The 69,264-nt window shown below is 36.4% G+C and overlaps 3 protein-coding genes across 3 annotated transcripts; 2 read left to right on the plus strand and 1 right to left on the minus strand.

Moving 5' to 3' along the window:
* The first annotated feature begins 25,271 nt into the window (after window positions 1-25,271).
* Window positions 25,272-30,321, plus strand: LOC109208974 (phosphatidylinositol 4-phosphate 5-kinase 2-like). Its single transcript, XM_019372138.1, has 8 exons — window positions 25,272-26,845; window positions 26,965-27,129; window positions 27,247-27,412; window positions 27,616-27,726; window positions 27,801-27,994; window positions 28,077-28,207; window positions 28,302-28,395; window positions 29,000-30,321. Exons 1-8 carry the CDS (start codon window positions 25,608-25,610, stop codon window positions 29,304-29,306), a joined length of 2,406 nt encoding a protein of 801 aa, XP_019227683.1. The 5' UTR covers window positions 25,272-25,607; the 3' UTR covers window positions 29,307-30,321.
* Window positions 30,322-46,070: 15,749 nt separating this feature from the next.
* LOC109208975 (craniofacial development protein 2-like) lies at window positions 46,071-48,210 on the minus strand. Its single transcript, XM_019372140.1, has 3 exons — window positions 48,119-48,210; window positions 46,333-46,662; window positions 46,071-46,185 (listed from the first exon to the last, which is right to left on the minus strand). The coding sequence occupies exons 1-3, from the start codon at window positions 48,208-48,210 to the stop codon at window positions 46,071-46,073; spliced, it is 537 nt and encodes a 178-aa protein (XP_019227685.1).
* Window positions 48,211-54,338: 6,128 nt separating this feature from the next.
* On the plus strand, window positions 54,339-56,180 carry LOC109208976. The gene is made up of 6 exons (XM_019372141.1): window positions 54,339-54,597; window positions 54,708-55,135; window positions 55,214-55,318; window positions 55,416-55,733; window positions 55,822-56,007; window positions 56,112-56,180. The coding sequence occupies exons 1-6, from the start codon at window positions 54,339-54,341 to the stop codon at window positions 56,178-56,180; spliced, it is 1,365 nt and encodes a 454-aa protein (XP_019227686.1).
* The last annotated feature ends 13,084 nt before the right edge of the window (window positions 56,181-69,264 follow it).

Consider the following 69,264-nt stretch of genomic DNA (forward strand, 5'->3'; position numbering starts at 1 on the left):
AAGTCTGGAAATATATATATATATATATATATATATATATATATATATATATATATATAAATAACATCGTCCAACTAGAAGGAGCCAGTTAGATATTTGCATATCTTAGATGGCTTAATGCTCCCTTACCCCTTCAATTAATTTTGTTACACAAAAATCAGACACATCGTTCGGACCTTCATGAATTGATAAAAGGTTTTTGGATTTTTTTTTCCCCGATGAGAAATTCAATCGAAGAACTGTTCGATGCATAGAGACCACCATATCTTTTTGTTGAACATAGAGAAAAACGATTTGTAGCTTTAAAATGAAAAAATATAGAATCAAGCAAAGAGTCATTGATTGAAAGACTTTCCCTGGAGAGCGTTTTGACTCAAGCATAGAGCTAACACTCAAACAAGCTCGTTATGGTTTGTGAACAAGGCAAAGAAGCTAAAAGAGAAGACTTTAGATGTGGTGATTAGTGGTGGCTAAATGGTTGAAAGAAAATTGTTATCCGTTCATATTATCCACTAAAAAATGGGTTGGATAATGAACTTTTAAAAAATGAGTCAAATACGGATAAGAACCATATTATTCATTTAGAAAATGGATAACCAATGGATAACTAATGGGTTTAATTTTATCATATGTAAAAGCTCAAATTGGCGGTTTTTCAAGCAGGAATTCTCCCAAAGTGATCATATTTAAGAAGTTATGGATAATATGGATTCGCCGGTTAACCCGTTTTTTATCTGTAATAAAAATGGGTCGGGTCGGGTCGGATAATTTATCTGTTTTTTACATTACCCGTTTCTGATCCGACCCATATCCAACTCGACCCGCTTGTTTGCTACCCTAGTGGTGATATATGTAACTTTTTATTGAATTACAATTGTTTATCAATTATACACCACTTAGAGACCTTACTAGGACACTCACTCACACTCTCTCACTTGTTGTTGACAAATGGTACAAGGTTAGAGCATACTAATTATTTTGCAACATTATATTCTAGAGGCCTAAAAGTCGATGGACAGAGGGTTTGCTCCGATAGTAGTTAGGCTTCTGAGCACGATGAAGGATGAACATTGTTGGGCAATGGCTAAGCGTGCGGCACATTGGCTATGTTGTCCATGGCCATGCTTCGAATTGAATTTGGTAATTGAGTTTTGTAAACGTGGATACTGTATGGGTCAAAATTCGACCAAGAAAATTCAGTGCGAAGAGAAGCCGTAGTGGTGGAATCGTGACTTGCCATGGGCACCTCGGCTAAGCATGACCCGGGCAAACCCCTGAAGAAGTCCATCCTAGACGAGGTCGAGGACAAACAAAACAAGCCATGTTCGAAAGTCAATTGGTCCGAAGTCATGTTCCTGAAGCAACGCTAACGAGCCGAGCAGCCGAGGTCGGAGTCACGCACTTAGGTTGGCCAGAAACGGCTAGTTTTAGCAATAGAATATTAAAAGGGAATATTCTATTGGATATCCTCTGCAACTTGTATTTTCAGTAGGTAAGAGATATATCTCATATAAATAGGAAGAGAGAGGGGAAGGGAGGTCCCATCTTTTGGAGGAGTTATCTCTAGAGAAGTTGATTCCCATGTAACTAGAAAACATCATCTGTAAAGAACATTCAATTTGTTGCATTGGTCCAGGCTTTTCCACACTAGATCTGATAAAACGATTGATGCTTACACATTTGGCCATCTATCAGAAAGAGAATCATCCGCTTTGTTGCGCGGTTGGGTGAATCACTCCTTTTGTAAATAAATATTACCATTCATTTCATTTATGGCTGGCCTTCATTGCTTCGTTTATTCATAAGAACATCACTAAATCATTTTTTTGCTTTAAATAGCTTTAAATACAATTTCTAGATGTTTTATTTCTTACCAACATTAGATCTGGAACTTATTACATTTAACTAGAATTTACCCAGCATCATTTACTTAATTAGTTCAACAAAAAGGTTCAAGACTTTTTGGTCAAACAATTTGGCGCCGTCTGTAGGAATTTTCTAGTTAAAATTTTAGTCTCTTCTAGATTTGAGAAGAAAAAGGCATAAAACTTCGCAAAAACGGGTGTTTCCTTTGTTTGCATGAATCTGACACGACAGGCAACGAAGAGGAAAAGAGGAAAGCAGTAGCCGACACCCATGCCAACCCCTTCCGCACCATCAACAAAGCAGAAACCAGCGAACGACTCCTCGTTTGTTTGGCCGCATCTGACATAGTTGTGAGCGTGGTCCTAGCCCGAGAAAGCCAAGGTACACAATCTCCAATATACTACATTAACGAAACCCTGGTCGACGCCGGAACGAGGTATCCACACCTCGAGAAGCTGGCCCAACTCTAGTTGTAGCTTCACGGAAGCTTAGACCCTACTTCCAGTGCCACCCCATCTCGACAGTAACGACCTTCCCCCTTGAGGAGTGTTCTGCAAAGCCCGAACTATCAGGCCGATTGGCCAAATGGGCTGTAGAACTCAGCAAGCACTACATAACCTATCAACCACGAACGGCGATAAAGTCATAAGTGCTCACCGACTTTGTCGCCGACTTCACTGTATAAATAATGCCCGATGTTGAAAAGGATGCCGCCCACACTAGTACCAAACTACACGACGTAGGGGTCCTATACACAGATGGCGCATCGAATGCCCTGGCATCGGGACTGGGACTCGTACTCGAGGTCCCGACCGGCGAAATAATTCGCCAGTCCATTCGATGCCCAGACATGACTAACAATGAGGCCGAGTACAAGGTCGTGATTGCAGGTTTAAAACTACAACTTAAGTACGGAGTGAGAGGGTCGCCCTACGGTACGATCCTCGACTCGTCGTCAATCAAGTCACGGGGACTTTCCAAATAAAGGAACGGGGGCTGCAAAATATCAGGTCGAAGATTCTTAAGCTATTACCCCGATTCAACGAGTGCCAGCTCAACCAGATCCCACCAGCCCAGAATGTCGAGGTAGACGATCTCGCCAAGTTGGCCACAACCACTGAAGGCATACTCGAGAAATGGAACGTAATTACCCTCCTCCACTCATCGATCGACCAAGTCTAGGTACGAACTATAAACTTAACTCGGAATTGGTGCAATGGTATTATCTCGAATTTGCAGGACGAGACACTCCCGCCGGATAAAAAAAAGCCAAGAAGCTGCGAATGCGGGCGGCCAGATATAACATAATTAACGACGACCTGTACAAAAGGACATTTGGCGGCCCTCTAGCAAAATTCCTGGGACCAAACCAAATGAGGTGCGTCCATGGGAAAGTACACAAAGGCCACTTAGGAGCTCATACTGGCAATCGAACTCTAGTCAGATGCCTCATATAGGCAGGCTACTATTGGCCTACGATGAAAAAAGAGGCTGCTGACTTCGTTAAAAGGTGCGAGCAATGCCAAAAATATGCCTCCCATGACTCACCAGGCGAGAGAGTGCCTTCTCTCAGTCACTTCGCCCTGGCCATTCATCAAATGGGAAATGGATATCGTAGGACCCTTCCCAGCGGGATGAGGTAACATATGATTCCTTTTGGTTTTAACTAATTATTTTTCTAAGTGGGTGGAAGCAGGTTCCTTCACCAAAATACGCGAGCAAGAAGTAATCACAATCATACGGAGAAACTTCACATGCTGCTTCGGCATCCCCAAAGAAATAAGCTGCGTCAACAGACTACAGTTCACCGAGAAAAAGATCGTCGAGTTCTTTGAAAAGTGGAATATCAAAAGGATACTCTCCACACCCTATCACCCTGCGGGCAACGGCCAAGCGGAGTCCTCCAATAAATCAATATTGAACATCCAGAAAAAACTCGAGATCGCCAGGGACCATGGCAGGAGTTGCTGCCTGAAGCACTATGGGCATGCCGCACCACGCCGAAAACAAGCACAGGAGAAACGCCGCACTCGTTAGTCTACGAGACTGATGCAATCATACCGGTCGAGGTTGGTAGGCCCAGCCTAATAAAGCGGGCAAAACAACGATGAAAGAAGGAGACAAAACCTCGACGACGCCAAAGAACGGAGAGGGCGTCTCGAAGTTCGAAGCACGAATTTCATTGCCCGACCTCTCAACTGCTTCTCCACACCGACCAATGTATGGACTAGATAGACTGGGACTTCCCCAATGTATGCACCAACAGAACAAAAACATGTAAAATCAAATGAATGCAAAGTTGTTGATACAAACGAGTTTCTCATCTCACCAAGTTTATACGGTTATACATTACGCCAATCGCCTAGGAATTTACAGAATACCGAACTTGGATAATCGGTAGAAGAATGATTGGCTAGATCATTTGCTTCACTGCGGAAGAAACCCTTTCTACGCTACATTCCTAATAAAAAACCGTCATCCTTTTGTCGCCTTCGCGACAAGCATTCGACCTCGTTCGAATTAACAAGAGCTAGCATTCGACCTTAATTGAATCAGCTCACATTCGACCTTGTTCGAATCACCGAGAGTTAGCATTTGCACTCACTCGAATCGATTCACGTTGCATTCGACCTCGTTCGAATTAACAAGAGTCAACATTCGACCTCGATCGAATCAGCTCACATTCGACCTCGTTCGAATCACCGAGATTTAACATTTGACATTGCTCGAACCAACTCACATTGCATTCGACCTTGTTCGAATTAACAAGAGTTAGCATTCGACCTTACTCGAATCAGCTCACATTCGACCTCGTTCGATTTAACAAAAGTTAGCATTCGACCTCGCTCGAATAAACTCACATTTGAACTCGTTCGAATTAGAACGTTCGTCCTCGTTCGAAGTAGTATAGAATCATATTCGACCGCATACGGATTCAATTGACGCTCAAACCGACCGGAATTCAATTTATAATTTCGTCTAAAGTTAAGTATGATGACATGGGACATCACCCAAGCTCAATCAAAGATACACTCGACCACGTTCAAGATAGCGCATACCAACACAATTCCTTCGAAGAAAAACAAAAAGGCCCAATAACATACAGCAAAGGGTTGTAATCATTCCATTCAAAAATATATATCTTACAAAGGGTTAGAAAGATGCCCCCTTACACAAAAAGAAGAAAAAACACGAAAACTAAGTACAAAACCCTACACCATGCCGTCCCCGCCTTTACCGCCCGGTCCAGCATCGCCTTCTCCACCAACACCCTCGTCATCAGGATACTCCTCATCACACCAAGGGTCTGATGCAAGCCCGTCCAATTTCTCTCCGTCCTCATCGATCCTCGGAGTAGCTTTGTCATAGCCGCAAGCAAGCCTAGCTTCACGCGCCTTGACTCGAGCCTTGAAATCGACCTCAGGAACCCTCCCCGCCATCATCATATTCCTGTAAATATCCAGCTGAGCCTCGGCATGAACCCACATCTCGTACAGATGTCGTGGAACATCAAGGAAATCAGAAGCACGAGAGGAAGACGGTTGGCCCAACAGCTTCGCCTTTTCGACCTCAAGAACGGTGACCTGTTCCTTTAAGGCAGAATCTTCTCTCTCAAGACCTCCGATTCGTTCAATAGATCTCGCCTCCTTAAGCGCGGCAGCTTCGGCATCACTAGCCCATTCGGATTGAAGGCCACGAGTAGCATCCTCCAACTCAACCACCTGCGCCAACGCTGCCGCTTTAGCCCATTCGGCTCTCTTCATCTCCGCATCATTTGCAACCAAATCGTCATGCAAACCATCATGCTTGGCCCGGATGCCACCTGAACTTCGAGGTCGACGCACTCAACCACGACCCCCTTATTCACTTCAATTTTATCCTCCTTAATCTTAAGCGCCCCTTCGAGCTTGCTGTATCAGTCAACAATTTGTACGAGCTTGTCATTTTTCTGTTTTAACTCCTCCCTGAGATATTAAAGATCCCCCCTCGGATCGAAGCCGAGTACGCAGCACACGGTACCTGTCACGGATTCGGCGGTACTTGGTAACCATCTTCATAAAGACCACCTTCTTCTTATCTGCTCGGCGAGCACTCTCAATCTCTAAGATGAGTGTCTACAAAGAAAGATGGCGAGCAATTAAAGAAGAGGAGGGTCAGTAGGAATACAAAAAAAGAGGGGAAAAGGAAAGAAGTAACTCATTCGTAGAGCCAACCCGGATACACTCAACGATAGGTCGGCGTCCTTGAACGACTCGAGAGTCCTATGCTCGATGCTAGAACAAAGGGGTACCAGAGCAGGGATTACGTTTCCCGTGTTGGTCCTCAAGTGCAGTCCAAAGGAATCACTATCGAATGAGAAGTCCCATCGGTCCTCACCTCGACCCGGGTAAGCCCCTCATCGAACATCCTCTCTTCCTCCGGGTCGACGTCAGAATCGGATTCAAAATCGTTGCCAGTCGCACCCTTATCTGCCTCCTTGATAGGAGAAAGAATCTCGACTGGCACGGAGCTTGAAGGATCATTCGCCGGCACGACTGCGGTAGCCACTGGTGAAGAAACAATCATAGCATCGAGAGCCGGAATCCCGGCATCCGAGGTTACGCCAGTATCATGCACATACACGGCGAGCTCGGGCTCACCACCCACCAAGCCTTCACCCATCTCGACACCACCTCCGGTTCTAATTCGTCGCCTCTTTAAGGGACCACTTTCTTCCTCGTCTACCGATGGCTCATCCACCAAATGGAACAAGGATGGGTCTGTAGCCCTCGCCGACGGAACAACCTCCCTATGAACAGACCCACGCGGAACTGAAATCCTTGATGAGGTGGTAGGCTGTGCAGACTCGCCCGTGGTCATAGCAGTTGAAAGCTTGACCAAAGCACCCGATTGGCGGAATACGGAGGTGGGAGCCTTCGTTTTCTTTGGGGCTTTCGACCTGACAATAAGAGAAACGGCGTAAACAATAAGAAAGGGCGGCAATGAGGCCCAAATAATGAAGAAACAAAATAACTCACCAGTTGAAAAAGGTAGACGCTTGTTGAAAGACGACCATTTACGGATCCCCACCGTGTGAGGCAAAATTTGAGCCACCCAGTCTCGGATGTCGGCGACCAACGTAGGAGGATCCCTCTCGGCTGCACCACAAAGAGCGAGTAGGCAATCCAAGAAAAAAAAAAGCAAACGACCAATTAAACAGAATACTTACGGTTGAAGTTCCACGCCTCGAAAAACCCGGTAGGGTTCGCTACCACGTGCTCGATCTTGATATAGAAATAATCGACCCAAAACCTATGATTAGCCTTGTCATCCATCTTTACCACCAGCCCTTTGGTTCCCCGGTGGCGTAGATGTATCATCGTGCCCCGATAAAAGCTCGGAGCAAGAATATGCAGCAAATGGCGGATAGAGAGTTCGCAACCGGCCAGCTCAGCGTACTTTATCAACATGAGAAAATGCTTGTAGATGTAAGGAGAGAGCTGGGCTGGGCATACGTTGTAGTAACAGCAGAACTCTTCTGTTAGAGGGGAAAGAGGAAGAGAATAACCCACCCGAAATGGGTACACATAAAATGCGCAATATCCAGGACGATGGGTGTGGACCACATCGTCCCCGGCGGGAACCAAACCGACAAGAGCAGGGATGCCGTACTTGGCCCTGAGCTCAGAAAGGTGTGACTCTCCCATTTTGGACTTCGCCGGATCGGGCTCGTCAATAGGGGACTTCGAGAAATCGGATGTGGCCTTATCACTACGAGGAATGATCTCCTCCACATAGGGAAACTATCATCTTCCATGGGTTGAACCTCATCCTCAACACGAACTGGCATGGCCACTGATAACGGTTTTGGGCTAAAAATTTCCCCGGAGTTAGGAGATGCACCAGCTATTTGTGTGTTTATGTGCGAATGAAGATCCTTGGTCAAAAAATATATATAATAATAAGCGACGGTAACGATGCAAAACGTTGCAGAAAACAGAGAAAGATACAAGAGAAGGAAGTGAATTGCTTTTGAAAGTTTGAAGAAACAAAGTTCTGAATATGGAGGTCCTCCCCCTTCTTATAAGAAAGCATCGGCCCAAAAATTGAGAAAAGTAACCGCCAAATGCACAAGAATCGAAGTGACAGAAATGCGAGAAACTAGGTGACACTTCGGGAAAAACACGCAATCATGACGCGTGAAAGGGTGACATCACTCTAACCCCTCACCATTGGGCGCGACCTTCTAAGTACCACCCACCACGGCTAGGATAACCCTTATTTAGCATCTGGTTCGGATTTCGCAAAGCCTGGGCTTTCGCAGTGCGCTTACTAAGGTCGACCTAAAGGACAATCTCGGCAAGCGGAGGGACTAACTGTATGGGTCAAAATTCGACCAAGGATATTCAGTGCAAAGAGAAACTGTACTGGTGGGATCGTGACTCGCCATGGGCACCTCGGCTAAGCACGACCCAGGCAAACCCCTAAAGAAGTCCGTCCTGGACGAGGTCAAGGACAAACAGAACAAGCCATGTTCGAAAGTCAATTGGTCCGAAGTCATGTTCCTGAAGTAACGCTAACGAGCCGAGCAGCCGAGGTCAGAGTCACGCACTTAGGTTGGCCAGAAACGGCTAGTTTTAGCAATAGAATATTAAAAGGGGATATTCTATTGGATATCCTCTGCAACTTGTACTTTCAGTAGGTAAGAGATATATCTCATATAAATAGGAAAAGAGAGAGGGGAGGGGGGGTTCCCATCTTTTGGAGGAGTTATCTCTAGAGAAGTTGATTCCCATGTAACTACAAAATATCATCTATAAAGAATATTTAATTTGTTGCGTTGGGTCCAGGCTTTTCCACACTAGATCTGATAAAATGGTTGATTCTTACACATTTGGCCATCCTACATCACAATCGGAAAGAGAATCATCCGTTTTGTTGCACGGTTGGGTGAATCACTCCTTTTGTAAATAAATATTACCATTCATTTCATTTATGGCTGGTCTTCATTGCTTCATTTATTCATAAGAACATCATTAAATCACTTTTTGCTTTAAATAACTTTAAATACGATTTCTAGATGTTTTATTTCTTACCAACCTTGGATCTGGAACTTATTACATTTAATTAGAATTTACCCAGCATCATTTACTTTATTAGTTTAATAAAAGGTTCAAGACTTTTTGGTCAAACAGATACTACACTGTAATCTTATATTCACATGCTTTAACCAATCCCATAAAAAAAAACTTGGGATAATGAGATTATGCTCAAAAGTGATGATAATGATGATGATTAAAGATTGGAATTGTGTTTGCGAATTGGGTAATTACCTTTCCATATTGGACAACCCACTTGTTCTTAGAGAGAGGGTTCAAGTAGGACCCAAACAACTCAAAGAAACAAGGAAGGGACAAATTAGTTCCCCGTAGCCCCTTATAGGTGATAGGTCCATTCATTGCTGCCTTTCTGTGATTCATGATGCACCACCATTTCCAATGCTTATTGTGGTATATATTAATTACTACAATTACTTAAGAAGAAAAAGAAACATAAGTGATCACAAAACTACAGAAAAAAAGTTAAATTGAAGCAATCGCACCAAGTGGTCTTCTCGTATTTAAATTTCAACGTTTTACTAAAAAATATATAGTAAAAAGAAATAACAGTAATATCGCTTTACTAAGAAACGCTAAAATATTCCATGAGTTTTTTACCGCATGAATGCAAGTTAGATGAGTTAGCGGACTACAAACATTGAATGGTTAAACAAAAATAAAAAATTCAAGTCACTTCAAAAAATACCCAAATCTAAACTAATCACTTGGAATTTTCATTTTAAGTATTCTATCTGAAAATTATGATTTTGGGTTCTTTCACCTACAATAGGTTCCTTGGTAATAGAAACTAGATTAATATCAACTAAGCTCTCGTTATTCTGAGAATCTATTCTCAGCTTTGTCAATATTTTCAATAGTCTGATTTTTAAAGAATATTGCATCACTTTCTAATGAGTTTATTTTCAACTGGATCATAAAGATGATACGCAAACTCATCTTGACTATAACCGATAAAGATGCACTGCTTAGTTTTGACATCTAGTTTCGATCTCTCATCTTTAGGAACATGCACACAAGCTTTACACCCCAAAAACTCTCAGATTATCATAAGAAACATCTTTGGCAAACCAAACTCTGTCTGGGACATCACCATCCAAAACAACAACAGGAGACAAATTGATAACATAAGCAACGGTATTAAGTGCTTCCGCCCAAAATGTATTTGGAAGTTTATCCTCTGAAAGCAAACATCTAACTCTCAACTAGAGTTCTATTCATCCTCTCAGCCAAACCATTTAATTGAGGCATTTTGGGTGGAGTTTCTGATGACAAAATCTTTGTTCTTTTCCAATAGGTATCCAAGGGACTACAATATTCTCCACCATTGTCAGTGCGGATGCATTTTAATTTTTTCCCCGTCTATCTCTCAGCTAAGGCCTGAAATTCCTTAAACAAGCCGATTGTTTGATCTTTGGATTTTAAAGGATACACCCAGAGCTTGCGAGAATGATCATCAATGAAGGTCACAAAGTAAAGTGCGCCACTTTTTGACTTTACTATAAAAGGACCATACAAATTAAAGTGTACTGGCTCCAATCATTTGGGCTTTCTTGAAGGAGGATGACTATGAAAGGATACCATTTTCTGTTTGCTAGCCAGACAATGGATACACCTTTTCAGCTTTGATTATTTCACTCCAGAAAGCAAACTTTACTTAGCCAGGTGTCAGTCTAAGTCTTCTGTGTCACAATTCTGATAAAGTGTCACTTTCCATCAGATTTATGGAGTCATTAAGAATAGAGCCACATGTCACATATAAATGAGAAGACTTGACTTCTCGATCCACTACTAATGAGCCCCTAGTGAGATTCCATTGGCCATTAAAGAGGACATTATGATAAACTTCATCGTCTAATTTTCCTGCGGAGATCAAAGTGAAAGAAAAGTCTAGAGCATGCTTTGCATTTTGAAGAACTAACGTTGAACCATTATTTGTCTTCAAATAAATTGTGCCAACGCCAAACACCTTAACTTCATTGGCATTGCCCATCTTTAACGCTCTAGAGTCAACAAGAGTATAAGATGAGAAAAAATCTTTTCTTGGTGTGACATGTGAGGTAGCTACAAAATCTACTATCCAGCTCGTCTCATGGGATACCAAATTGATGACGTTTTCATCATAAGCAAAAAGAAGGTAATTTCGAACAATAGCAGCAACATTGTTCTCTTTATTTTCAACCTTCTTTCCTTCTCTATTGTCTTGCTTCAACTTGTGGCAAAATCTTTTGATATATCCTTTCTTGCCATAGTGGTTGCATGCATTATTATGGTATTTGGACCTTGACTTACTTTTATTTTTACCTCTATTTCTCGAACCTCTTGTTCTATCTCTCCCCTGATCTTCTGTAAGGAAGAACCCTGAGATTTCCTCCTTACTTCCTCGTTCAACACACCATGCTTGGCATATTCCATGGTCACCTTATCACCAGAAGCTGAATTTGTCAAAGAAACACGAAGAGTTTTTCAAGAATCTAGTAGAGTATTAAGAAGCCAAAGTCCTTGTGTCTTATCATCAAAATTAACTCCCATTACAGACAGCTGATCAAGGACACCCTGAAAATCATATATATGAGCAAAGCATTGGACTGTATTCATTATATTTAAATAAATTGCGTTAGTAGGAATAACTTTTTGTTTCCAGTTTTTGAAGCATAAAGAGTCTCTATCTTCTCCTACAATGATCTTGCATGTGTCTCATTCACAATATGATTGCGAACATTGTCTTCAACTCATTGTCGTATATATCCACATACTTGTTGGTGCTCGAAATCCCAATCTTCATTCGGTATACTCTCGGGTTTATGAGCTATAAAATTGGTAGATGCATTCACGAACAACAAATCTTTCTTCTTGTTTCTCCAAATATTATAATTTTTCCCATTCAAACATACCATCTTGCTCATATTCACATCCATTCCGTAAAAAAATGGATAAATAACCAAGGCTCTAATACCATTGTTATGTTTGTGTGTCTTTTAGTATATTTCTCTTCTGTTGTCTGATTTATTTTCGTCCAAGATTTGTTTTACTAGCTTCCGCATGACATCTGATTATTTCGATCCTAACAAGTTACTACGTAAAGGAGCTACAAAAACGTTGTCTTCCAACATATCTAAATATTATAATACTAGCTTTAGGATACGCGTTTTGCGCGTGTATAAATCAGTGAGTGTTAAATTTTTAAAAATTTATATAGATATTATTTCCTCTATTTCAATTTGCGTAACACTTTTTTTTTTTAATTAAAAAAGATAGATAGATAGATAGAGATATAGATTCATATATATTTTTTAGATGTTGACGAAAACAATATATACATAGTAATTAATATTAACCAGAGATCCAATGTTATTTGTTTTTAGTCCTCTTGTATTTAGAAAATTATAGATCGACTCGTGACTTTGAATAATTTTAATACAAAGTTTTAATTTTGTGAGTTAAAAATTTCTTTTCTATTTTTTTTAGGAGAAATACCGATAAAATATGTTGCCATCTACTTTTAGAAAATACAATTCCACCGACTAAAACTTAATTAATTTTGCTAGTAAACTTTGTGACTTTATTGATTACTTCAGCTTTTGTACTAATAATATGTAATTGTAACATTTACTAATTGATGAGATCTTTGACATTGACCAGTTATTTATATGGTTGGAGTTACATTTTTGTTGTTAAACTAAATGTTTCATAACACTAATAATTTATCATCTTTCTACCTATTTAAAGGCTCTTGAGTCTTGATTGCCAATTCTTGAGTCTTGATTATAATCACTGTTTCCTCCGCCTTAAATTATTTGTCGTATTTCTCTTTTACACGTCTTTAAAGAAAATATTGAATTTTTGACTATTTACCCTTATTTATGTCTTTAATATAATCTCTCTTTATTGAACATTTACTTTATTTATGTGCCATCTCTACCTTCAAGAATAATTACTACTAAGGATAAAATGGAAAAAAAAATAATAATTTTATCTTGAACTTCTAAAATTTTAGATAATTGAAACATCTATTTTTAGACATTGCGATAAATAATTTGAGACCGAGGGAGTAAAAATTAATTCTGCATATTAATTGTATATTGGCTTATTTAAACTCTAATTCCCCGTCTAACTTTACTTTTAGAATAATCAATAGTACCGGATAAGAAAATGGAAGAACCAATAATAGTATTTCTTTTCTTCAAATTAAAAAGTAATAGCAATTCTTCATTTTTTTGACTTTAATGTCTTGAATACAAATATAATGTTTAGTGGTTAGATATTAAAACATTGAAAATTTGAATTCCTAAAACGCAGTTCAACGTCAATATTAGTTGTTATATTATATATGGTCCTAAATATTAGGATTTTGAATTATAAAAGTAAATTTTTTAGTTGATTTAAATATCCTAAACATTGTAATTCCTACTATAATAAATAAAGTTTAGTTAATTTCAAAATCCTACATATTAGAAAATTAATAATATGACTATTCTATTCAGGGTGAATTCTATTTTTAAGGGTAAAAAAGGCGAACGATATTTCGCTAAAGGGCCTTCGTGCTTTTAATATAGTACTAGTCTTAGTGCACGCGCATTGCGCGTGTACTCTATCTCTATGAATATAATATATTATAAAATTAGATAAATATTATATTACTTGAACTATAAAATAGAGGTAAAAAAATGTAAGTTCTTGATAAATGATAATTGTTGATTCTATTTAGCTAACTCAATAAAAGAAAAAAAAATTATTCCATAGAAGTCTTTAGTCATCTCAGTCAATATATTCAACATAAAATTTATTTTAATTTTATAATTTCATTACTTCAATTCACAAATTTCATGCATCTTTTTTTAGTTTCAATAATAACATTTAAATTTGAAAATATGAGTTTTCTAAAAAAAAAAATCGAAAGCTATATATTCTTATATTCATTTTAAAAGACACAAACAAGGTCACCTAACTTACAGAAGACGTCCTCTCTCTTTTTTGTCGCAAGTAAAATGCATGTTATTTTATTTTCTTTAATCAATAAGAAATGCTATAGGAATTGTTTCTAAAGAATTAGCAAAGAAACTCACTACTGCAAAAACAGAATCCAACTATTGTGTTAATACTATATGAAGGAGTGAAAATATAAAATTCATGTTAAAATTAAAATTAGAATTTATTCTTTCAACAAATTCTCATGAATGTAATGTTTTAGTTTGTGTGTGTCTTTAATCAGTTCTCATTTAATTGAAACTTTTTAAAAGTAAGTCCGGTTTGATTCAAAAAGAAAATTTATATTCTCGTATTTTTATGAAAAAAAGATACAAAAATAATTTTCGTTTATATTTCTCTAAATTTTTGTCAATGTTTTATTTTGTTATATTTATATTTTAATTCCATAAAGCGTGCTCATAAAAGTCCAAATAATAAAAACCAAAACTGAATTTCATAATTTGTTTGTAGCAATGTATGTGTACGGTGTATAAAACATACTTTTAAATTTGATGTTAGCCTCATCCAATTCTCTGTCCAAATAATATTTAAGAAAAATTGTGGAAGATTAAATATTTAATTTTAGATTAAAAAGTTAAACTGAAAATAAAACGGACCTGTCTTGAGGATTCTCTTTTTGTTCTTTCATCGTGTATATAGCTAGTCATGTATGTAAAAAGTAATCACAAGCAAAAAGAGTCCAACTACATTCCGTTACAACAATTGGTAAAGTCATAGTTGAGTAAAGACATGCTTGAAGACCTTCAATTCTCTCTTTGCTCACCATCAATCCTCAAAACCGATAGAATCCTCCTAAGGTGCCAATTTTATTGGGAATAATGCTATATTTATTTGTTCCCGTTTATAGAATACAAGGTAAATCTTTAATTGATTTTAACGTTCTAAATATTATGACTGCTTACCGATCACGCCCAACTATGCCTTATAAAAAGGATTAAGCGGACGTTGCAAATATAACCCGAGTATTACGCCCAGGGTCGAATCCACAGAGAGTTAACCTACCAACTACTATCTTCAGACCCACTAATTCTTCAGAACCAGCCTCCCAAATATTCAAATCTCAGTTGAGTGTTCTTTAACGACTAGCTTGCAAGTAACTAAATAGTTGTAAACTAAACTAATGAGGTTGTAAATAATTATGAGGAAAAGCTAAGGCAATGATTTCCCCTATTGATGGAATCCCTTCTGTTTATGCTCATACAAATTTAACAACACATCCCTATCAATCATGAACGCTAATCTTACCGCAAATCTCTCCCGAGTAATCACAGTAATTTACTATTGCACTCTCCCGAGATACACTAGCTTACTTTATTTAGCATGATTCACTTTAGATTACACCCAAGGCTTCGTTATCCCTAATCCCGCCTTTAAACCCGCAATTATAGATCCCTCTGATAATCTAGGAGTGGTGTTGTTCAACAATACCCTAAATATGCACTCTTTTCCAAGTTATGCACACTAAATAGGCACAGCTAATTGAGGATCCTGTCAATTAACTACAACGAACACGAAGTTGAACAAATAGAGATTAAACTAGCAATTTGTATTCACATAAACAAGAAGTTCATCACCCAATAGGTTCCATCAAAACCTTAGACAAGGAATTTAGCTACTCATGGCTATGGGAAAAGAAACTAAGATTAAATTCATCATAAAAATCAAAAGAAAAGAAGAAAGATGTTTAGAGTACTCTCTCACAATGGTTTTCCTTGCTAAGAAACCTTAAAAATCAATACATGCCTCTCTTGGGCGAAGTCTAATGTTTTAAATAGGGTTTAGGTCTAAACATCCCGTAATTGACACTTTGGTCCCTGTATTTTCTGCGCCTGCCGCGGTTCTGCTGCGGTCGCGGTAGAACCGCGGCCAAACACCCTCGCGGATTCTCTGATCTTCTGAAGCTGCTTCCCACCGCGGTTCTGCCGCGGTCGCGGTGGAACCGCGATGGATCCAGTACTCTGAATCTTCGGCCTGTTTTGCCTGGTTCACTTGGGAAATTTCACAGTTGGCCTCTTTTTCATCACTTTTAACTCCAAAACTGCTCCTTAGCCTTCCTTATACATATATCACCTACAAATCATGAAAAGCACTAATAAGAGCATTTTGTCATCACTTTTAGCATTAAAACTACACAAGAAGTTGATTATTTAAGGTGTGATTATACTCAAATTCACCTATTATCAACACCCAACACTTAAACCTTTGCTCGTCCTCGAGCAAACTAAACCACACTTCTAGGCCTAACTGCTCAATGCATTGCCCCAATTTCATGTCACACCTGCTATTATCAAAGATTGACCTAAGCGGTGCACAATCATATCTTAGATGCAGACTCTCATGCCAAGACACACTTGTGCTCACTCTAATTACTCTAACAGAAGTGAAGACTCACTTTTTCTTCCTGAGTCACATGCCCTCACATAAACAAAATTTGAGAGAAGTTCCGCACACATAAAATTCAACAACAAGGAACCATATATAAAAAGAATTCGCTCACTCTCAGCAAAGAGCATTCACAAGCCACACAGACACACCATAAGCTTGCCCCTAGTGTAATACTCCACTAATCGAGCCAGTCAGTCAAAGATCAAGAGGTCTTTATAGGTTGTAATGTAGGCTAAGGGACGGGTAGGATATATTTGGATATAGTGACTAACCTCCCTAAGCACTTTTAATACACACTTCCTTTTGTTTCACCTTCATGTTCAACCCAATCATTATTCCACATTTTGTTTCACTTGTGACTCCCACTTTTCTTTAGGTACAACTGGCTTCTTCTTCTTTTCTTTTCTCTCTTTTTTTTTCCAGATTTATTGTACACTGCCAATTCACCAACCAGAACCTTCATTCTGGATTCCCTTTTTTTTTTTCACTAGCTCTCTCCCACCCCACACTTCGACTTTTGTATATTCTTTAGTGATTAAGTGCTTCTAGGAGGTAAGGGTTCAAACAATTAGCTTATTCAAACAAAACGATTTAGATTATTATAGGGTTATCAAAGAACAGGCTTCAGGCTCAAAGGGGTTAACTATGGTAATATGCACAGGTGGATNTAGAATTTCTAGGCATGCACCTGTGTACCCAGATCAACAACCGTCAAATTTTTCAATGAAAAAAAAATTGGTAGAGAGAAAACTGACTACAATAGAATCTTTGATTTCTGTCAATGGCAATTGATAATTCCGTTAACTCCCCGGCAACGGCGCCAAAATTTGATCACGCCCAACTATGCCTTATAAAAAGGACTCTGCGGACGTTGCAAATATAACCCGAGTATTACTCCCAGGGTCGAATCCACAGAGAGTTAACCTATCAACCGCTATCTTCAGACCCACTGATTCTTCAGAACCAGCCTCCCAAATATTCAAATCTCAGTTGAGTGTTCTTTAACGACTAGCTTGCAAGTAACTAAATAGTTGTAAACTAGATTAATAAGGTTGTAAACAGTTATGAGAAAAAGCTAAGGCAATGATTTCCCCTATTGATGGAATCCCTTCTGTTTATGCTCATACAACTTTACCACACATCTCTATCAATCATGAACGCTAATCTTACCCTCCCGAGTAATCACAGTAATCTACTATTGCACTCTCCCGAGATACACTAGCTTACTTTATTTAGCACGATTCACTTTAGATTACACCCAAGGCTTCGTTATCCCTAATCCCGCCTTTAAACCCGCAATTATAGATCCCTCTGATAATCTAGGAGTGGTGTTGTTCAACAATACCCTAAATATGCACTCTTTTCCAAGTTATGCACACTAAATAGGCACAGCTAATTGAGGATCCTGTCAATTAACTACAACGAACACGAAGTTGAACAAATAGAGATTAAACTAGCAATTTGTATTCACATAAACAAGAAGTTCATCACCCAATAGGTTCCATCAAAACCTTAGACAAGGAATTTAGCTACTCATGGCTATGGGAAAAGAAACTAAGATTAAATTCATCATAAAAATCAAAAGAAAAGAAGAAAGATGTTTAGAGTACTCTCTCACAATGGTTTTCCTTGCTAAGAAACCTTAAAAATCAATACATGCCTCTCTTGGGCGAAGTCTAATGTTTTAAATAGGGTTTAGGTCTAAAAACCCCGTAATTGACACTTTGGTCCCTGTATTTTCTGCGCCTGCCGCGGTTCTGCCGCGGTCGCGGTAGAACCGCGGCCAAACACCCTCGCGGATTCTCTGATCTTCTGAAGTTACTTCCCACCGCGGTTCTGCCGTGGTCGCGGTGGAACCGCGGTGGATCCAGTACTCTGAATCTTCGGCCTGTTTTGCCTGGTTCACTTGGGAAATTTCACAGTTGGCCTCTTTTTCATCACTTTTAACTCCAAAACTGCTCCTTAGCCTTCCTTATACATATATCACCTACAAATCATGAAAAGCACTAATAAGAGCATTTTGTCATCACTTTTAGCATTAAAACTACACAAGAAGTTGATTATTTAAGGTGTGATTATACTCAAATTCACCTATTATCACTTACCTAATACAATAAGGAATGATTTAATGCATTAAATTTAGTTGATCTAAAACTCCTAAATATTAGGAGAAAATTTAAATGACAATTTTGTTCAGTGTGAAATCTATATTTAAATGGTAAAAAAGGCGAACGACATTTCGCTAAGGGTCTTTTGTAGTATTACTTCTAGTTGATGATGGCAAGGTGTTGTGGCGTTAGTCGTTTTTTTGGCCTTTTAGCTTCGTGTGGGATTCGTGTGACTTTTTAGCTTTTTGGCAAGGACTTGTTATATTGCCTAACGAAGAGAGAAAATTTAAGTTGAGCAATTTATTATACACCTGAATATTAGGCTAAGTATTAATTGAAGTTGATTTGAAAATCTTAAATATTAGAAAGTTAATTTAAATTACAATTTAACCCTTTGTAAAATATATTTTTAAAAGGTAAAAAAGGCGAACGATATTTCGCTAAGGGCCTTCGTGCTTTTAATATAGTATAGATAGATAGATAGATAGATAGATAGATATAGATATAGATAGATAATGCCAAAAATTAAAGCTGCTAAATAATATTAATTGGCTGAAAAAAATATATTAAAACGAGCAATTGTTATGTTTTTCTATTATGGGGTATTTCTTTGGTTGGCAAGCTCATTGAGTAAGATTGATTAATTGAGAACTTTAAGAAAATGGGTTATAGCCGAATCGGATCCCAATGATAGGAAGGAGGGGCAGAATTAGAAAAGTGCCATCCATTATGAAACCATGTCAACGTTCAAAGAGGATAATATTCTTTCATGATTTTTTTTATTTATTTCTTTTCATTTAATTTGTAGTATTTGAGTAAAAACAGGTGTACATGAAGACCATTATTGCTAAGAATTAGCGACCCATCAAATTCATTTTCTCTTCATATTTCATAACGAGAATTGCTACTCAATATATATCTAAAAAAATTCATCCTATTTTATTATTTACAGGATTAAAAGGAATTAGATTTGTTCAAACACTTTTACTTTTATTCGATTCTTTTAAGTTTAGTTTGGTGAAACATTTTGCCCACTCAAATACTTATAGTTGTTGAGCTATCATTAGCATATTATTTTCCCACCAATTTAGGGGTGATAATTGTTATGGTTGCTGTGATGTTGTAGCTGGACTGTATTAGATGAAAATATAGTAATTCATTACAAATTTTAGCAAAAAACTGTACGGATAATATGTGGAAGCTTTTCAATATATTGTCATCACGAACCAGTGAAATAAAAACCAATTCTTATGAAACTATAACTAATAATCTCACATCCTAAATAGAGAGAAAAAAAATATTAAATTTTTGAGAAAATCCTTATTTCTTATTAATGTTTTTCAAGTGTATATGATTTATCTCCTCTTTTGATCCTTTTTTACCGTTTAAATTTGGAAACGTTTAGTCTCTTTAAACAATTTATTTATTTAACAATAAAAATGCTAATATATAAATATTTAAAGAAAACAAAATAATCAACTTATCATAAAAGCAACAGGTTTATCAGAATTAGGTGTCGGTAATGAAGCTTTGCCAAATGGCCTAATTTAAGCTGTCATAATATTAATTAGGTTCGAATGTCGTTGAAAGTGTCGTCATTATCTTTGATTCTTCCTTATGTAGATCACTTCTTTATTTATTATTCTTAAGATTTGAAATTATTTCGTTCATGTACATTACTTTTAATTCAAAAGAAAAAAATAAAAAAAAAATCCAGTAGTTAATTATCAACAGGAAGAAGAAACCGGTTCGGTTCTTATGACAAATTAAAGTTGTTCTAGAAAAATGGGCCGCAATGTCTTTTAAAGGGATTTTTGGGCAACAGAATCGTCTTCCACTACTAGTAATGGCAGAATCTTAATTAACATGAAATGAGAAGGTCATTTTAGTCAATTGGTTGGACCTTTTGCATTACCTAGGCGATGCCGTCATGAAACAATGAACCAGAGGATGAACTAGATTCTCCTGTTGGGTAAGAAGAATTGATGGCATCCCTAACTAAATATTCTGATCCCTAAAACTAAAGGGCATATCCTGCATTTTAACTTTTTATTTTATTTTCTCACTTGGTGTTCTATATTTATTTTGGAGCGCCGATTAATTTAAATTCACACTGTATAAGACCATTTTTTATCATTTTTTTTTTATTTTCAGAACCTGAATAAAACCTCTTTTATCCCTTCACTCTCAATGGTTTGTCCTAACAATTTTACTCGGTCGTTGTTATTATCATTTCGTATATTACGCATCCATTTTATTCTTTTACCATTATACATACAACCTACTATTATAGGGTCGCTGCTTTATCTAAACAGTGCCACATCAATTTAATGAGAAAATAGGCTCATAATTCTGGTACATTTTCTCTCACTTGTGACTTGGGGAAATGAAAAAGGAAAGAAAAAGTAAAATCCCAAGGCAACTTGTGGTTTTGCTGTGTACATTTGAGCATCACGATGTTGTACATAGTACATGGAGTACTTTTTCTTTTTCGTTTGCGAGAAAGTAATGCTACAAACTACACATTGACCGCGTGGTCTTTTTCCCTCTTTGCTGAAATTAGTTATTAGTTTTATATTTTTTATTCTTTCAATATTTTTGTTATATATAAGCAGAGGGAAAAAGAAAATCGAGAATAGATTATAAGATAACTCGGCTAGTAAGATTCCTAAATTATTAGTTCGAATTGAAGTATAGAGTACTTTGGGGAAAATACTCAAATTTACAAGATACCACAAAGTGTTTTTTCTTCAATATGATCCAAAATAATACCACCTTTTTCTTGATTTTACATTGAAGAAATATTTGTTTTGGCCATAAGTAGCATACATATTAAAAAGCCAGTTCCCATTAAGGTATGCTGATACATGCGTAAAAATGGCCAAACTGAAGTTAAATTTCAAAGTTTTACTTATACATATAATTAATATAGTTTCCTTTTTAAGCTAAAGAAGTCTGTATTATTACTAAATGAAAGCCATGGGGCAGTTAGTATCCAAAAGGAGTAGACTTGATGATAGGTTATAATTACGTATTTTAGTCGCTTATTACATTCTAATTTACTGCACTTCAATTGAGTTTGTGTTTTAATCGCTAGTGTTTTGCACTAATTGTGTGTTTTATGCCTTGTAGGTGTGATTCCGAGCTATATAGATATTATGGAATGAATTTAAGTGATTTGAAGCTTTGAAGTCTGAGTAAAAGCTCAAGGAATTAAGCCGGGATCGTGTTCGGGGGTCAAATTTGATAATTAAGTACGAACGAAGACTTAAGGAGGCATATTGCGCACTGTCTAGTAAAATAGACATAACTTTTTGCTCAAAACTCCATTTGGACTCCACAATATATGGTTGGAAAGCTAACTCAAAGGGCTACAACTTTCATGTTTTATGTTTTTCCAAATTCCAAACGGAACAGGGTGAAAAAATGCGGTTCCACCGCGACCGCGGTAGAAGATGGTCGCGGACAACTGAAGAATCGGAGGGCATGTTTGGCCGCGGTTCCACCGCGACCGCGGCAAAACCGCGACAGGAGGCAAAAATTTCAGGGACTTATGTGCAAAATACGGGATTTTAAGCCCTAAACCCTATATTAAACCAAGGAAGCCGGCCAAGAAAGAGGGGGGACATATTTTGGACATAGATTCGACCTAAGGAGGCAAGAACACATTGGGAGCAAGGCGGAGAATTCTTGTACGAGTTTTTTCCTTCCTCTTCCTATTTTTCATTGTTGGTTATGACTTTTAGTATTGTAGTTTTACATACTATTATGAATAGCTAATTTGTTACCTAGAGTTTGATAGAACCTTTTGTAGGATAAATTCTTGTTATGTTTTTATATAATTGAGCGATAGCTTTTCTCTATTTGTTCAACTACGTTTATATTGTGGTTGGTTGAAGAGCTCTCAATTAGCTGTGCCTATTTAGTATGCATAACTCGGGAGAGAGTGCATATTTAGGTAATTGTTAAACAACACCACTCCCAAAGTATATGAGGGATCAATAACCGAGGGTTTAAAGGCGGGATTAGGGATAACGAAGCCTTGAGTGCGATCTGAAGTGAGCTGTATTAAAAGCCAGCTAGCGTAGCTCGGGAGAGTGTGTCTAGTAAATTGTCGTAATTACTCGGGAGAGATTTACGGTAATAAGAGTGCTCATGATCGGTAGAGAATACTTAGGCGAAATTATAGAAGACATAGCGGGAAGGATTCCCACAATAGGGGAAATCATAACTCTAGACCTCCTTAATCTTTTCTCTATCCCTCAGTATTGTTAGTTGTTAATTTACTATTTTAATTTATTAGTTAATTAGTTAAACACAAGAATCTTAATATCTATAAGTTAGGAATTGTTCAAGCTTGTCTTCTTGGTGATAGTGAACAGCTGTAGCTAAACCTTAGTTCTCTGTGGGATTCGACTCCGGACTTGTAAACCGGATTATATTTGCAGCGACCGCTTAGTCCTTTTTATAAGGCATAGTTGGGCGTATCAAATTTTGGCGCCGTTGCCGGGGAACTAACGGTGTAGTTGTAGGTGTACATATTGCTAGGTTTCAAGTTTGAACTTTTATTTTATTATTTGATTTTTTTTTATTTTTTTTATTTTAGTTTTATTTGTTTATTTGAGAAACATGACATCATGGAATTATGAGAATTTTGTTGTTGGTAATTCTACTTTTGATCCTCCTTATGCATATTGTGAAGGAAACCACCCAGGGCAAAATTATTAAAATATTCCTGAGAGCGAGTTTTGTGCACCAACTCAATCTTATGTGTGGAATGTGTGTGATATGTGTGGTGGTCAAGATGGTCACTTTCACGGTTGTGCTTATATTTCTTACCTTCCCCCAACCCCGTACTTTGATGGTTCTTCTTTTTCTGGTGAAATTAATATGAACAAAGAACCTAGGGAAGCTGACCTAAAGGAGCTCGAAGATATGTTAAAGTGCATTTTGGAACAACAGAGTAAATTACTACAGCGGATAGAAAGGCAGGAGGAAACTATTCACAACTTGAAAGTTCACATGAGTCAACTGGTTGAAGTTTTTAATGCTCAACAAACCAATATTGTGAATAGTATCCAAGAAGAGCGTGAATTAGATACAGAAATTGATGAGCTAGAGGAGGAGGCTAGAGTAGAACACCAACAATCAATCACACTAGATTTTGAGGATGTCGATGTTGTAGAAGAGATACTAGAGTCAACCAAGGATATTGAGGATACATATTTAGTTGACTCTATTGTCATTAGTGTTGAGAATGTAGATAGTCCCAATGTTCATGTAGTTGAGCGCATTGGTCCTCACTCCAAGCATTTTTCCACATTGTGTTTAGATGATAATATGAAAATAGAGTCGTCCGAGCCATTTGAGGAGTCAAGGAATGATGAACGAAGTGCTTACATTCTGGAATTCTTCTTGCCAGAAAGTCGGGATTACACACCTCATATAAAGGCCAAGAAGTGCAGAATACTACATTATTTTATTGGGCTAGTCAGATTCGTTCCACCACCCCAGGAGCATGATCATAGAGCAGAATCAAAACTTGGGGTCCAATTCATATGTTCAAAGTGGAGGCAAAAAGTGATTCACGTCGTGCCGCGACGTTAAATCAAGCGCTTGTTGGGAGGCAACCCAGCTTTATTGCTTTCTTTTATTATTTTTTTTATTATTTTAATACTAGTTATTTTGTATCAAGCTTCTGCAATTATTTTTGGAATTAAGAAAGGTGTTATATTAGAGAAGACAATATTTGGATTAGAAAATCAGGGTCACTTTTGACCATATATGATTCTCAAGTTTGGGAATTTTAGCTTAGGAAAAAAAACTGATTTGATTAGACAATTTAGGTTAAAACAAGACTTGATTTCGAGAGTGCAAATCATTGAATAAGGCAATACCAACAACCAACAGCTGTTTGCCTTGGTTTTTCTGTTCTGGAAATATACATAAGGATCTCTGGTGTAGATTTAGAAGTACAATGGAGATTTGTTCAAAAAATGATGGAGTTTTCTACGATGGAATAAAGAGTGCGGCCGGGTGCACTAAGCTCCCGTTATGCGCGGGGTTTGAGAAGGGTCGGAGAGGCCGTGTTTCCACGGCTTGAACGCGTGACCTCTTGGTCAAATGGCAACAACTTTACCAATTACGCCAAGGCTCCCTTCTTTTCTACGATGGTATGTCGTTTCCAATTCCAAATATAAAATATACTCTAGGAAGCTTATCATTTCAAATTGGATTTAAGTTTTAATCTATTACTATAATTGATTTTTTACATTACCCTAGGTTACTAACTAATACTTATTAAATAGTGTTACTTGTAAATATACTTTAAATGGTCCAATTATATTATATAAATAATTTTTTAATACTATTAGTGTATATAAATTAAACTCTTTCTAATTTCTATAACCTTTTCTTCAGCATTAAATGTATCAACTGCGATCGGCTTTTAAAATTTTTACTTCTTTGAGATAGAATAAAATAATTTTTTTTTTGTATTTCTTTAAAGAAGTTCTTAAGAAAACAACAAATTTCATTAATGAAAATAAATCAAATTAGTTGGACAGATGAAGCATTTAAGTTCACTAGGGAGCAGTGTGTGGAAAGTGTAATTGACATTTTTGTTCAATTAACCAAAACTAAAAGCAAACCTCCCCCCCCCCCCCCACCCCCACCCCCAAACCCCCATAGTTCACATTTCCTTGGGGCACCGTGCCCACTTCTCTTTCTTCAATTTTTTTCCTTCTCTCTCTACTTTATTATTATTAATATTAATAGTATAGTATTTTAATTTTAATAATTTCTTTTCCATTTTTTCCCCTTACATCTTAGTTTCTCTCTCTTTGTTGTGATTCCCTCAAAGCTCCTGTTTGTATTCATTCTTTTTCTCACTTCTTACATTACTCTTTCCTAAACAGCAAAGCAAAGCGAATCGTGCCTCCCTCTTCCCTCTCTCTCTTTCTCTCTATCTATCCTCTTTCCCTCTATACTCTAGAGAGAGAAAATAAAATAAAAAATAATATACATATTCACTGACGGATATTGCAAAGAGGAAGAAATAGACGTCGCCGGATATGCTCCGGCAAAACCATTTCCGGCAATAGTTCAAACCGAGTTGCAGTACTAGAACACCATTTTTGAAATTATTGAGGAAAAACGTGAAATGCCTGAGACTTTGATATTATCGAAAATTACTAAGGAAGTGGATGAGGAGGAAAAAGAGAAGATGCTAGAAACCACTACAGCGACAACACCGAGGTCAGTTATCATCATTCCTCGGAGCAAATCCCAAGCAGCATCCCGGAGAGTCATTCCTACGGATAGTACAATCACTACAGCATTCGGTACAACAAGTACTAGCACTACTACAACCTCAAACGCAGTAGAAAAGCACCTTCCTAACGGGGATCTGTACATAGGTAACTTCTCCGGCAGTTCACCTCATGGATCCGGCAAGTATTTATGGAAAGATGGGTGTATGTACGAAGGGGAGTGGAAAAGAGGCAAAGCATCCGGAAAAGGAAAGTTCTCGTGGCCATCTGGAGCTACATTCGAAGGCGAATTCAAGTCGGGTCGGATGGAGGGTTCGGGTACGTTTATCGGATCCGATGGGGATATGTATAAAGGTTCATGGTCCGCGGATCGAAAACATGGCTACGGCCAAAAACACTACAGTAATGGGGATTATTATGAAGGGCACTGGAAGAGGAATTTACAAGATGGACAAGGGAGATATGTTTGGAAAAATGGTAATGAGTATGTTGGTGAATGGAAAAATGGGGATATTCATGGAAGAGGTGTTTTAATTTGGGCTAATGGGAATAGGTATGATGGGAATTGGGAAAGTGGTGTTCCTAAAGGTCATGGGGTTTTCACTTGGCCTGATGGGAGTTGCTATATTGGGTGTTGGACCAAGAATCAGCAACAGCATAGCCAAATTCTTAATGGTACTTTTTATCCAGCTAACAACAATAAAACTAGTACTAATAATAGTACTGATTTCAGTGTTAAAGAGGATGCTTTTTTGGGGGGATTTTTTGGGCATAAGTTAGCAGCACCTTTAATGGAAAATGATGATTGTGGTGGTGGGGTTGTAGTGATGAATATGGGGAAGAAAAGGTCATCAGTAGATGGAGCAAGGGGAAGCATGACAGAAAGAAATTTTCCAAGGATTTGCATTTGGGAATCTGATGGTGAAGCTGGTGATATTACTTGTGATATTATTGATAATGTAGAGGCCTCCATGATTTACAGAGATCGCTTTGGGTTCGATCGAGATGGACTTAAGCAGTTTAGGAGAAATCCTTGTTGCTTTAGCAGAGAAGAAAAGAAGCCAGGACAGACTATATCCAAAGGGCATAAGAATTATGATTTGATGCTCAATCTCCAGTTGGGCATTAGGTAATATTAATTTGAATGAAGTTGTGGATTGCCAGTATATTGGATGTTGTTCTATTTCAGTTTGGTTTTTTCTTGATTACAAAATTGTTGCATAGCTGAATCCATGGTGGTTTTTACAGGTATTCAGTTGGGAAGCATGCTTCAATATTGCGGGATCTTAAAACTAGTGATTTTGATCCTAATGAGAAGTTCTGGACTAGGTTTGCTCCGGAAGGGTCCAAGATTACACCCCCTCATCAATCTACTGATTTCCGTTGGAAGGATTATTGCCCGGTGGTGTTTAGGTATTCATTTCTTGAAATATGTAAATTATAAGTTGTAGTTTGATATTGTATAACTTTGATCTTTGTTAAAAACCATGAAAGACTCTAAAGTGGTTGGTTGGTTGTTGGATTATACAGACATTTGAGGGAACTATTCCAAGTGGATCCTGCAGATTACATGTTAGCAATATGTGGAAATGATGCCCTAAGAGAGCTTTCTTCTCCGGGAAAGAGTGGAAGCTTCTTTTATTTGACTCAGGATGATAGGTTTATGATCAAAACAGTGAAAAAATCAGAAGTCAAGGTTAGTTGCCTACCTCTTTGACTTGCACTTGAATTGATAATTTTCGTGAAACAGGTTGTCATACTGTGGGTGGTTATCTGTATATTTCATTCTAATTTCTAATTGTTTTTGGCTTAGGTATATGAAATATTTGTTTCTGTTAAACAGTGATGATGACATGCTCAATTTTCTAATGGGTTTAAATTGTGCAAATCTTTATTCAGGTGCTTATTAAGATGCTTCCAAGTTACTATCAACATGTTTGTCGTTATGAAAATACACTTGTCACAAAATTCTATGGTGTCCATTGCGTCAAACCAGTTGGTGGTGTCAAGGTATGTCTGTCAGAATTGAAATTAACTTAGACTCTTTGTTCATGTCTGATATTGGATACTTTGATTGGGTGCAGACACGGTTCATTGTAATGGGCAACATGTTCTGCTCAGAATATCGTATTCACAGACGCTTTGACCTGAAAGGTTCCTCGCATGGACGCACAACAGATAAACCAGAAGGAGAAATTGATGAAACCACTACCCTTAAGGACCTTGATCTGAACTATGTGTTCCGTCTCCAGCGGAACTGGTATGAGGACCTGATCAAGTAAGTATGAGAATGCTGTTGTCACAAAGTTTATTCCTTCATTCTGTACTATCATGACTCAATTGGTTTAACTTCGTCGCAGACAAATCGATCGTGATTGTGAATTTTTGGAAGCTGAGCGAATCATGGACTACAGTCTCTTGGTTGGTCTTCACTTCCGAGATGATAATACGGGTGACAAGATGGGTTTGTCACCATTCCTCTTGCGTACTGGTAGGTTACACATTTGTAAGAGATTTATTCTAAAGCTGGTATAATAATGTGGAGTCCAGAACAACAATAAGAGGAATCTCTGCTTGCTTTTCAGGAAAGAATGATTCATACCAAAATGAGAAGTTCATGCGTGGTTGTCGTTTCCTCGAAGCTGAGCTACAAGACATGGATAGAGTTCTTGCTGGCCGGTAAGCATAGTCCTTCTGGCTGCTGTTAATTAGCTATTGGCCTGGAATTTACTTTGTTCTATGACATTATTTACGTCTGTGCTTGTATTTGTATGCCATTAGGGGCTATATTGACGCTAGTTCTTCTGTCACTAAGTAGTCTTTGGATTGTGATGATTCTCCATGAATTTGAGATTGGTAGTTGGAATTTTGAGAGTTTGCTTGGTTTGTTGCTGCAACATTTTGGAGGGAATTTTGTACACAACATTTGTGATGGGACTGGACCAAGGTGTTGTTATTTAAACCCTGGATAAGAAGCATGTCTTACTATATTATATTGCTCTTCAACTGCTATAACTGCCCCCAAGTTGTAAACTTAAAATACTACAGTATTTTTCGGGCAGAATTGAAACTAGCTACTGACTTTAATGTGGAAAGCAATTTCTTGAGAACCACTTGTGATACCACAATAAGATTTTCAGCCATGACAACACTGTTTTCTGCTAGAGTAAAAAGCTTGCTAATTTACATTGCTTTGTCCATGTTGCCCTAATACTTGTGGGTGCTTAAGATTGTTTTGTTTCTCAAACCATTCCTGATTTTGAAGTTACTTGTATCTTTATAGGAAGCCCTTAATTAAGTTGGGTGCTAACATGCCTGCAAGAGCAGAGCGGGTGGCACGAAGGAGTGATTTTGATCAGTATACTCCCGGTGGGTTCTGTAATATGCCTCCTTCACGTGGGGAAGTCTACGAAGTAGTCCTGTACTTTGGAATCATTGACATCCTGCAGGATTATGATATTAGCAAGAAGCTCGAGCACGCTTACAAATCCTTGCAAGCTGACCCAACCTCAATCTCAGCTGTAGATCCAAAACTCTACTCGAAGAGGTTTCGGAATTTCATAGGCAGAATTTTTGTCGAAGACAGGTGATAGGGCAAGAGAATGAAAAAATCAGCAGCTCACAAAAAGTCTGTTAAATTATAAAGATTCTTCAATGAATCTGGAATCCCAAGTGGTGTAAAGCACATTGCCTGGAATGGTTGGGCGGCAGCTGCTCGCGGTGGTCATAATCGAAAAAAATATTAGCTCCGGCAGTAATGGTCGAAGACATTTTTTGGCTCGGATATACTATTCATGCGCGGTGCTTGGTGGGGTTAGTGGCTGAATTTTATGGATCAGCCACTGGTTGAGTGTAAGTTCTTTGTACATTCCATGGGGATGGGTAAGAAGGTAATACTAGTTATTTTTTGTTTTTAGTTTTAGGGATTTTTTCTTTTCTTTTTGGGGTGATCAAGGAATGTGAAGATTTGAAAGATAAGCATAGGGAACTGAGCAAGTTTCTCAGTGAGATTCAAAAAGATTGGAGTGATGGAGGAAAGGACTTTTAAATAATCAAAAGTGTACAGCATATAGGAAGGATGAGGAGGTTGAATAGATTATGAAAAATATATATATTTGTGTGAATGTCTAAATTCTTGTTATTTATGATGTTTATAGTAAAAGTGACTGCACGGAAGAAGTATGTATCTGTCATCTCTGCTGCTGGGGTCGGCGGGGGGTGGTGTCATTTTGGTTGCTTTTCTTTTGATAGCAGTGAAAGAAAGAAAGAAAGAAAGAAAGAGGCATTGCATTGGGGGCAGAGGAAGAGAGTTTTTGTATACTGAGTCTGAGAGTAACATGAAAAGGGGAGAAAGCAGAGACCAAAGATGCGCTGGCTGGTCCTATCTCACTTTTGTTTTACTGCCCTTTTACTGTGTTGGAGTTGGCGTGGGTTTGTTGAATTTGTTCCTCTTTTGCTCATAGAGTGAGTTTACAATAAATGGTGCTGTCCTTTCTGCACCATTTGTTTGGTCGTGTTACAACCGGAAAAGAATTTGTATGTTTTGTAGCCCTTGTCATTTATGATTATATATAGAGTAAAAATGAAAGTGAAATATATAGTATATTTTAATTTGGCCCGGTTATTAATGATGTGTGTTCACGTTTTTATATATATATATATATATATATATATCTTAGAGGAGATAACTAGTTCTTCGGTAAAATAATTGAGGTGTTCCTAAGTTTAAGAAAAAATAAATAAATGGAAAAGTTGGTTGTTTTTTCTCTTCTTTTGAAGACGAGAGCAGTCGTTAAAGCATAATGCGGATATGCCAGAGAGATTTGACTCAAATTGTGGTCTCAAGCTTAAAAACCCACATCAATAAAATTACAGTTGTTACTGTAATTCCAAAGAGGTTTTGAGGGCTACTTTGTCAATTCAATTTCCTTTGGCCTTTGCTGGGAATTTGTGTAGGGTTTTTAAACTGTAGGAGTCAAAGTCAGTGGGCTGTCAACGAGGTGAACAGGGCCCCATTTTCTTTTTTTTACTGTGGTTTCTTCCTTTTGACCTAGTTCTTTTTTATACTTACTTTAATAGTAGTAGGATTTTGCTGTGTCTGTTAGCTCAGATCGTAAGCATGGGTCTGTGTCACTCTGTACGGGATTCTGTTATCAACCCATCATACTAATATTTCACAGTGAAGGGTGTCCTTAGTTAATTTACTAGAGATTAATTTACTGAATTATTATTATAATTTCTTGTTATAATTTTAACATCGGCTTTATTAGGGAGAATTTTACTTTGAATTCCAATACGGGTACGGAACTCGAATGAGAAATCAAACAAGTTATTTTTATATACTTCTAGAAAAGAGTTGTTTTTATTTTTAAATAGAAGTTATGTCATAAAATAGATTTGAGATAGTAATCTATTTATATTATATTAAAAGCACGAAGGCTCCAAGCGAAATGTCGTTCACCTTTTTACTTTCAAAAATAGAGTACACACATGTTAAAATAGTCATTTAATTATTTTCTAATATTTAGAAATAGTCATTGAATTAATTTCCTAATATATAGAAATAATCATTTAATTATTTTCCTAATATTTTAGGACATTAATTTTTCAATTCCTTTTAGTTCTAAAAGTTCTCCATTTTCAACTCTTACAGTGTACCTTCCATATTAATTTTCCTAATATATAGAATTTTGAATCCAAATAAAACTTTGTTTATTAATTTTTTTTAATGTAGATTAATCCCAACCTAAGTTTGTTTTCAAACGTATATAGTCTGACTCAAAGTAGTCTCTTTTTTTATTTTGGTAATTTACTTAAACATATCGAGGGGTTTGAATATTTACACTCTAATAAAGTGGTTAAAAATAATATAACTTTAGAATTTATTATAATGACATGTTGGTCCTTTTTTTACCCGCTAGACTTTTACATTAATTTAATTATATTTTTAATATTTAAGATTTTAAAACATTCAAAATTCTTGAAATGTCAGATCAATTTTTTCAATCCTTTGAACATAAAATTCTATTGGATAAAATATAGTTATAGTTACACCTTAAAAACTTAGGATGAGGTAATAGTAGTAATATGACTCAAAAAAGTACTTTTCCAATGTTAAGAACAAATAAATAAATTTTGATTTTAAAAAAGAACTCTTTGAATGAACTAATTAGTTAAAGAATTCAATTCAATTCTTTTACAACGTCATATAAATAACTACAAAACTCTTGGTGCACATAATTTTATTTTCATAGGAAGAACATTGGCAATAAAAAAATAAAAAAAGATAGAGAAAAATTTGTTATAATATTTGAGAGTCAAGTTGGTAAAATGCAAATGTAAAGCAATAAAAAGGATATAGTAGAAGATAAAATGTAGTATTCTAAATGAATTATCTTTAAATATTTCTCTTTCTTTTACATTCGTCCAACAAATGACAAAAGCTATAAAGTCAACCTCTTCATTCTCAATCTCTAAAAGACCAAAATATTTAATTTTTTAAGGGATTTTTACCTTCCTATACCATATATGAAACCTTATTACCCTCATTGTTTAAGGTTTGTGTTAATTACATTTCAGCATACCAAATTACCATTTATATACCATAATTCAAATTAGGGATATAATTAAGGGTGCATTTATATTAGGCGCTAATTTAGGACCGTATCTTCCCTCATTTATCTTTACCCGTCTCTCTCCTCCCCTCCCTCCCACTCCCTCCCCCCTTCCCCCCGGACGATGGACAGTAGCATCAATAATCTTCAGATTAGTTCTCATTTACTTCCCCAAAAATCTTAACTTAGCGACCGTATCTTCAGATTAGTTCTTATTTACCAATTCTCTATTTACACGTACAAAACATCAATGTATCGTTATTTTTATTGACCTCTTTTTTTGTTTTTTTTTGGGCAGTGGCTGAAGGTTACTGGTTAACACAGTCGTTGAAACTCGAAGAAGAAGAAGAAGAAGAAGACATATTTCCAGAAATTGTAGATAAATTGTAGAAAAATTAGAAAAATTGTAGGTAAAGTGTAGACTGTTTTTTGCAGAAGATTTTGTAGAAGCTTTAGTCGTTTTGGATTTGTGAAAACAGAAAACAATGCATCTACAATCAGAATACAAATAATCTACAAGATATCTACAAAATGAATACATTGAATTTTAATATCCCAATTCCCATTTCAATTGTAGCATAATTGACATTTTTGACATAATTTTAGAAGATTTGTAGAAGTTTTAGTCTTCCCAATCTGCAATTTATCTACAATTTATCTACAATTCTACAATTTAACTACAATTTATCTACAATTTCTTCACCAAAACCCCTCAAAATTGAGATATAAACTCCTAAACATATTCCGAATTATTTACAACAACACCCAGTCCAAACAAATAATGATTTTTGAGAACCCAAATTTGAATTCAAAGCTTTCAAGCTTTTTAATGGCTATCAATGGTGGAAAATATATGGAAGAACAGATGAAGATGAAAAAGAGAAATCTCCTTTCCGTTTCAATATTCTTCTCCTAAATCTGTTCAGAATATTCACGCCAAATCTGTTCAGAATATTCTTCTCCTAAAATTTAGCTCGCATAAATAGGAAGATACAACTGCTATTAATTAGCTTTTAATGATTGGTACAAAAACTGTAGAAATAATGTGGACTGGGCGGGTAATTTAGAAATTATGCACATTTTTGGTAATAAGGTTTCATATATGGTATAGATAAGAAAAAATCTCATTTTTTAATTCATTTTATTTGACAACTATTTGGATTGTGATAAATTATTTTGCGTCACTTGTTTGTTTTCAATGTTAATGCATACAATAACAACAAGTATCACGAGATATTCCCAAAGATTTTCTCAAAAGTCACAATAAGGCATCTTAGGATTTCTATTGGGGTAGAATTTATTTCTTAGTGAGTTAGCTAAATGGGATAACATATATATATATATATTATTTCATAAATTAAACACATCATTTAATAATACTTATAAAATTCACTAAATTATTGACTCATTAGTCCGGGATACACGCGCAACGCGCGTACCCTAAGATTAGTATTATATTAAAAGCATGAAGGGCCTTCGCGAAATATTGTTCGCCTTTTTTACCCTTTAAAAACTGTTTTTACGCTACATAAGATTATAATTTTAACTATATTTCCAATATTTAGGGTTTTGAAAATATTGCATCTTAAGTCTTTCGTTATTTGAAATATATGTATTTTTCCTAATATTACGCATGGTATAACTATAAGTATGAACAATCAAAATAAAATATCTCCTTTTCTTTTAGAAAAAACTTAACTAAAAGCGATTTAGCTGCAATTTGCTTAGTTGTCTTATCTTTAGCAGAAAAAATCGATGTTTAATTAATTTAGTATTAAAAATTACACTAATTGATAATTAGAACAAATTACTAGCAAATATTTAAGAATATAAGAGAGAGGAAGAAAAGTGATTGACAATAGTCAATAACACTAATCTACAAACATAAGCATCCAAAAATATAAATATCACGTTAATTTTTTATCATTTGAAAATATAATTTATATTGAATAAAACCATAATTACATTTCAATATCTAAACTATGCATGAGTATGAAGAATTTGAATTAATGAAAAATAAAATATTTCTTTTAATATTCAGAATAATTAATTAAGTTTTTTGGATTAACCAATTAATTAAAAAAATTCAACTTAATTATTTTTCAAATTCATCATTTAAGTAAATTATTTGAAATTGATAAAACTCCGAGAAAACATAAATTTATTTCCATAAGAAGAGCATTGGCGCCAGAAGAATCAGAAAGTAGAGTAAAATTGGTTATGGTATAGTATTAGGAATCAAATTGTTAAATGCACATTTTAAACAATAAAAATAAAACAATAGACAAAATATATGTTTTCACTACTACTTCTTCTTCTTCTTCTTCTTCTTCTTCTTCTTCTATTCTTCTACTTCTATTCTCTCCTATCTGTCCTCTTCTCTTTTTCTCTACTCTTCTTCTGCTCTTCTGACTCTTCTCTCTACTCTGCTGCTCTCGCTGCTACTTTTTGCTGCTTGCTTATCTGCTACTTCTTCTTTCTGTTTCTGCTTTCTTTCTCTCTTTCTCTTTTTTACTTCTTCTTCCTTTTCTGCTCTCTCTTCTCTTTCTTCTCTGTCTTTTCTTCTGACTCTTCTATTCTCAGCTTCTCTGCTCTTCTTCTCTCTTCTCTCTCTTTCTTGTCTTCTGGCTTTCACTCTTTCTGCTCTTCTTCTTCTTTTCTTGCTCTTCTTCTGTTCTACTATCTTCTTGCTTACTCTTCTTTCTTCTGCTCTATCTCTCCTCTTTCTCTACTCTTTCTTTCTTCTCTCTCTTACTTCTGTTCTCTCTTTGCTTTTTGATCTTACTCTTGCTTTTTCTCTCTTTCTTCTCTCTTCTTTTTTCTTTCTCTTTCTTTCTCTTCTATCTTTCTCTTATTCTTCTCTTCGTACTTGTCTTCTCTCCTTCTCTCTCTTTCTCTAGTCTCTCTTCTGATCCTCTCTCTCCTCTACTGCTTCTCTTCTTCTCTCTGACTTTGCTCTCTTTCTTCTTCTTTTCTTCTTCTTCTTCTTCTTCTTCTTATTATTATTATTATTTTAATTTTTTTTATTTTTTTTATTTTTGTTTTTTACTCAAAAAAATGACAACTCCTTATATATATAATATTATATTATATTATTATATATATATAATAATATATATATATATATTATATATATATATAATATATTATATATATATTTTTTATATTAAGATTTTTTTAGAATATTATGATATTAGTCATATTTTTACTTTATACCGTTATTTATCGATTTCTTTGCGATGAGCACAACACAAACATCTTGTTTTCGAGAAACACCAAAAGATTCAATTCTTCAATTTGTTTTATTTAACAACTTTTTGTTCATAATCGTATTTTTACCAATTTTTATTTGTATTTTTATTATTTCATAAAAATTACAATAATTTTATAAGATATTCTCACAAAAGTCCTTATAAATCACAGTAAGTTTTCTTAGCAATTTAGTTATAAATCACAATAAGTCCTCTGAGTAATTTTGTAGGTTGGATTTCTTACTTTATTGATCTTGCTAAACGAGATCTACATTTGTTATTTGCAGGAAGTTTCACTTTTTTCTTAATTTTTATTTTATAAATCAATACATTATTTAATAATATTTATGTATTTTTTAAATAATATTCATTGATTTTGACGTGCAAAGCACGTACTCTAAAACTAGTACTATATTAAAAGCACGAAGGCCCTTAGCGAAATGTTGTTCGCCTTTTTTACCCTTTAAAAATAAATTTTACATTGGACAAAATAGTAATTCAAATATTTTTTTTAATATTTAGGACTTAGTTCCTGATTTAAATTATGTATTAAGTCCTAATATTTAGGAGTTCACAATCAATTAAAAATTTACCTTATTTTAATTATTCATATAATTGTAATCATTCCATATTAAGTTCTTAATATGTAAGATTTTAACATCAACTAAAATTCTAATAGTTAAACGCTTTAATAAACTCACCTAATACATGCGCGTTCAATGATGGTAAGAAATATAGGGGAACATCATGGAAACTATTTGGGCTAATTGATTTTTTTGTAATACTTTAAAACTAATTTAAATTTAAATTACCTTATATAAATTATTTCTTTATATTAGTATCCTTGACATAATTGTCATTTTTTCTTGTTACAGTTCAATATTTAAAATCTGAGATGCGCTAATACTAAGAACTTTAATCAACAAAAATCTAATGAGTTACTATTATAATAAAAATAATAATTAAGTCTATGAATTAATTATTAGGAAAAAATATAATCCTGTTACGAAACTTAGCTCAAAGTAACAATATAGAACAATAAAATAGACAACAATGTAGAGAGGAAGAGAGGAGAGAATCTTATTTCTTCTATGTATTCAAGTGTATACAATGTGATGCCAAAATCCTCTATTTATAGGATTACATAAAGGCATACAAAAGAATGCCATAAACATGACATTAAACATTTGAGATCATGGAGGAAGATCATGGGGAGGTTATGGAGGTGTGGGAGTTACAACTATAATGGTGAGAAGTAGTGGGAGTTATCTACATAATGGAGAAGAGTAGTGGGAGTAACTTCTTTAGGAGTTATAGACATCCACTACAAAATAATATTTCATAACACTCCCCCTTGGATGTCTATAGATAATGTGCCTCGTTAAAACCTTACTAAGAAAAAACCCTGTGGGAAAAAATCTTAGTGAAGGAAAAAGAGTACACATATCTTGTAATATGCATTATTTGCTGCCTCATTAAAAACCTTGCCAGAAAAACCGAGTGGGATAAAATCTTAGCTAAGGAAAAAAAAGTACAGCGCGTATTTGCCTCCCCCTGATGAAAGCATCACTTTATTCTTCGGAGACGACGAATTCCAAGCTTGTATAACAACTTCTCTAATATTGAGATCCGCAATGTCTTGTGAAGAAGTTTGTCAAATTATCACTTGAACAAATTTGTTGAAGAATTTTGGTGAATGTGCTTTATTTTGTCTCTTTCGATAGTCCTTCTTTCAATTGATATAAGCAAACAACATTATCTTCAGTATTATTGGAATCTTCTCTTCAAAGTCAAGTCACACGTCTGTTGTGTGTTGAGCCCCTTGCTTTATCAGTTGCTTATCTTGGCATGACTTAAATAAGTATCAACAATTAACTGCCTTGTAATATGATAATATGGCAGTACTCTCACATGCAAATAGAATGTTTGAAGAACGAACTTCAGAAAATGCCTGCATTTGCATAACCAACAAAATCTTGGCGATATTTGTTAGAATAAACAAATCTAAATCAAGTATTCCTTTTGAAATATAATACTAATTGTATTCCAATATCTCCACATTGAAATAAAACTATATCTTGCTAGCATATTGTTATACTCATGGTTCTAGCCAGATATATTAGTGCACCAATTGCACTAGACACAAAAATAAATCATGTACGCAATGATCGCTCTAATCTACATAAGGATCTGCCGAATATTTATTTAATAAATTTCTTGGGAACCTTAATATGCTTCAGAACAATTTAAATCATTCAAGGATTTTCATTATATGTATATCAAATGTATTGTCAGACCCCCCACAGGAGAACATGTCTCCTAATACCAGGATATTTACGAAAATTTTATGCCACAAGCCGTCTTTATGTCTATCGACTTGATTTTTCATTTCACTTTCAGGTGTGGGGACTATCCGTCCAACTTCACATTTTTCAGGTGAAGTCAATTTCATTGCATATTTTTCATTTGGCCAATCATTTATCTGTCCAAATTCCATGACAGATTTGAGCTCAAGATCCTCGTCAATATTAATAATATTGAGCACTACATTATATTAACAACATCGTCATCGATCATTTTACATCGGTTCCATCATCGCATAATAAAGACATAACTTATCGAGATCTCATTATTTTCAGGTACCTGAGCCTCTCCCATGAGGTCTTATAAAATGTTATGTCATGGTGCTCTTATAAAGCACTTGCCTCCTTATTATGACCATCTTGAACATTTGCTCCTCTCCTTCTTCAAGGAGTTTTATCTTTGGAACCGATTAGTCTATTACGCTTCAAGAGTTCCATAGACTATGTCCATCATGGACTTTATTCTATTTGGAGCATTAGTAGCTGAAATATGACATTTAGTTTGGGTCAGCAAATGCGCATGGAAATATTTTGCAAATGAATTATCACTTGAACTTCAAGTTCATATTTTCTTGTACGAGGATCTAATATACTCATAATAATTCATTCCATGTATTACTTTTTTTTCAGCTGCTCATTTTCTCCCCCTAATGTTGGGATCACCAACACATATCCCCAACCTTCATTGAGACCAATCTTTGTGCATTGTGGTGGTACAATTAAATCATATAGTACATCCATATTTCTAGATGAAAATATTTGGTTCCTGACCCTGAACCAATTGTGATGGGGAGAATTTATCATAACTTGTTGGCTAGATGCGTACAAGTGCTGTTGTATATTAAATAATATACTTAATACAAAATTTCTATTTGGAGTTTTGTTCTCATAACCAATGGTTTAGCTATAATTGGAGGCATACAATTTCTGCTAAACCAACTTGGATTTAAACCAGCATTATCAAGATAAATTATCATAATATATATTCTGGAACTGTGCTCTAATAATTTGAGCGAACAACCTTGCAAAAACCAAAGTGCAAGTTGATAACAAACGCACATGTGACCATACAATAGATGCATCTATTAAAATCATATAATAGTAAACGATCCACATGGCAGGTGATTGGGCCCATACATATATATCACCTTTTATTCGTTCCAGATATCAAGGGATTCAATCCCAACCTTAACTGGTATATCATGAGAAAAAAAATATCACAAGAGAATTCTAGAAGAATCTTCTATTTCTTTAATATATACCAATGTGAATTCTCAATCAATTTTCACATCATAATTGAACCGGGATGGTCAACCGGTCATGCCAACTAATATTTGTTTCAATAAACCTCTAGTTTACTTATGGCATGTGATTCCATCAGCATGCTTATACATCTGTAGTACAAATAGAAGAAAAATCGGGTAACCTTTCATATTTACCCGGTATGAATATAGTAATATGAAGATATTCAATCTTCCTTTCATTTATAGTCTCAATATGCCAACCACTTTGGCTAATATATTTGAAACTCAAAAAGTTCCTTTTTGAGACTTACTACCACCAATGCCATGAATAATTTTATTTATTCCGGTAGTAACAAATTCGCTCTTTCGGAGCTCTCAATAATTTTGTACTACAAGATCTTTTATACCACCATCCAAGTGGTGAATTTTTCCTCCACGAAAAAAATTATCTTATCATTGTCACAATCAAAAACATTATAGACAAGACTCATTTCTTGCTTTACTTTTGCCTTTAATAACTTTTTATAAGGCATGGTAAAATATTTTAGGCGTACCACGTGTACGCGACCAATGACATATTCATGTAACCATATTGTAATATTCATTATCTTTATTTCTCTCAAACCTCCCTTAGAGGTGAGTTGTGGTATTTATCCAACCATGCATAAGCACATTCTTATGCATAATTTTTATCACATATATATTTCAACATTTACTTTCAGGAATGAGCCTGCATTTACAATGCTTATCACAAGTCACATTTTCAACGAATGGACTATAACCATATGAACGTGTCTCGTATTAACAGACCACATTGATACATATTCCTTCACCTTTGAAGGACCATTTTGAGAACCCTTATCATTCTCCTTTTTACAATTACCATAATGATGACTGTTATTATTTGATCTTTGGCACGCCCACGTTCATTGGTCAACCACTTGTCTTTATTTAGATTTATTATGCACCGTTTTCACATTCACTTCAAGAATTGAGCAAATCAAGTGGGACAAACTTTATGCTTTTTCATGAAAAATACATTATTTTTCTTTAGTCATCATTATATCATCAATATGGTGCATTGGGACTCAAACCCAATGCCTTATCCATATAAAGGCATGTTAGGACATAATGCATTGTGACTCGAACCCAACTACTTATTATCATGGCGCACTAGGACTTAAACCCAGTGTCTTACCCTCAAGGTACGATGAGACTTGAACCCACCGTCTTACGCTCAATAAATAGCATAATAGACCAAAATACAATTGAGGCTCATCCTCGGTCCTCTAAATCACTTACCCACAGGGCCACATATAATGGTTATGCATAAAACCATTCTGTTATAACAATTTTATAAACATTAGTACTTCATCAATTTATGAACTCATCACATATAATTTTGACTTCTTTAAGATATAAATGAGATCAACTATTTCTTACAAGACTCTGAAAAAATTTAGTTCACAGTATATTATATTAAAAAAATGACAAAAATATATAAGTTATACAATTCATGAGTACTTCAAAAGTGTGAGAAAAATTTCATCGGTACTAATAACTCAAACTTTCTTACTATTATCAATATCACTAACAACAAAAAATAAGCACACAAATATAACCTCAGAATAATCACTTTTTATATCATCCAGTTAGCTCAAAGTTATCAGGCCAGGCCACTTACAAGTAAAAGTGCACACAATTATAGGGGCCATTGAGTGGTGGGTCAAATATTTATTAAAATTATAATTACCGATTTTCTTTTCTTTGTAATCAAAATACTAGATGCAGTGTAGGAACTATTATTAGCATAACATAAGCCATAACCCCAAGAATTCATGTAACTGACACAAACTCATACTGAAAAAAATTCAATTACCTATTCGGTTTTCTAAACTTTAATAATTTAGACAAGGTCAAGAATGAAAATTATTGGGAAGTTAAATTGTCAACTCAAAAGACTTAAAAACACAAAATAAGTAATGGAGCAGTAAACCTGGAGCATAGCAGACTCTCTTTCAAGTCCAACCTCACACTTACCTGCTTTTGTACTTACTAGTTATAGTAGTTATTCTTTTCTGATTCTCGTAATGAGACTAATCAGAACATGGGCGGAAGAAGAACCAAACTCAAATCTTGGTTAGAGACTCGTGCTGATAACGTGTTACGAAACTTAGCTCAAAGTAACAATATAGAACAATAAAATAGACCACAATGTAGAGAGGAAGAGAGGAGACAATCTTATTTCTTCTATGTATTCAAGTGTATACAATGTGATGCCAAAATCCTCTATTTATAGGATTACATAGAGGCATACAAAAGAATGCCATAAACATGACATTAAACATTTGAGATCATGGAGGAAGATCATGAGGAGGTTATGGAGGTGTGGGAGTTACAACTATAATGGTGAGAAGTAGTGGGAGTTATCTACATAATGGAGAAGAGCAGTGAGAGTAACTTCTTTAGGAGTTAAAGACATCCACTACAAAATAATATTTCATAACAAATCCAACAATTTTCAAATATATCTATCTATATCTATATCTATATCTATATCTATATCTATACTCTATATATACTATATTAAAAGCACGAAGGCCCTTAATGAAATGTCGTTCGCCTTTTTTATCCTTAATAAAAAATAGAGTCCGCACTATACAAAATAGTCATTTAATTATTACCCTAATATTTAGTACTTTAAAATCGACTAAAATTTTGATTATTAAATATTTACTTATTTGAAGTGGGTAAGAAGTCCTAAAATTTAGGAATTAAATTAGAGTAAGATTATATTTATGTAAAAGTTTTCCTTAGTTGAATCATGTATAATAAATATAATTTTCTTCCTTAATATACGGAGTTAATATTTGAATTTTCACTATAAAGTCGGACATGAGGCAAATTGATTTTCCCTTTGAAAGAGAAATAAGAAGAAACCAGAACAGATAAATGAAAGAAAAGACGAGATGGCAAGAATACGAAAAGAAAAAAGAGATGTGTTAAACAAGTTAAGCCGTTAATAAATAATAAAAGAATGAAATTATATTTGTAAAAAATATTTTGAATTCTGCTATTTATTTTTTGCTTCATATTTTGAATTCAAATAACCACTTCACATTTTAAACAAGAAAAACATTTAAAAAATACAATGTCGCTCATTATACATTGTTTATCTTAATTTTTTCCATCACACATTATTGTCTTAATTTCTTTCAGTATTACGAGTATTTCATATTCGATGTTTGGTTATAAGTAGGAGTTGGGTCAGATATTGCAATTATTTTAAAATTTTAATGAACTAAACATTTGTTAAAAACAACTTTGAATTTAACTACAAAATTATTACTTTTATTGTTATGGAATTTTGACCATCTTAATTACTATTAAAAAACTATTTCTTTATATGAGGAGACTATTTTTTTATATACTCCAGCCAAAAAACATGAATAAACTCATAGTAATAAAAAATAATATAGTGCTGAGTTTGCATTGCAATAGGAGATCTTGAACTTTGTGTTATCCCAATTAAATTTAAACATATTAAGCCTTCATCGGAATATGTAAAATTAGGATAGATTTCAAGTTTATTACTTATTTTAGAATACATCAAAGTAAAAAAATTTACCAGTTAACAATTAATAATTGTAATTTAATAAAAGAAGTAGCATTAAGTTTGAGTAGAAATATAAAAAAAAAATTGAACTTTGAGGTCACCTTTTTTAGTTGCCATTGGCTCACTTCAAAATATTGCTATAGTAAAAACAATAATTTATGATAAAACTTGGAGTCCAAAAATTTCGTGTAGCCGGATTTAAATACATTATTCAACTGCAGTAAAGATGAGTTATGGTTAGATACAAAATTCATATTAAATAAAATATTGTTTAAATGAGTAAAAGTATTTTCTAATTATATTTTTTCTTCTTATTTTGTTGATCTTTGTTACTTGCAAAACTATAGGATATGAGAAATTATGGTTCTTTCTAAATTTAATATAAGTATTTAATTCTAAGTCTTTATATTTAGTTATTTTTGGTGGAATATTGGTTCAACGTTAGTTAATCTTTAGACTATAAATTGTTACAAATAATTTTCTTACTTCCCTTTAGTTACAAGTTTTATCATCTTTTAGAAGTTATAAAAGAAAATGCAACCTATTTCGTGCTCTAACTGACCAAAAGTTTCAATTCCAATTTATTTTAATTACATTTTTAATTTATAACTCAAGCACAATTTTTAATATTAATATTTAGGCAATTTTTGAAAATAATTTACTTACTTGAGCTAAAGTCCACGCGCAATGCGCGTATCCTAAGACTAGTAATATACAAAAGTGCTTATACCAAAAAGCAAGAAGATATTAGACTTATGAGAGCCTGAAATTGTTGATGATACTTTTGTTGTTGTCATTATCAACAGTTAGTATATTTGTGGCCCTATGAGTTAAATATATGAAATGAGGCTCCACTTGGGATAAGCTCCTAATCCTAAGAAGGCAAGTCACACATATGACACCACCAGTTTTCATCTCCCCAACTCTAAAAGGCATCACCTCGGGCAATGCATGCTTTGCTGTCTAATAAAACAGAAATTATCCGAATTAATAATAATGATAAGAACATTAAAACTTCAAATGTATATTAGGAGTGTCAAATTTAGTCAATGAAAATATAGCATATTTAATCTGATTAAACTTAGGTGTGTCAGGTTGTGCATATATTCATTGGCAGACAGCCAGCGGTGGAGCTAAGTGAAGGAAGGGGATTCAACTGCAAAATTAGACGGTGCAACAATAACAACCCAGCAAAATCTCTTAAGTGAGGTTCGGGGAGGATAGTGTGTATGCAGACTTGTTTCCGAAAGACCCTCGGCTTAAGATGACGAAAGAAACACTATATCAGTACCATCAACAGAAAATCAAGAAATAATTACAGCATCATAAGAACCAGAAAATAGATGAAAAGGAATAACAATAATCAGTAAATAAAGCCCGGCACAATGAAAATGGAGAATAGTAAAACCCTATCAGACTAGCCTCACACCGATACAAAGTAGAAATAAAAAAAATACTCAACTACCTCTTAACCTACAACCCTAATGCGCGACCTCCACACTTTCCTATCAAGGGCCATGTCCTCGGAAATCTGAAGCCACTCCATGTCCTGTCTGATCACCTCTCCCAATACTTCTTAGGGCGCCCTCTACCTTTTTTCGTACCTGCCAAAACCAACCTCACACCTCCTTATCGGGGCATATCGGTCTTCTTCTCCGTAAGTGCCCGAACTACCTAAGCCTCGCTTTCCGCATCTTGGCATCCATAGGAGCCACACCCACATTCTCCCGAATATCTTCATTCGAATCCATCCTAATGTATTGGCACATCCACCTCAAGATCCTTATTTCTGCTACTTTCATCTTCCGGGTATGTGAGTTCTTAACTGGCCAACGCTCAGCCCCATATAATATGGCCGGTCTAACCACCGCTCTATAAAACTTACCTTTGAGTATCTGTGGCACTTTCCTGTCACACAGTACTCCAGATGCTAATCTCCATTTCATCCACTCCACCCCTATACGGAGTGTGACATCCTCGTCGATCTCCCCATCCCCCTAGATAATCGACCCAAGGTACTTGAAACTGTCTCTCTTGGGGATAACCTATGATTCAAGCCTCACTTCCATGCCTGCTTCCCCCGGCTTTGCGATGAACTTATACTCCAGGTATTCCGTCTTAGTCCTGCTCAACTTGAAACCCTTAGACTCAAGGGTCTGCCTTCAAACCTCCAGCCTCTCGTTGATGCCGCCTCACGTCTCATCTATCATCACTATGTCATCAACGAATAACATACACCAATGCACATCCCCTTGAATATGAGCGTGTCAGTGCGTCCATCACCAAGGCAAATAAGAACGGGCTGAGCGTAGATCCTTGGTGTAACCCCATAACAACCGAAAAATACTTCGAGTCGTCCCTCACTGTCCTAACCTCAGTCTCAACTCCATAATACATGTCCTTAATTTGCTCTTATGTAAGCAACCGGCACACCTTTAGCCTCCATGCATCTCCAAAGGACCTCTTTACTGTCATACGCAATAAACACCATATGTAGGTCCTTCTTCCTATCCCCGTACTGTTCCACCAACCTCCTTCCGTATTCGACCGACCCGACATGAACCTAAACTGGTTGTCAGATCTAGACACCGTCCTCCTCGCCCTCGCTTCTACCAGCCGCTCCTAAACTTTCATGGTACGACTTAGCAACTTGATACCCCTATAGTTGTTACAACTCTGGATACCACCTTTGTTCTTGTACAACGGTACCCCACTTCCACTCATCCGGCATCCTCTTCGTCTTGAAAATAATACTAAGTAACCCAGTCAGCCACTCCAAGTCTGCTCTGCCCACACACCTCCAAAATCCAACCGGAATTTCATCTCGCCCGGTTGCTCTACCCCTACTCATCTTACGCATAGCCCCCATGACCTCCACAACCTTAATGCGCCTACAGTACCCAAAGTCCCGGAGACTCTCGGAGTGACCCAATTAACCTAGCACAATGTCCCAATCCTCTTCTTCGTTCAGAAGTCTATGAAAGTAAGTCTGCCATCTCCACTTAATATGAGCCTCTCCCATCAATACTCTACCGTCCTCGTCTTTGATGCACCTCACTTGGCACAGATCCCGAGCCTTTCTCTCTCGTCTTGGCTAGACGGAATAACTTCTTCTCCCCGCCTCTGTCCCTCAGTTCCTCGTATAGACGACCACACTCCGCAATCTTAGCCTCCGTGACTGCCAACTTTGCCTCCTTCCTACCTACCTTATACCCCTCTCTGTTTGCTCTCCTCTCCACCTCGCATGTGCTCCCTACTAACTTCAGCTACGCCGCCTTCTTCGCTTCCACTTTACCTTGAACCACTTCATCCCACCACCAGTCACCTTTGTGCCCGCCGGAGTAACCCTTCGATACCCCAAGCACCTCTCTTGCTGTCTCCCTAATACAGTCCGCCGTTGTCGTCCACATAGCGCTTGCGACCCCACTACTCCTCCAGGCTCCCATATGCGATAACCTCCCCTCCAACTCCTGGGATTTATCCTTAGTCAAGGATCCCCACCTGATCCTCGATCATCCTCCTACAAACCTCTTCTTACCTTTTACCCTGATACCGATGTCCAAGAGCCTATGCTGCGTCGCGAGGGTCTTACCCGGAATAACCTTGCAATCCTTGCACAACCCTGTATCGCACCTCCTGAGGGAAAGATAGTCTATCTGAGTCTTTGCCACCACACTTTGGAAAGTAATCAAATGTTCCTCCCTCTTCGAAAAACTAGAGTTCGCAATCACCATCTCAAAAGCCTTAGCGAAATCTAACAACGAAGTACCTCCTCCGTTCCTATCCCCATAACCGAAACCGCCATGCATCTCTCCATAGCCACCAGTAGTCGACCCAATATGACCATTGAAATCCCTCCTATTTGCACCAACAATGCAAATACGATAATTTGTTTTCCTTATTATACATAAATTGTTGAATGTTTTTGATACAAGGAAAAAGTCTAGTGAAGTAAAAGAGAGGGCTCAAAAATGCTTTGAATCACTGGTCGAAATTTCATGTTTGACATTTTCTTGTATAAATTTTTTACTCTGCCCCTGTTGGTAGGTCAATTTAACCTATTTTTAGCTAATCTAAAAGCTTGGGCTAGTTGTTAAGCAACTTATGCAGCCCATGGACCCTTGAGTAAACTTATCAAGAATAATTATTTTTTGTTGTGATTGGTCGATTACGTTTAATAGTCATGAGAAATAAATAAATAAAAAATTGTTAGTTTGATTTGATAATTAAGCAAATTATAAAAATAAATAAACAAATAAAAAATGACTTTATATTGTGACTCATTGTTTTAGTCTATTGACTCGGCTATGTTGACCCAATAAACTATTGGGCAGACCACAATTGAATTCATATACTAACACATCAATCTGACACCCGTAACTTCTACATGGAGCTCTATCATTGAAGAAATTATTGTTATGGGCATCTATTTTTTCGAAGTATAATAAAGTATAAGTCCACCAACTTATGGCTGACCATGTCTCTTTTGTTATTTTCCATATTGGTGATATGCTTATCCATTAAAGATACAATCATTCGATATTGTTTTCTTGTTATGAGCATATACTTGGAAGAAGACCTGAGCAATTTGTTCTCAAAGAGACATAGGCAATACTCATAATTTTTCTTGATAAGAAAGAAAATATCCTAAAGAAAGAAATGGAGAAATAAATTAAAGAAAAAGGAAGAAAGGAATAGGGAGCAAATCCTTGACCACCCGCTTTAAGTAGAAGATGATCAAAATCCTCTATGATAATGCTAGAGGTGTCAACTCTCTCTTCCTTCACAAATCACAATGCGATGCCTAAATTATTGTCTTTTGTCATCCCCACAAATCAAAATGGGATGTCCCAATTTCATGAATTGTGCTTGTTGCTATCAAAGATTTTTTGAAGAGCTTAAGTTTATTCGAATCTGATATAGTAACTTGAAAAATAGAGTGATAACCTGCTATAACTAGTTGAATTGCACCGAATAATATATACAAAATTTGTGTACACGATATATGAAAAAAATACTTTTGTGAATAAAGGGTGTGAGAGGGATCTCTCTTAGTTAAGTACTACTTTGAGTTCTATATGTATTTAATTTGTGCAGTGTAGCAATCCCGTTATTTTAAGGACTCCTCATTTCTCCTTTTGAAGTTTTAGTGTTAAACTATTTTTATGTACGTAGCATCTTCGCCATACTACTGTGACACTAAAGAGAAGTAATCTGTTTGGGGGTATAGTTAGTGGTCCAAACACAGAAGAGAGTAGTCAAAGGCGTCAATTGAAAAGTAAGACTAGAAAATCAAATCAAATATATATCTAACCATTTTTGTGAATGAGATACTGTGACTCCTGGAATACTCTGAAGGGCACTAAGATAGTGACGATTTGAAGATTTCAAAAACAGAGTTTTCATGTTTGCAAGACCTTAGCAGGAAAACAGACCTTAGTAAAGAAAGAAAAGTCAAAAAGAGAAGAAAAATAATAGGCGGAAGAATTCATCTTTAAATTCTTTTCTTATGACGTAAGTGCTTACGTCGGCATTCTTATGATGTAAGCGATTACGTCGGCAGGGCATTCAAATGCCTATAAAAGGGGTCTGCATTTTCATTTGCAGATCATCCCCTCAACTTCTTTCGTGGAGTAGGCAAAAATTGCCGAACCACGTAAATATTGTCTTGTCTTTTGCAATTTGTTGCTTTTCTCTTTTAAATATTCTTTCTTTTCTATTAGCATGACATGCTTCCCAACAACTGGTATCGGAGCACAGACAGTGTAATTTTGATAGAAAAGTACGATATTGGTACATGCACTATTCACATAAATTTCTTTTGTGGAAAACGACGTCGGAAGAAGGGAATGTTAAGATTGACAAGTTCAATGACAAAGATTTTGGATTGTGGAAAATACAAATAGAGGATTATTTGTACCAAAAAAAAAATAAAAATACACTTACTTCTGATCGAGGTAAAACCAGAGAATATGGCCAAAGTGGATTGGGATCTATTAGATCGCCAAGCTCTTGGTGTGATTCGTTTGACGCTAACACGAAATGTGGCGTTTAACATCATTAACGAGAAGACCACTACAGGCCTGATGAAGGCGTTATCAAATATGTACGAGAAGCCATCTGCTTCAAATAAAGTCTATTTGACGCGTCGATTGGTCAACTTAAAGATGACAAAAGGTGGATCTGTCACGGAACATATCAATGAGTTTAATATAATATTAACTCAGTTGAGTTATGTTAATATAACCTTTGATGACAAAGTCAAGACATTGATTCTACTATCATCTCTACCAGAGAGTTGGTCTGTAACAGTAACTGCAGTTAGCAGTTCATCGGAAAGTACCAAACTCAAATTGAATGATATTAGAGATTTGGTTCTAAGCGAAGATATTTGCCGAAGAGAATCACGTGATTCCCCAGGATCTGCTTTTAATACCGAAAGCAGGGGAAAAGCAACCAAATAACAAAGTTTTGGTCGTGGCAGATCAAAGTCAAGGAGAAGAGGGCAATCCAAAAATCGCAAGGACATTACTTGTTGGAATTGCGATAAAATGGGTCACTACAGTAGTCAATGTAGAGAACCAAAGAACAAGAAGGAAGAAAATTCAGCAAATGTAATTACTGAACAAGTCAGTGATGCACTAATTTGTTGTGCAGATAGTCCAGTCGAATCTTGGATACTGGACTCAGGTGCATCCTTTCACTCTACATTATGCAGAGTATTGCATAATTATATTGCTGAAAAATTCAGGAAGGTTTATCTAGCAGACGGCGAACCTTAAGACATTGTTGGGAAAGGTGAAATTCATATAAAGACTTCACAAGGAACGCTATGGAAATTGCAAAATGTCCGCATGTTCCCGGCCTCAAGAAAAATCTGATATCTGTGGGTCAGATTGACAGTGAAGGATATACAACAACATTCGGTAACGGACCATGGAAGATAACCGAAGGAAATTTGGTTGAGGCATGAGGCTTCAAGAAGGGAACATTGTATGCAACTGCAATACAGAGAGATACTATTGCAACAGTTGATCATGTCGTGATACAACATTATGGCACTGGAGGCTCGGGCATATGAGTGAGAAGGGAATGAAGTTGTTGGCATCCAAAGAAAAGTTGACAAACCTAAAGCATATTGAATTAGGTTTGTGCGAAGATTGTATTTACGGGAAACAAAAGAGAGTTAGTTTCTCAAAGGTGGGAAGGACGCCAAAGAAAGAGAAGTTGGAACTAGTGCATACAGATATGTGGGGACCAACTCTTGTAACTTCTCTGGGAGGCTCACGCTATTATGTCACCTTCATTAATGATTCCACAAGAAAGGTATGGGTTTATTTTCTTGAAAATAAATCTGATGTGTTTGTTACCTTTAAAAAGATGGAAAGCTCAAGTTGAAAATCAGACAAGTCTAAAGTTAAAATGTCCGAAGTCTGACAATTGAGGAGAGTATGATAGTCAAGTGTTTAAAGCGTTCTGCTATGAGAATAGGATCAGAATAATCATGACAGTTCCTAGAACACCGGAACAAAATGGCATTACTGAGAGGATGAACAGAACCCAGAATGAACGAGCCATAAGTATTAGAATACATTCTGGATTGCCGAAGTATTTTTGGACCGAGGCTATTAGCACGGCAGCTTACCTCATAAATAGGGGACCCTCTGTACCGTAGAATTTTGAAATTCCTGAGGAGTTATGGACATGAAAGGATGTAACTCTCTCACATCTGAATTTTTTTGGTTATGTTGCTTATGTGCATGTTAACTTTAATGATAGAGATAAGCTTGATCCTGAAGCCAAGAAATGTTTCTTTATTGGCTATGGTGATGATAATTTTGGTTATCGATTTTGGGATGATCGGAATAGAAAGATTCTAAGACACATGAATGTTACATTTAACGAATATGTGATGTACAAGGACAAGCTTGAAGTAGAACCAACCAGCACCAGCAAACAGACACCTGAAACAGTTGAGTTAGAAGAAATCTCAGAAAATGAAGTGGTTAAAGGGATTCTGAAATTGAAGATGAAGAACCAGAAGTCGAATCTGGATCAGAACCAGAACTGGAACCAGAGATAGAATCAAATGCAAAACCAAATCTGGAGTCAGGACTTGAATCAAATTCAGGATCAGTTACTCTTGAACCAACATTAAGGAGATCTAAATGAGTCACGAATGCTCCTGATAAGTTAACTCTCTCTCTTCACTATTTACTTCTGACTGATGCTGGAGAACCAGAGTAATTTGTTGAAGCAATGTAGGTGATAGGCTTTGATAAGTAGAAGCTAGACATGAAAGAAGAGATTAATTCTCTTCAAAAGAATAAAACATGGATACTTACATAGTCACCAAAAGGAAAGAAGGCATTGTAGAACAAGTGGGTGTACAGAGTCAAGGAAGAGCATGATGGTAAGAAGAGATACAAAGAACTATTAGTAGTAAAAGGCTTTCAGCAGAAGGGAGGAATTGACTTCACTGAGATCTTTTCTCTTGTAGTCAAATTAACTACTATAAGATTTGTGCTAAGTACCGTAGCTGCAGAAAATTTGCATTTGGAGCAGTTAGATGTTAAAACTGCTTTCTTGCATGGTGACCTTGAAGAAGACATTTACATGAATCAACCTGAAGGTTTTCAAGTTTCTGGTAAAGAAAACCTTGTGTGCAAGTTGAAGAAGAGTTTGTAGGTTTGATATAAGCTCCCCGACAATGGTACAAGAAATTTGATGGATTCATGCATAATAATGATTTCACGCGATGTGAGATGGACCATTGCTGTTATATCAAAAATCTTGATGAATCCTATATCATTTTATTGTTATACGTTGATGATATGCTAATTGCATGATCTAGCATAAATGAGATCGTCATGGTTAAGCAACAACTGGCGGAGCAGTTTGAAATGAAAGACTTAGGACCATCAAAGAAAATGCTTGGGATGAGGTTTAGTAGAAACAGGTATGAAGGAACCTTAAAATTGTCTCAACAAAAGTACATACGGAAGGTATTAAGCAGGTTCAGTCTTCATGATGCAAAGACCAGAAGCACTCCACTCGGAAGACATGTTAATCAATCGAAGAACATACCACCTAAGATAAATGAAGAAAGGAAGTACATTTCCAAAGTTCCATATGCTTCAGCAGTAGGAAGTTTGATGTATGTTATGCTTTGCACTAAACCAGACATAGCGCATGCAGTTGGAGTTGTCAGTAGATACATGTCAGATCCAGGAATAGAGCATTGGGAAGGTGTAAAAAGGATATTGCGATATCTCAAAGGCACCTCAGGTATGACACTTTGTTTTAAAAAGAACAATATCATCTTACAAGGTTTTGCTGATGCAAATTTAGGCAGCAATCTGGATAGTCGAAAAAGTACCACAGGCTACGTGTTCACCTTGGGTGGTACTACTGTTAGCTGGATGTCCAGACTTCAGAAAAGTGTTTTTGTATCTACCACTGAAGCAGAGTACATGGCAATCTCAGAAGCTGGAAAAGAGATCATTGGGCTCAAGAATTTTCTTAAAGAGGTAAAGAGCAGGACAATTGTGAGCTTTTTAGCGATAGCCAGAGTGCAATTCATCTTGCCAAGAATCCAGTATTTCATTCAAGATCAAAGCACATTCAATTGAGGTATCATCATATTCAAGAGTTGATAAGTGAAGAAACTCTTTCCCTGCAGAAGATAATAGGATCAAAGAACCTGTCAGAGTCGGTGGTGACAAACTGAGGCTGTGCACTGCCTCAGTTAGCCTTCAAGACTGATAGCGTGAAGGCGCCACCAAAGAATAGCAATTTTTTTTTTAAATTTCTTTCTTGATGTAACATAGGTTTGAGGGGGAGATTGATAGGAGCAAATCTGTTGTTGTATGTGAAAGAAAGAAAAGAAGACAAAACAAAAGAAAGAAAAGTCAAAGAGAGAAGAAAAATGATAGGCGAAAGAATTCATCTTTGAAGTCTTTTCTTATGACGTAAGTGCTTACGTCGGCATTTCTTATGACATAAGTGCTTATGTCGGCATTCTTATGACGTAAGCGCTTACGTCGGCAGGAATTCAAATGCCTATAAAAGGGGTCTGCATTTTCATTTGTAGATCATCCCCTCAACTTCTTCTTTCTCTTCAATTGATAAAGAGCTATTCTTTATGTGGGCGTAGAGTAGGCAAAAATCATCAAACCGCGTAAATCTTGTCTTGTCTTGTGCAATTTATTGCTTTTCTCTTTTAAATATTCTTTCCCTTCTATTAATCTGACACTTCCTAACAAATAAGACCTCCGAGCGATCATATTCTTTTTTGTTTTTGGTTTTTGGGTAGTGATATAATGTATAAAATAAAGTAAAACCTAAAATTGTATGAAATACGTAATATATTGTGAATTTTTCTTAGTTTTATATGAAAGAAGTAAATTCTAAAAGAAGAATATTAGACTACGAATTTTAATAGGATGAGCATGAATATGTTGGCTCACAAGAATACGATAGTTTTCTATTTCCCTTTTCAGTGGAGTATTTGCTATGATATGAGATGAGAAACAGTTGGCCACTAACGGACTCAACTCTCAAGATTTTGTATAAATAAATGCGGCCAGTAAACAAAAATGGTAGCCAATGGTTAAACGACATCAGACATATATGTTGAGAGATATTTAAATTCTGTTTTTCTCTTTTACTATAGTTCCTTAATTTTATGAAAAAATGCATAATTACCCCCCTAACTTATACCCAAAGTTCCAACTACATACTTTTTCTTCACGGGAATCCTAGTATCCCCCTAAACTATTTTTTACCTTAATATCTTAGACCTTTTGTGTTGAGCTGGACTGAAACCCCAGTTAAAATACATGCGGTGTAGACACGCGCATCATAAACCGATGGTCCCCCCATTCCATTCCCCTTTTATCTTTTTTTATCTCTTCATTAAAATATAACACAAATGACTATCTGAGACCCAAAAATTTCCCCCATTCTTCAGTGCACTCTTCGATCCTTTAACCAAATCATCAAGACATAAAAAATTTCTTTGTTCTCTTGCAATTGGATACTAATAGATCGAAAATAAGTATAAAGCCCCATTTTAATAGTTCGATTCAAGGAAGAGGAGGTCAGATTCGAAGGTTAAACAAGAAAAATGTTCTAGGGTTGTTGAAGGTCAGATTGGAAGGTTAAACAAGAATAATGTTCTAGGGTCTTTACTGCATTTAATTACTTTTGTGTTAGTTTAGGGTTTTTAAATATTTTTAGCCATTGCGATTTTGTGATTGGCAGATTAAATTTGAGGTTTCTTGTCTGCATGTTAACCTCAGAGCTTCGATTGTGCATGGGTTCAGTGAAAACTTTTGGTTTTTAGCAAATAAGTACTTTTCTAATACTAGTATCTACAATTTGTCGAATTCTGCTGAATTTTGTTTTATCGATTTTTTTTGTTGCTTTGTTTGGATATATGTATGAGTGGGTTTGCTTTAATCACTTTAAGACTATATCATGGTGGGGTCTTAGAGTTTGGAAATGGGGAACCAAAATATGTTGGTGGAGTAATGAGTGAATATTTGGATGTTGATGTGGATACCCTATCCTATTTTGAGTTGAAAGATTATATTAAAGAATTAGGATACAACTCAAGTTATAAATTTAGTATTCGGCCACCTAACTGTGGTATTTTAGGAGATATTAAAAATGACAGGGCTTTTTTAGCAATTGGTAAGTCTTTACAACATGAGGCTGTTTTGGAAGTATATGTGCACATGCCTGAGGAGGAATCTTATTCAGCTTTTAATAAAGGGGTTGCTTTTAATGGTTCTAATGCTCCTCCAAACACTACTGCTCTTTCAAACACTGTTGTTTCTCCTTCAATCAATGCTGCTGCTCTCCAAACACTGTTGCTCCTCCACACACTGCTCCTGCAGATCCAATTGCTGATCCAGCATACACAACAGCTGCTCTTTCAGATCCAGAATCTTCTCCAGCTGAAGATTACTCAAGTGAAAATGGATATGATGAATCAACTGAAGATAGTGCTGATTCTGATGAAAATGACTTCTTTGGGGGGGGGGGGGATGATTACGACAGTGATGTAAATGAGGAGTACATAGAGATTAGGAAGAAAAGTAGGTCATTTCAAAGGAGAAAAAGAAAGGAGAAAGCTGCTGTTGATACTAAAGATGTACCATGTGGTGATGCAGGGCCAGATATTGGTTTTGATGAGACTGAAATTGGTAAAAAAAGCGTAGAAGGCAGGCTAGGTGGTGGTGAACCATATTATCCTAGTTCTGATGCTTGTAACTTTGAAACTGATGAAGATGAATACTGGACTGAAGATGGGAAAGACAAGAAGGTAAAGCTAACAAAAAGGAGATCCAAATATACAAAGAGTGTGAAGTTTGATAAAACATGTAAAATGATTGTATGGCAGTTGGGTATAATCTTTGAGAGTGTTGATGACTTTAGAGATGCAGTAACTAGGTATGCACTACAAAAAAGAGTTCTGATTGAAAATCATATAAATGAGCCAACTAGAGTCAGGTGGAGGTGCACCAAGGATAACTGCAATTAGCTTTTGTTTGCAAACTTGGACAGTGTAAATAATAATTTTGTTATAAGAACTTACAATCCAGTTCAAGTGTGAGAGGGCCTCTAGAAATTATTTGTGCAATTCTAAATTCTTGGCCAAGGTCTTCAAAGATAGAATAACTGAACAACCAAACATAAGAGTCTTCAAGTTGCAAGAATTAATAAGGAAGAAATTCAAAGTTCATGTTGGTAAGACCACAGCCAGGAGAGCAAGAGCTAAAGTACTGCAGCAAATAATGGGTGATCATAAAGTGGAGTTTGGTAGAATTCTTGATTACATGGATGAGTTGTTAAGGACTAACCCTGGGAGCACTTGTGTTGTGAAGCTTGGTGAACTGGATGAACTTGGTAGGCCAGTGTTTGTAAGTTTTTACATCTCTTTTGAGGCACTAAAAAAATACATTCTTGTGGTGTAGAAAATGCATAGGCTTGGATGGTTGTTTCCTGAAGGGTGTAAGTAGGGGGCAACTACTAGTTGCTGTGGCTAAGGATGGTAATAACCAAATGCTTCCACTTGCTTGGGCTATAGTTGAATATGAGAAGAAAAGTACATGGTCATGGTGCTTAACTTTGCTGAAGAAAGACTTGGGATTGGGTGATGGCACAGGCTTCACTATGATCATTGACATGCAAAAGGTATATTTCAGCAACTGCAACTTTGTGTTTCATTAGCTTCACTTTCCTTCTTTAAAACTGACTTATGTTTTATTTTTTGTGTTTCATGTAACTGTAATTTACAGGGATTGGTTCAGCAATTAAGGAATTCTTTCCAGCTTGTGAACAAAGGATGTGTGCGAGGCATATCTTAGCTAATTGGTCAAAGAGATGGAGAGGGCTTCAAAGGAGGAACTTATTCTGGAAGTGTGCCAGAAGCACTTATGAAGCTGAATTAAAAAAAAAAATCTGAAAACACTGTCAATGCTTGGTAAGAACATAGTGGATGATCTACTATACTATGACAAGGAGTATTGGTGCAAGGTGTATTTTAACTGTGAAGTCAAGTGTGATGCACTGGATAATAACATGTCAAAGAGTTTTAATGCCTGGATCTTGGCAGCAAGGCACAAGACTATTATTAGCATGCTTGAAGAGATTAGAATCAAGATGATGACAAGAATAGGAAAGTTAAGGGCATTTGCAAACACATGGAGTAGCAACATCTCTCCAATGACCTTAAAGATATTGGAGGACAATATTGAAAAATCAATGACATGTACCATTGAGTTTAATGGACAAACAGGATATGAACTAATGAATGACAGTAAACAACATACTGTGTGCCTTAGAAGGAAGGTTTGTAGTTACAGATCTTGGATGCTAAAGGGGATACCATGTCCACATGCCATATGTGCAATGTATTATGACAATGTTGAACCAGCTGACTTCATTGATAGCTGCTACAACAAAGAGACATACTTGTTAACTTATTCTAATTTCATTTAACCAGTGAGTAATATGCCAATGTGGCCTGAATCCGCCAACCCTTCTGTTGCACCACCAATTGTCAAAAGCATGCCTGGCAGACCAAAAAAGGTTAGAAGGAAAGAGGCAAATGAAACTAAGAAGTCTGGTAAATTGCCTAAAACTGGTCTAGTAATGACATGTAGGCTCTGTCATGAGATGGGTCACAACAAAAGAGGGTGTCCAAAGAGTGATACACTTGGTGCTAGTTCATCAAAAGCTGCTGCAAAACCAACAATTTCAAGAAAGGGAAGAGGCAAATCAAAGGTAATGTTCTATTTTGTATCAAATTCTTTTAAATTTAGTTCATTATCTAACATGTTTGTTTTCCATAAATCAACTACTAATGAAGGTGAGCCTACTGTAAAAAAAAGGAAGAGGTAGACCAAGAAAAATAACTAATGTATCTGCTGCTAATGCACCTGATACTGCACCAACTGCATCTATTGGTGCTGAATTTCCATCAACTTCTTCACTTGGTAGTTGGTTTACCTGTTCTGCTCCTAGTTCTACAGCTCCTGATACAACAACTAGTACTTCTACTACTGCTAGAGGCAGGGGAAGAGGAAGAGAAAGGGGAGAAAGGGGAGGAAGGGCCACAACACATCATTCACTTGAAAGTTGGTCTTCATGTTCAACTCCAAATGCAGCTCATACTGTATCTGCTGCACCTATTTCTTCTGCTGCACCAAGTTCATCTACTGCTACTAGAGGAAGGGGAAGGGGTATTAGAAGCTCAACACCATATAAAAGGCCAAGACTGATGGGAATGAGTGTTTTCAGGCTGAGAATGGCTTCACAGCTATTAATGTAAGTGAAGATGCAATCAGTTCTGTTATTATCTTAATGTACCTTAAACTAATTAAACTATTTTTTGTATAGACTGGGCTGCCAAGTAGCAGAATAGTGTCCACTATATCATCAACAAAGATAACAAGATCAGCTGATGTTACTGGTGATACTGGTTTCAAACCCACAAGTGGACTGAAGTGAAAAGGAAGACAAGCAATTATAATAAAAAGACTTCAAGAAATTAGAGACAAATCAAGGAATGCTGGTTCACAGCCCCAAGAACCATGGAAATTATAGTGTTGATAGGGACCTATGGTGTTTTTTTGTTTGTTATGAAGCTGTTGGATTTTTTTTTATTAATGCCTGGATCTTGGCATACTTGTTAAAAACTAATGTTTTGCTCCTATAAATGGTACTCAAAGTGTTATGTTGGAAACGTTTGTTTTGTTATTAGATTATTGGCATTCAAATGTACCATTGAAGTGATTTGTTAGAAATTATAGTAGTTTTCTTCATATGCAATTAGTTTGGATGTTCTGAAGTCGTGGGCAGTGTTGCTAAGCAGCTAGTGTTGCTAACCAGCTGCTGCCAAGAGGCTTCTTGTTTTTTTCCCCCCAAAAATTTTCTTATACAGCAACAACAACAGATTTATCAACAGAAATTGATACCATGATACCAAAATAATGTTTCATTCTAATGCAATACTAAAATGATGTTTCATTACATTACCAAAATGAAGTACACAACCAAACCACATCTAACTTACCCTTTCCGATATCAATACCAAAATGATCTTCTATTACGACAACAACCAAAATGATCTTATATTATTACAACAACCACCTACTATGGGAACTCCATTTAGTTTTTCTTCAAGTTACCAACTTGGATTAAGCTGGTAACAAACACAACAACTACAAAAATCATAATACACCAAATGAATTTTCTACACAAGTTTCTTCTATTTTTTTCCTTCATACTCTTCTTTTTCAAATTAACATTCTGTTTTGAATCTTCAAGATCATCCAAATGCAGCTTAAGATGGTCGTAATTTTCTTCTAACTCTATTTTGTTTACCAATCTTGGAAGAATAAACTTTGATCGTTCATCAACTCTTTCGTTGTCTCTCCATTTGAAACACTAGCAATTTGTGGCCTGAAATTTAAAGAATTCAATAACGACCCAATCAACATTAATTTTCAAGTTAATCGATAGGTTTAGAACATGAACACATACCTCATAGTGAGGACAAGACCAAAATCGTCTTCCCGGATTCCGATCTGACCAAGAAGTTTGCATTTGCAGCAAAATACTATGTTTGCATCGCACTTCGGCATTGAGAATTGGATCATCTTCGTCCATGCACAATTTATTCAACTTGGCGTTTGCCATTCCTAACCCTAAGATTTCATAGACCGAAATTGGGGAAGAAATTAAAAAACTCTTAACAGAAAAAAGAGTCAAACGGAGGAATTTACACAAAAAATTCACTTACCTCTTCTAACCCAAAAAAATTGGAAGTCAAAACCCACCTTCAAAGGTCTTGAAAATGGCTGTATATTGGGGAAGAAGAACATTTTATGTTTAGAAGAAGAGGTCTTCCAAATCAGCTTTGAGAACGACACATGTCCATTTTTTATAGGCTAAAGACTTTTTATTTAATTTACTATGCACTTGGGGAAGTAGGGGCGGATCTACAGTATCGGGTATGGGTTTTCGAGAACCCAGTAACTTTTACCCGAACCTTGTAGTTGTATTTAGAAATATATTAAATGTATAAGTAATTTTAGTTTGAAACCCATAACCAAAGTTAGTTGTTGGTTCATTGGCAAAAAAAGGAACTAGCTTTTGCTGTGTTCCTGCGTATCCGGCGAGGGTTCAAATCCCTTAGTACACATTTTAACTTCACTTTTGGTTTTTCACAAAACAAACACCTGCAGGCACTTTTTTGTTTCTCTGTTTCTTTTAAAAATAGACCAGCCACCATTAAAAACTTTTTTACTTGCTGAAAGTATCACTTTTGCCCAAATGTTAGGAACCCATAAGGTTCAAATCCTAGATTCGCCTCTATGGGAAAGTGTGTTCACGTTCCAGTCCAGCTCCGCACAAAAGGTCCAAACTATTAAGGTAAAAAATAGTTTAGGAGGGGTACTAGGATTCCTGTGAAGAAAAAGTGTGTAGTTGGAACTTTGGGTATAGGTTGGGGGGGGGGGGGGGGTTGTAATTATGCATTTTCCCTAATTTTATTTGTGACCTCAAAATGAAGTGATCATTTTTAAACTGAGGTTCTTAAGTGTCCAGTCGACAATTATTTTTAAAATCACAATTTTACATTTATATTTCTAAAATAATTTATCTATTTAAACAAAACTTAAAATATTTTCCTTGTGTAGATAATAAAGTTGTAATTTCCAAACCCAATAATGTTACCAATTGATCTCTCTCTCTTTCGCTCGCCCGACTAAATTTTAGTTGCAAACACATTACTAATGCTTCAGAGAATGTGATTCCAAAATGATGAGATAATTTGTTCTATGAATTTGATGTAACTCCAAAGCATTAAGCATGGGGCATTTGCATTTATACCTAGTTTTTGGGCCACCTTTTAACTTATACCGCTTTGTGAAAAAATTTGCAAGCGTACCCACTTTTCGCGTAACTTCAGGCATACGGGCCTGAAGTAGCAAAGGAAATCACGCAAACTTCAGTTCATAGTGCAATGACAAACTTCAGCTCAATAAAATTACAGCATGTTTTGGCTGAAGTTTTTGTTTTGTAATTTCTGAAGCTGAAGTTTGTTTTGTAATTGCTGAACTTCAGCATTCTAGGAGCTGAAGTTTGTGTTGTATTTGCTGAACTTCAACATTCTAGGAGCTGAATTTTATTTTGTATATGCTGACTTCAGCATTCTAGGAGCTGAAGTTTGTTTCGTATTTGCTGAACTTTAGCATTCTAGGAGCTGGAGTTCTTGGTTATATTTGCTGAACTTCAGCATTGTTAGGAGCTCTTACAAAATTAAATTGCAGCAACTAGAACTAATTTAAGTTGTTTCTCTGATATTGCTACGTCAAGAAGCAGGCAAGATAAGAATATGCATGTTTACATTATATCAACAGATATCTAGTCCTTAAAGCAGTATTATATTTCAAATTGGCACTGCACTGTTCTTACAAGTTTGCAAGAAACGAAGATCAACTTTTAATGAGTCACAAAGAACGATCATTGTCACCCGAAGAAGAAAGAAGAAGAAGAAGGAGAAGAAGAAAACAAAGGAGGAGAAGGAGCTGGGAGGAGAAAGAGGCCTGAAGTTGTTTAGAAAGTGGTTACAAGTTAAAAGTTTTTCAAAACGTGGGTATAGGTTAAATGGGGGCGATCAAATAGGGCGCCCCGTGCAATTTTTACTTAAGCATGTACATATCTTGAACTTAGGGGTGGCAAAATGGATAAAAGAAAATAAGTAACCACCTATATTATCCGCTAAAATATGGGTTGGATAATAAACATTTTAAAAACGGATCAAATACGGATATTACCTATATTATCCATATTTTAAATGGATAACCACTGGTTATCCGACGGGTAATAAAGTCAAAAGCTCCCAAAAAGCATTTTCGCCCCCTTTTACCCTAATTCCCACACTTTCTCTCACGCTCGGTTGCCTGCCCCTCTCTCTCTCCCCCACACTTTATAAGTATTTTGCCGAGGGTTAAAATATATTCTATTGGTACATTTTGATGTATTTTGCTGGTGTATTTCAATGTATGTTGCTCATTTGCTGCTACTTTTAGTGTCAAAAGCAAGAGTTTGATTCACTGGTTTTGATCTAGTTGTATGTTGATAATTTTGTTTAACCAAAAAAATGGAATTTTAGTCAAAGCTAGAATTTAGAAGAACTCGGGTTACTAATAATCAAAGAAATGAATAAAAGGAAATAATTCTGAGTAGCAATATAATAATCAAGAAAAACGAATGATACCAATGTATATTTCAATAGTCTTTTGTGTCCCCTACAACTGATCATATATCTCCTTTTTATAGGTACCTTTGAGAATGTACGTTATGCCCAAATCATAATGAGGCTATTATGAATAATTAAAGACATTGAATGCTACGTTACACAATCATTACATTGAATATATATATTCCTTAACGGACTCAGCATTTAATACCCATTATGGTGTATCTGCACGGTTTTTATAACCAGATTCATTCCTTCTGATGCTCGGATATAAATGATTTAAATAGGTACGGGCGCCGTGCTACTTATCTGATGTCCCGTGCCTCTTCCTTCTTCTTTGCTCGTGTCTATTTTACAATTCTTGAATCGTGTTTAATTGTGATTCATTGACCATTTGACCAATCCACGTGTCCTGACACGTCACCATATATATAAATACAATTTTCACCAATACAGATAGTCCCCCCACTTTCCATTTATTCATCAGTTTGAATATTTGGGAAGTGGAATTCATTTAAAAGAAAATTTTTGTCACCATTAATGCTCTGACAGAATCGACACTTCAATTGTCATTTCCATTTAATGGATTAGACACGTGTCATCCTCTTATTGGTTCTACAGTTTTGCAGCACTTTCTTAGGCTTTCTTATTCACGAAGTGTCAGTTATCATTATTATAGCTCTTCCACCATTGTACTTTTTCCTTTTGCCGGTTACCCATTAGTATAAATATAACTTCTTTACTTGTCTTTTACCACATAAAGCGTGTCAAACACTTTAATTCTTCAAAAACCTCTTATTCTCTTCTGCTCTACTTCAATCTTCTTTGTCATGGCTTCACCAAACCCTAACCCTAAGAGAACCCCCATTTTAGGCAACTTCCCCAATGCTCCTATTAGGCATAGAAGAGGGGGTAGACTCCGTAGCTTGGGGTCTGCTCGTGGTGGTAGCACATCCACTCCTTCTTCTAGCTCGGGTCCCTCTTCTAGGACTAGAGGTTCCCTTTCTCAGAGGTCTTCTTCTAGGAATAAAGAATCCTCCGAGCCCCTTCGTGAGCCTCTAGTTGAAGAAACAGAAATTTCTTTTCACCATGATAGAGAATCTCTCATGACCCAAGTTGACTCTTTAGATCGTGCTGACGCTTTTCCCACTCAAATCACAGATATTTTAACTCCCATAATTCGTAAGGATTGTCACTGGAGTGACGATTTTCCAATTATCATTCCTAACCCAAATCAAAGGATCACTTCTTACTTAATCGGATTCTCTTTTGTTTACACATACCCTTTCACTCTAGGGTTTAAACCGGCCATTGACCCGGTTATTCTAGACTTTTGCCGTTTTTTCAACATGTGTTTGGGTCAAATTGGTCCGATTGTTTAGAGGGCTTTCGTCTGCTTGAGGCACCTCACTAACATGGCGGATGTTGAATTTACTTTTCCCCACCTAATTCATCTCTATTCCCCTAGGCTTTTTCGCAACGGCGTGTTTAACCTAGCAGCCAGAAGCAAGAGGGTTTTAGTGAGCCCCGAGGATGATAAAGACCGTGGCTGGTATGCTCGGTTTGTTGCTTCCCCCACTGCTGGTTTAGTGGGTGATAATAACGTTCCCTTCCCTGAGAAATGGAACTTTGCACGTAAGTGTTAAATCTTCCTCGTGCCTTTCCCTTTCAAGCTTATCAACTTTTCTAATGTCGCTTCTTTTTCTTTTCTCAGCAACCATGTGTGTTGTTGAGACTGTGTCCAACTTCCGTGGTTGGGTAGAAAAATTGTTGAAGACCGCTCCAATGGAGGGTAGGTCGTGGAAAAACCTTTCCAACCGTTACGGTTGGAAAGTAAAAACTCATGGTAAGAGTTTCTATTTTACCTTGTCTGTATATAAATATTTTCTTTGTTCTAACTTTTATCCTTCTTTTTATCAGGATTTGCTATTCGAGGAGTCACCGCAGAGGCAATCATAGCTTCTCGTGACTCTTTGAGTACTCGTACCTCTTCAGCCCAAGATATATTCTTGGGTTCTTCAAAAAGAAAAGCTACTGAGAAAGAAGATTCAGAGGAAGAAGATGAGGGCTCCCTGGTGATGAGACCACGAGCCAGGAAACGTATCGTCTCTGATGACGAGGCTGAAGTCTCCCCTCATCTGTCTCTTTCCGAGCCTGTTATTACTCCAGTTATCATTCCTGATGATGACGTTTCTCCTCACGACACTCGTGAGTCGATCGATCAACTTTTTGTTAGTGGTTTTGGTAGTGGAAACTTAGTACCTGTTCTAGACGAGCTTCCCTTATCTTCCTTTTCATCTCCTGTACCTGTGATTGCTTCTTTACCTTCATCAACTGTTGCTTCTGTTCCTTCTTCCACTATTTTTACTCCTTCCACCACTCCTCTTTTGGAAATTCCTCCACCTATCGTTCACCATACGGAGTTGGGCTCTTCAAGTAGGAGTACTGCTATGAGGAGCATAACCATTGAGGTTCCTGCTAACAACAACCTCTTGAGAAAGTCCGGTCAAGCTGATATTTGGCTCGAGCCTTTGATTGGCCCCATCGAGAAAGCAAAGCTTGAAAGCCATAGCAACTTGACCCTCATGAATGACATAGTGCATGCCACTTTAAAGGTATTTTTCTTTCCTACTTTTTTCCATTCTGTAAAAATTTTTGACTTTGGGATTCTTACTTCTCTTTTTTTTACGTAGGCCAATCTTATTGGCACTGAGCTGATGAGCAGAATCTCCCTCTTGGAGAAGGTAGCACGTGATTTGGAAAAGGCTGCTCATGATGCAGAGAAGGCTGCCCGTGATTCCCAGTTGGAGGCAAACAACTGGAAGGAACAGTTTGACATCGCTCAAATCGACATGGAGGATTTACAAGAGAGAAGAAGTACCTTAGAACAACAAGTACGAGCATTAACTTCGGAGCTAGCGGTTATCAAGGCTTCCTCGAGCCAAGCTGAGAAGGAAAAAGAACGCCTTGAATCCTCCTTTTCAGAGCAACTATCCAAGGCTAGCGAGGAGAATAGGGCATTAAAGGCTCTGTTGGTTCAAAAAGAGGTTTATGCTAGGGAACTTTGCAAAATCTCACCCAGGCACAAGGGGAACTTCGAGTTTCTGTTGATAAGGTACGTGCTTTAGAGAGCTCACATGCTTCCCTTCAAACTTCTTATAATTCTGCCTTGGCTGAGAATGAAGAGCTCAAAAGTGAGGTCGCTACTTGGGAAAAGGATTATGAGATCCTTGAAGAAAAATTTGACGTTGAGGTGAGTTGGGCTTTTCTGAATTCCCATCGTGATACCTTACTTGAAGTTGGGCAAGAAAGTTTTGACCTGGAGGCTGAATTAGCTAAAGTCAATAAAACCATAGAACAAGCTCAGCAACTGCAGGACTTCCCTTCACCTGTGATTGAAGCTCCCGTGGTTGAGGTTCATGCGGGTATCGTATCTTCTTCAAGCCCAATCGAGCCCACTGCTACAAGCCAAGTTGAAACTACCTCTGCTGAAGCCCTTACTCAAGTCGAGCTTGTTGTCGCCGTTGAAGCTCCTGCCCAAGTTGAGCCCGTTGCTGTTGATACTTCTTCTTCAGTTCCCACATATTCTTAGAAAATTTATTTTGAATTCCTTATTTTTGCTGCAGGTACCTCTTTGGAAAATCGTGTTAGAAACCCTTGGCTTCATCTAAGGGTTTATTTTTAGAACGCAAGTCCCCAAGTCTTTTGTAGGGCAATTCTGTATAAACAATTTCACAGTTTTTTGATTAAGTTCGCAATTAATCTTATGTATTTAAGAAGCTTTTGATGTTATTATCTTAGGCTTCTGTTTATTCTATTCTTGCCTTTATTTTTTAAGGACTTATAAAATAGCTTGCATTTTTGCTCTTAAAAAAATGCTTCTGTTAATCTCATGACTAAATAGTTTTAAACATGAGTTTTATAAAAGAGGCCCTTTTATATTTCGACACTTAATGAAGAAGACGTCTCAACTTCATAATGGTGTTAACATACGATAAAAGAAATAGGAACACACATGTTTCTTTGTAATAACATTGACAAGTTTTTATTTTGAGCCTTGACAAGTTTTGAATAACATCTTACATGTATTTGAATTACATCTATAACTTTCTCGTAACAGTTTTTCCTTGTAACAGATTTTTAAGAAAAAATAATAAACACGAGGTTTTTCTTTATAACCCGTTTTAGAACAATAAATGCAAGGTTTTCTTTACAACCTGCTTTAGTACATAGATTTTGGCCTAACTACAGTAAGGTTTTCTTTAGCCTTGGCTCATGACTTCATGTGACTTTTATTACTCTGCACTTGACTTTTTCAGGCTTGATTTTTCTTCAATCTTCTCTGCCTTCTTTATATATACTTGTGTATATTATGTAGTCCCCCAAGTGTTTGAGTGTTGAAGTATGAAGCCTCGAGCACTTGATAGTTTCTCTCATTTGGTCCTTTTCCTGAAAAGGAAATACATACGGGACTCAGAGGTACGATTATAGATGAAGACTGCTTAACCCGTTTAAATTTCTATCAGAATAATTGTAACCCTAGGCCAGGAATTTTAGGTTATTCCGTGTGCCTTACAGGTCGTGACTCATCATTTAGTACGGGCTAGCTTTTTGCCTATCATCTAAAATCGTTAGTAAAATTTTAACAATTCAAAAAATTAAACGTAAAATGATGATACCTGACCGTGGGTATTCCTTAGAAGTAATATCTCTTCAAATGAACAACATTCCAATGTGAAGGCAATACTTTGCCATCCATTGTCTCCAATTCATATGCTCCCTTGCCTGCAATATCACGAACTCTATAGGGTCCTTCCCAAGTTGGANTACCCTGGGACTTTATGTTCATAATGATGTCATGCTTGCCTTTGGCACTCCGGAGAAGCAAATCTTGATTGAACCTATATTTGCTCAATGGATACAATCCGCTCATGGTAAAACTTCATATGGGTTCGATGTACTTTTATCTTCAACGAGTGGTCCAGCATTCAATGCGGGTCGAAGCATCTGGTTGCCGGGTTGGTTAAATGCTGTTAATGAAAATAGTAATTCATTCCCTGCATCTCTTCATCATTAGATTCTTGTGTCGCTTGCATGAATCGTGTGCTTGGTTCTCCTATCTCAACTGGAATCAAAGCCTCAGCTCCGTAAACCAATGAAAAGGGTGTTTCTCCTGTGCTCGTTTTTGCTGTTGTGCAATATGCCCATAAAACTCCGGGTAACACTTCAGGCCAGTTACCCTTTGACTCTTCTAATCGCTTCTTTAAATTGTTTATAATAACCTTGTTTGTTGATTCTGCTTGCCCATTACCCACCAGATGATAAGGTGTATATGTAATCCTTTTAATTTTTCAACTCTAAAAAAACTCTGTAATTTGAGCCCCGATAAATTGAGGGCCATTGTCACATACGATTTCCTTTGGTACACCAAATCGACATATGTCTTTGACTTCTTTTTCTCGCACCTGTTTAAATGCTCCTGCCTCCACCCATTTAGTGAAATAATCAGTAAGTACGAGCAGAAACTTTACCTGTCCTTTCGCTTGAGGTAATGGCCCCACTATATCCATTCCCCATTTCGTAAATGGCCACGGTGCAATGACTGGATGTAATAATTCTGCGGGTCTGTGCATATTGTTACCGTACCTTTGGCATTTATCACATTTAGCCACGAAACTTATCTGCTTCTTCTTCCATTTTAGGCCAATAGTATCCTGCTCTAATCAAGGTTCTTACCAGTGACCTTCCTCCTGCGTGATTACCATAGTGCCCCTCATGTATTTCTCTCATTACATACTCCGTTTGCGAAGGTCCGAGGCATCTTGCTAAGGGACCATCGAACATTTTTCGATATAAATTACCTTGCTTTAGACAGTACCGAGCAGCCTTTTTCGCAGCGCATGGGCTTTTTGCTTATCATCAGGGACGGTACCATATTGCAAAAAGGAAACAATCTCGTTCCTCCAATCCCAAGTTAAATTATTAAAGTTTACCTCATTCTTATCAGGATCGAGAACTGAGTGAAATAAATGTATAACTGAGGCGTTTGCATCACTTGCCACATCAGCTGCAGATGCAAGATTAGCTAGGGCGTCTGCTTTAACATTTTCATCCCTTGGTACTTGTATGACTTTCCAGGTTTGAAATTGCTTTATCAACTCCCGTACCTTTTCTAAGTACTGCTGCATCCTTGCTTCCCTAGCCATATAAGTCCCCGGCATTTGATTGACCACGAGTTATGAATCACTCTTGATTATAATTTGATTTATGCCAAGTTCTCGTGCTAATTCTAGACCTGCGATCACAGCTTCATACTCCACTTCATTGTTAGTTATAGAATGACATTTAATAGCTTGTCTAATAGTTTCACCCGTAGGTGGTATCAAGACAACCCCTAGACCTGCACCTTTTACGTTAGATGAGCCATCAGTGAATAAAGTCCAAGTTCCTAGGTTAGCACCATTTAAAACTTGTAGTTCTTTTTCTGCTTCTAATTGCATCCCCTGGCTAAAATCTGCCACGAAATCGGCTAATACTTGTGATTTTATTGCTGTTCTAGGTTGGTACGTGATTTCATATTCACTTAACTCTATGGCCCATTTGGCCAACCTGCCTGATAATTCATGCTTATGCAATATATTACGTAAAGGATATGCAGTCATTACAGCAATAGGATGACATTGTAAGTAAGGTCTTAACTTCCTAGATGCCATGATTAATGCAAGTGCAAGCTTTTCTAACTGAGGATATCGCGTCTCTGCATCTAACAAAGATTTACTAACATAATAGATAGGAGATTCACTACTAAAAAACGGCTAATTTCCGACCAAAATTTGCGACGGAAAATAGTAGTCGGAAATTTCCTACGGAATCGGTCGGAATATTCATAAAAATATATTTTTCAATTTTTAATAATACGTACGACTAATATTGCGTCTATGTCCGTTGTAAATTTTGGGGGAAAGTTCCGCGCCATTTTTAGCGACCAATTCGGTCGGAAACAATTAAAAAAAAAAGAAATAAATAAATAAAAAATAGCGACCGATTCGGTCGGAAATGTTTAGTAAAACGAGGTTGACTACTTTTGACCAACCTACCGACCGAATCGGTTGGAGAGTTTTTTAAAAAACCCTCAGCAACTCCTTCTCTTTTCCTTTTCCTCTTTTCTTCCTTCTCTCTTCTCCCTCTCACTTAAACTTCTCTCCACCTAAACCCTCCGCTTCCATCAACGAGCAGCACTCGCCGGCGCCGCTGCAAGTCCGTCGAGATCCTCACTACCAGGTAAGTTTCCCCACCCAAACCCTCCACTGCGTACAGATCCTCCACTCCAATCATTGAAACTTAATTTAAAAGGATTGAATTTTAAACTTAAAAATAAACTTGATTCGGTTGCTTTTATACTGTAGATTCTGATGGCCTCCCCTTCACCTGTGTAATTTTTCTAATGTTTTTTGTACCCCTTTAAGAGCCGACTAATCCAGTTGAAAGTCCCAATTTGGTGTACGTTCTCGCGGCGAGCATTTATCTGGATAGCTCTTTTTTTCTTTTGCTTCTTCTTGTTGATCATATGTCAATTGCCTAACTCGTGAAGAATGTGAATGTTTTAGGTAGTTTTTACTAGTATAATCTTTGCAATATATGTCATGTTGTTTCCTTTTAATTTTGTTTCAGTTTGCGTCTAT

This window comes from Nicotiana attenuata, unplaced genomic scaffold, assembly GCF_001879085.1.
Source record: "Nicotiana attenuata strain UT unplaced genomic scaffold, NIATTr2, whole genome shotgun sequence".
NCBI classification, from domain to species: Eukaryota; Viridiplantae; Streptophyta; class Magnoliopsida; order Solanales; family Solanaceae; genus Nicotiana; species Nicotiana attenuata.

Bases quoted from the DNA above. Each gene is read 5' to 3' on its own strand.
- LOC109208974 (XM_019372138.1), top strand. From the start codon at position 25,608: ATGCCTGAGACTTTGATATTATCGAAAATTACTAAGGAAGTGGATGAG. The intron at 26,846-26,964 runs GTAATATTAATT...TGGTTTTTACAG, and splicing joins AATCTCCAGTTGGGCATTAG to GTATTCAGTTGGGAAGCATG. The intron at 28,396-28,999 runs GTAAGCATAGTC...GTATCTTTATAG, and splicing joins GATAGAGTTCTTGCTGGCCG to GAAGCCCTTAATTAAGTTGG.
- LOC109208975 (XM_019372140.1), bottom strand. From the start codon at position 48,210: ATGAAAACTCTGTTTTTGAAATCTTCAAATCGTCACTATCTTAGTGCC. The intron at 46,663-48,118 runs GTTAGATATATA...TGGTGCAAATAG, and splicing joins GTATCTCATTCACAAAAATG to GAGGGATTTCAATGGTCATA. The intron at 46,186-46,332 runs GTTTGTAGGAGG...GGACTGTATTAG, and splicing joins AGGGTAAAAGGTAAGAAGAG to GGAGACAGCAAGAGAGGTGC.
- LOC109208976 (XM_019372141.1), top strand. From the start codon at position 54,339: ATGAGTGAATATTTGGATGTTGATGTGGATACCCTATCCTATTTTGAG. The intron at 54,598-54,707 runs GTTCTAATGCTC...CTGCTCCTGCAG, and splicing joins TAAAGGGGTTGCTTTTAATG to ATCCAATTGCTGATCCAGCA. The intron at 55,319-55,415 runs GTCAGGTGGAGG...CTTACAATCCAG, and splicing joins ATATAAATGAGCCAACTAGA to TTCAAGTGTGAGAGGGCCTC.